Source organism: Mytilus trossulus, chromosome 6 (genome assembly GCF_036588685.1).
Source record: "Mytilus trossulus isolate FHL-02 chromosome 6, PNRI_Mtr1.1.1.hap1, whole genome shotgun sequence".
Classification (NCBI taxonomy): Eukaryota; Metazoa; Mollusca; class Bivalvia; order Mytilida; family Mytilidae; genus Mytilus; species Mytilus trossulus.
In genome coordinates, this window is record NC_086378.1 from 33,530,030 (window position 1) to 33,602,118 (window position 72,089).

General features: G+C 31.8%; 3 protein-coding genes and 1 long non-coding RNA gene across 4 annotated transcripts in view; 1 reads left to right on the forward strand and 3 right to left on the reverse strand.

Moving 5' to 3' along the window:
* Positions 1-2,003: 2,003 nt before the first annotated feature.
* LOC134721152 (dystonin-like) lies at positions 2,004-8,729 on the reverse strand. The gene is made up of 3 exons (XM_063583957.1): positions 8,431-8,729; positions 6,080-6,379; positions 2,004-2,742 (listed from the first exon to the last, which is right to left on the reverse strand). The coding sequence occupies exons 1-3, from the start codon at positions 8,723-8,725 to the stop codon at positions 2,378-2,380; spliced, it is 960 nt and encodes a 319-aa protein (XP_063440027.1). The 5' UTR covers positions 8,726-8,729; the 3' UTR covers positions 2,004-2,377.
* Positions 8,730-10,036: 1,307 nt separating this feature from the next.
* On the reverse strand, positions 10,037-36,332 carry LOC134722511 (uncharacterized). The gene is made up of 9 exons (XM_063586132.1): positions 36,264-36,332; positions 34,733-34,978; positions 26,506-26,694; positions 21,584-21,871; positions 20,341-20,450; positions 16,898-18,103; positions 16,153-16,192; positions 14,072-14,349; positions 10,037-10,072 (listed from the first exon to the last, which is right to left on the reverse strand). Exons 1-9 carry the CDS (start codon positions 36,322-36,324, stop codon positions 10,037-10,039), a joined length of 2,454 nt encoding a protein of 817 aa, XP_063442202.1. The 5' UTR covers positions 36,325-36,332.
* Positions 36,333-53,562: 17,230 nt separating this feature from the next.
* LOC134721155 (uncharacterized) overlaps positions 53,563-72,089 on the reverse strand; it is a 22,493-nt gene continuing 3,966 nt past the window's right edge. Inside the window, exons 2-3 of the long non-coding RNA XR_010107829.1 lie at positions 56,760-56,864; positions 53,563-53,631 (exon numbers count right to left, since the gene is read on the reverse strand). This is a non-coding gene — a long non-coding RNA (uncharacterized LOC134721155). The remainder of the gene's footprint in view (positions 53,632-56,759; positions 56,865-72,089) is intronic.
* On the forward strand, positions 65,591-67,179 carry LOC134723336 (uncharacterized). Its single transcript, XM_063586956.1, has 2 exons — positions 65,591-65,634; positions 66,168-67,179. The coding sequence occupies exon 2, from the start codon at positions 66,478-66,480 to the stop codon at positions 67,006-67,008; it is 531 nt and encodes a 176-aa protein (XP_063443026.1). The 5' UTR covers positions 65,591-65,634; positions 66,168-66,477; the 3' UTR covers positions 67,009-67,179.

Consider the following 72,089-nt stretch of genomic DNA (forward strand, 5'->3'; position numbering starts at 1 on the left):
TCTTCAATTTATAAGTTTTTAAGTCCTTTTGGTTTCTTACGCCCATTTTGTTTGCAATTGTTTGTAAAATACAACGGTGCTGTACATAACCCTCTCCCTAATTACATTTTCGGAATACTTGTAAGCATTATAGCCAATTGTTGCTCATTTAGTTTTCTGTATATGTAGGAGTGGTTGTTTTACATGTTTCTTATAGACGTTTTGTTTTCATAAATTTAACCTCCCTTTTTCCGTTTACAGTAATCCTTACCTCTGTTAAGCAAAGCTATAAATAGAGCTTTATTTTTAACCAAGTTCGACGTTATTGTTACACATATTTAAAAACAAATCATTTATATACACATTCTTTAACGTCCAATCATAAGAATTTGATATTTACCTAGAAATTGACGAACACCTTACTATGAAAAGACGTGAAAACAGTTTTGTTTTCGACAAATCATCAAAGTTAAGATCTATAAACATCTTTATATCTTACTCGAAATGAAGTGAATACAAAAATTTCAAATTAAGAAATTGAAATATGTCAAGGTCACTGTTATTTAACAACTGTTTGAAATTTTGCACATTATATGCAAAACAGTAGATCTAAAGTCAATTTGGCGATACATATATGAAATAAGTTCTAATGTAGATACAAAAGATATTTTTTTTATATAAATTTGTTGAATTTATTTTGCTCCAAACGCATATTTTTAGGAGAGAGACAAGCTAACTCAATGTGACTGTGCATTTATATTGGATTTTTTTTTGCATTGACCTATGACCCTGATTTAAATAAACGTAACCACTGTAAGCAACGACGACAACGGTATTTCGACGCGGCTTGTTCTTCTCTTTCCAATGTTAAGAAATATAGCCGTGTGTTATTTCGTTAAGGCAAATCGATCAAATTCGTTGATTGGGCACCCTACTAATATGAGTCTGAAAGGAATAGTTAAAAACATAAATCAGGTATGTATTTTATTTTGTACATAACAGTGCTTCTATATAAGCAGTTTATTATTTCAGATGCAGTTTGCACCTTTTTTACCAGAACATATTGTAAATTTGCTTTTAGCATACTTTGGAATCAGTTGAACTTTTCATTTTTTTTCTTTTTAACTTTTCTATATTTGAATTACCAGCAAAACTGAATAGAAACTAATTGCTGAAATTTACATCTGGTGGAATGCTGTCTTATCTCAAGAACAGGGAAAAGTTAAAAATTCATGAAATATTTCTGATGAATTGTAATCAATTCATTTACTTTTGATATTCTTATTTAAGAATTTTTTTTTAGTATATCATTTTGGCTTGCGACAGATTCTTAAACTATAACTCCAATATGACGCTTCTTTCGCTTTGTAAACAACACCGTGTGAAAATTCTCGATATATCTATACTTAGCGCAGACTCAGAAATATTCAAAATAATGGATGTAACAATATACCTCCTACGTCAATACACATCTATTTGAACTTATTTGCAAACGCATTGCCGATTTTATTGTATTAAAAATTGAAATAAAACAAAAGACAAAAGAATTTTCATTCTTATTTGCATAATAAAAAGAAGTAATATACTACAACTAGTTGTGTTTATTTCCTAAATATAGTTACAGAGCTTTCTTTTGTGCAATGTCAGTTTCATCGTGGAACGCTTTCTTTATAAAATCAGGGGTTCATTAAGGGGTGAAAATTATCTTGATAGTTATGTTACGATTTTAAAAGCTATCAATATACTAATTTAAATTGCAGTATAAAAACAATATATTTTTTTTTGTAACCATCGAAGTTCGTATACTTTATTGTATAAAATGCAGATATTGCTCTTCGAAACTAAATGACATTAATTACATATCTAAGACCGTTAGATTCCTCGTTTTGATTATTTAACATTCGTTATGGCATGACCTGTTATGGTGTCCTATGTTAAATGTTTTTTTTCTTATTGTTGAATTTTATCCAATTATGATTGCAGACGCTAACGTCATTTGATGTTTGATTGGAAGGTGTCTTATTTGCAATCAGGAATTACAGGAAACCACATTTTTTAAATTGTATTTATGTCATTAACAACTTAACATAAATTATTAAAGTAATTCATGAAGTTTTTTTGTTCATTATTTCTATAGCTTACTTACGAATCCACACACACATCTATTTTATACATATCTACAATTTAATCACTGTTATTGTTTATACCTTTCCATTGTACGTGTCTAATCAAATCGTGTTGTACATACAAGTCAATTGTTTATTCAATGTATATATATACATAGGTTAGCAGGTTAAACAGATATATACACATACTAGTATACAAAAACTATTAAGATGAGCCGTCAACAAAACAACATGTCTGCTGTTGAAGTTTTGTTATGTTGAAAATTTTCTTCCTAAATGCCTGCATCATACCCAGTTGACTTGAAGCAACATTGAAAAGTTGCCATATCTTCAGATGTAACTTCTGTGTTATCAATATGACCCGCTAGGTCTCTATACGTAGGGTCTTCTCCTAACGATTTAAGAAATTCAGTATATGCGTGTTTACATATATTGCTATGCAAAAGCATATCCATTAATTCCCTGTTCTTTTCTTTTTGTGATTTACAAGCTTCTATCTTTTGCCTTTCATCTACTGACAACACATCACTTGTTATCAGATGGTCTACTATGTCATCGTGTTTAATACTAGCGACGATAAGGGAGTAATTCTTCTGAAGGCGAACTTTATAGTGTTGATTAGTCACCACTGATAATCCTACAAATATAAATTGAGATTTAACAATGATTTAATGTTAACAGCACACTATCAATTCTATTCTTAAAGTCTTTTAGTTAATAAATAAATCTAAAATTACAGCGGATATCATGCAATCAATGTGTGTCTTTACCAACATAAGTTGGAAATCAAGGTAATAGAGACACGCTTAGAAAAAAAATAGTATACCTTAAAATAACATATCAATTATGATAGTACACGCTCTGAATCTATTGATGACACTTTGTACATTTTTAGTGTAATGTATAACTACTTCAGATACCTGAGACAATGTTATTCCATCTGGTTTGTTTACTCATTGTATTCCCACCTTATTATACGGTTAAGGCTCTATTTACTTAAATTATATAGACACGACAATTGAACAAGCTCACTTAAATTGGACGTTATCAATAGGAACTGAAAATAAATAGAAAATGTCAACTCCAACAATTTCAAATAATAAAGTCCTTCCGGTGAATAATCAAACAGTGGAAATCCAAAAGTCTCCGAAAAGGCTGTTATATGAATGTATTTACACAAAGAACATTATCACGTGTGGCCATTTCTCATGTGTTGGTAATTTGCTTTTCGTGTTCTTTGTGTTAGGCATTCGAATATCGTTTAGGAGGAGGGAGCTGGGGACGTTTTTTTATAGCTTAACTAATGGTACAGGTAATGTATTCCTACAAGTCATATGCATTGCTTTGAACTCATTTAATTTACATCGAAGTTCCTGTATATACAATGTTACGTTAAGGCTACAAGCAATCATCTCCCTCAATTTGTAACTTACAGTTTTTAGTCAATAGTGAATAATAGCACAAAAACAGAAATGGCATTTTTGAATGGCTATTCAAGCAGATTTGAAAAGTAAGAGTATGCTTTTACATGGAGAGGTTTAATGACTTCTATATCTGCAAAAATACATATGAAAACTGTGATCAAGATATATCAAGTCGATCGATTTATTTGAAGTGAAATGAATCGCATGGTCACTTTAGTTGCAGCTCAATGTATATGACACAACTCAATAAAGCGATGACTGTGATTCAAATCTTTCAAATGTACACATATTTCGATTCCCTTTCCGTTTCGTTGATCTTTAGAACAATGAATTGTGTGAATTCTAGTCATTTTACTGAAAACAGTTTCTGTCTATTAATTATTGGTAAAACATCTTCCAAGATGATTGGCCAAAAAATAAAGCTAAGACTTTTATTTTTAAGGCAATGATTAGATATAGGAAGTCGGGTATAAGAGCCAATGAGACAACGCTCCATCCTAGTCACAATTATAAAAGTAAACCGTTATAGGTCAAGTACGATTTTCAACACGGAGCCTTCTCTCACACCGAACAGCAGGTTATAAAATCCCCCAAACAATTACTAATGTAAAACCATTCAAACAGGAAAGCAAACGGTCTAATTTATATAAAAGAGAAACGAGACACACTTAAGAACCACATCAACAAACGACAACTACTAAACATTTGATGTCTGATTGAGAATAGTTGAAAACAAATGCAGTGAGGTTTAAACGTGTTTAATGGTACAAATCTTCAGATATTTCACTCTTATATGATACAATAGTGTGACACTTCAACATAGAAAGACATACTATAAAATATCAATTGGAATGGCTTAATTCAATCAAGAGAAGTGGTAACACAAATGAACATACAATGAACGAATAAATTTGATCTTTCATACAATGTGTATAAGTCAACTGATGGTTTACACATGCCATTCATATTGCTTTACGTATATCTTTTGTTGTTCACCCTGTTTGCTCTCGACTAAATTATAATCATTCGTTTATAAATTTCCAGAAAACTTGGTAAGACACTATCCTATAATGATCCTAACACTATAACCGTGGTAGGGAGTTTTCGAATAGTTGGGGTTTATTTCTTTGATTTTTTCTATTTCCTTAAAGGAAAGAATAAACAGTACTTGCAAAATGTAATAGCTGTTTAGTATCCCTTAAATATGTAGCATTAACACACCACTACCAGACAAGATGTAATGCTATGTAATGTCTTTGTATACATAATTTGCATAACTTTTTGCCAATATTATGCATTACATTACAATTACATATGTATGTCAAAATTTAAGCATCAAACATGACATGCATTACTCTGGAAAATGTAATCCATAACAGGGCATCGCAATTACAAAAAAGGCATTTATCTACGGCTGATTTGAAATTTATTTCAAATATCCATGATGTAGGCCCACATGAATGCAACATTGTGAGTTACCTATAACAGTTCCGTATTCAATTATAAACGAAATGTTAGCTTTATACTTTCAAAGAATATAACAATAGGAAGATGTAGTATGATTGCCAATGATTTTACTCTAAACCAGATACCAAAAAGTGCAGCTGGGGTTCTGTTTCCCCAACCTTTTCATATAACTATTCATATATTGGGTGGACAAAATTGTTACATTTTCCCATGATAGGTTCATATGGTGTGGCATATAAGAATTGAATTCCCAAGTTGTAAAAGAAAGACAAGTGATTGATAAAAGCACAGTCAGAAACACCAAAGACTTGACAGAAGAATTGACAGAGGAAATTATTACAGTACAAGAACAAGAATGCTTTTAAAGGAAGCAATTGGCGCAATTTGAATAGCTACAACTTGTCGATACAATTTTTACCGAAGCGTGCATAAATGTTATCAAGGAAATCAAAAATGAGTTGCAACACATGTAACTGCATTCTGATTTTTCAAACGACCATTTAAATCAATATGAAAAATGACAAAATTACTGATCTCCGAGGAAAATTAAAAGCGAAAGCCCCTTATAAATGGCATGATCAAACGCTCAAACACATAAAAAAATATATGACTCCCGTCGGAGCACATACTTGAATGACGACGAATTGACAATTTCATTCTGATATGTTATTTCGAATAGTATTTACGGCATAAAACTACCACATTGGTGGCTGCTTAAACGGCTGGTACAAACATAAACCTTTGTGCGAGTAGTTAACGTGTGTGTTTTCTTCTCCAGAATTGGGCGTATTATGTCCATTTAAAACTACATCTACATGCTTTTCAAATATATACTGGAATATCAAACACATTTTGACAATTTTTTTCAATGTTACCACATTTAGGAAAAAAGGGTACACGATTGAAGTTTGATTCATTTAAACAACAATTAAAATATTGGAGTTCTTTGATATTTGTCTTTTATACAACTGCATGTTAGTAATTATCATTACAATCAATTAAGCTGCTTAGTCGACTTATTTAAATATGTTTAAATTCAGTTTAGTCTGATAAAGGTATACAACTCTCACATATAGATCTTACTTTTACTTTCAATAGGTGATGATTTTGAACTTGAGCTTAGATCCTGTGATTCATATTTCAAATTCGTAGCCAAATCTTGGTATCCATTCTTCTGCAACGATTTAACAAACACGGTATACGTAGGCTCTCTCCTATTCATCAGTAAATCAACCAATGCTTTATTTTGATCATCTTGTCCAGCATGTTGTTCAATGCGTCGTCTGTCGTCAACTGATACCACCAGATGTGTCATCATATCATCTAAGATATCACTTATGACTAACTCCTCTATAATTTCGTTCCGATAATCGCTGATTCTATCTGTATTGGTATATAATAACATGTTTACAGTTGTAACTTACATCATGATAGAGAATATTGCACATTATTCAATGATTGCTCAGACTTTTTAAATTTCAAATCAATATAATTTGATCTGAATTTCTTCAGATTTTAAACATAATTAATACATGCAATACTATTATTTGGTTAATCATTGTTTTTTTTAATTATTGTTTTCTTCAAAACTATGAAAAAACCATTTTTCACGTTTTCCAATTTCTAAACAGCTTGGTTTGGAGATTATTTGGAAAATTAAAACGTTTTCTAAGAACCGTATGTTTCATTAAAACATTTATGAAACTCATATATACTGCTAGGAACAGCAACACACAGACATAATTCAAATTTGCAGAGTGAGTCTTTTACCGCTCCAGAATTATGCCTTTTTTATTTTGAAATTTGGCAATCTTGAGTAGGGACATTCCCGTCCTCAGACATATATGGTTACTTTAATATTTACAGAACACAAACTTGAGCATTGCTTAGTTTGCCAAACTCTATAGAGCTTTTGTCTATAAATAATAGTTTTTTAACATGTTTAATATAACAATCAAACATGAATTTTAAAACATAGTTTATAAAACAGTAATTGAGGGCCGACAACTCTTAATAAAATGATTGAAATATCAATCATTTTGACTTATCCGTAAATACCTTTACTCGATTTTTTTTGGGGGGGGGATTGATGTTAGCTTTACTGCCTGTCACTTTAGTTATGCTATTCTTATTTATTTTCTAATAAGTATTCACCAAAAACCCACAAAATTGATAAAAATTGTAAATGAACGACAATACATCCTTTTTGAAGTCTAACGAGTAGAATAACGTGAATAGTAATTACAATTGCTGAAATTGCAACTGTTGGTTTTATCTTTAGGATTGTGTTATAATGTGTCACCTCGGTACCTTTAAAGGGAAGTAAGATGTGACGTACAGTTCACTTTATTTAATGAACATGTTAACTAAAACAGGCTAAATACATTTATAACTAATATCATATAAAGGACACAGTAAATATGAATACAGATGGAATTTAGCACATCAAGGTCACTTAAACTATAATCGAAATTAAAATGGCTTCGTAAATCTGAGTGGTGTATTGTTTCTTTTGTCCGGTAGAAATTAAAGGTAAAGAAAATACCGCAAAAGTCAGTGCAAATTTCAGTAAAGGGCCAAAACTGCAAAAAGGGGTCGTCTTATTTCGATCGTTTGTTTTCAAAGAAGTTTTTTTTTGGTATGCACTAAGCGTGTTTCTAGTTTTATATCTGACTTTTATAATTTCACAATAAATGTTACACCCCGTTATCAGTCGCAGTGAAAGGCCATTACTTCAATGTGGAGTATCAGACAACTGCGGTCATTTTAACGAGATGTGGATTATGTTTTGCTGTCTCATTTGTTAGAACTCTACCGTTATATTCTATTATAAGAGTTCCTCATGAATCAAAACATAAACGGAACAACAACAAAATCATCATTTAAGTGTGATAACCACAATCACATGAATCATGATATATCAACAGGTGATTTTAGTTGTTTGGATTACAACGGGGTATTTTTTATGGCATATCGTGTTTTCCTTTTCTCTCCAGCGTGTTTGAAGCTTGCACAATTCTAAAATGAAAGGGGTAAATAATACATCAAAAGTTCAGGTGCATCTTAAAGATTTAACTGGTGATTTCGAACATTTCTGTCCTGCTTTTTTTATTACATGTTACTTGTTAAAATGGGAAAAGCTTTAAATAATGTTCACAATTAAGTAATGCTTTCCTTTTGTGTAACCAAACGTTTTTTTAAGAAAAGATGTTTGCAAAACTTTCCTGACTTCAAAGGATGACGATGTTGGATGAAAATATGAAAATACCTGACATATATAGGCCCTTTAGGCACAGCAAAAGACATTCTCACCCCATGAAAACAAAGTAATCTGTATTGATTACAGCCATCACAATCAAATTAATACTCTATTTGTCTGATAGATGTATAGTCATATTAAGTGTACGCACACATGTAAACTTTATTGTGTATACCTTCAATTTCCTCCTTTACTCCTACTTCGTATGTTAAGGATTCTACAACACCAGCCAAGTCCAGGCGATAAAGAGTTTTGACTAAAACTTCATATGTAGCATGATACTGCTTCCGCCATTTGCAAAGCACCTCTTCTGTTTGGCCACGAAGATTTGTAACATGATTCGATTGAATCTGATGCATTTCAACCACAGACAATCCAAGTTCGATGCCAAGCTGGAAAGTTTCCTTACCAATATGATTGAGCAGTATTTTCATATCTGATCTCAAAGGTTTAAGATTCAACTTGGCCATTGGTATCTCTAAAATTAACAATATTTTATATAACACATGATATGTTATAACGCTTTCACATGTTCTATCAAATTACTTTGCAGTTTGTTTTATTTATTTACTTTTTTATGAACAAAAAGTTATAACAACAACGTTTAATATGTCCTGCCAAACCTATCCATATAAACGAAAAAAATAACAAGGTCACTGAGTATCACTCAACATTTTGTCCAACAGAAACAGACTGCCTAGCATTTAAAATAAACACAAGGGGCTCTCGACATCCTGTATTGATCAATTGAAACTATCTGTCATTTACAATAGCCTCAGCCAAAGTCGATTAGGATGGAATTGTATGGTGTTTTTTTTGTCACATAACTATTCACTTATATTTTATTTAATTTTTTGCAGCATAGTCTTTAAATATTCGTCTCTGCGTTCATGATGAATGCATCCAAAATGGAAATGGGGCATGTGTCAAAGAAACAACAACAGGACCAAAGAGCAGACAACGCCGAATGCTACCAATGTATGGCCAGACAAGAGTGTCAGATGCAACCAATTTATAACATGATTTTTTAATTTGTCCCAATATGGATGCAGTATCTTAAATTGAAGACTAGAACATAATTTATGACTAAATTATCTAATATGTTGGTCGTGGTTTGATGATGTATGCTATTGAAATCAAAATACATCAATCGGGGCACTTAACGAGCTCTGTATTTTTATGGAATAGGCTAATACAAACTGTATAATGAAAATATATAATATAATGAGATAAAATAACATTGCTAGAACATTTATTCGAGCCCATAATTCCTAACGAAATAATATAGTCATGGCAATGGTTAATTTACTTGTATGGATTTTTTTAGGTTAGACATTTTGAAACTTTCTCATTGTTTATCTCTGAACAAAATAATTAGTTAACATTGTATAGCTTGTAAAACTCCGTTATTAGACATTATTGCTGTTTAATTGTAAGACATCAACCCTGGGTGTTTATACTACTGACTTTAAATACTGTCTAGCAAACCATGACAAAGATGTCAGACCTGATGAAAATACTGGACAAAGGTTCATCATAAACAATCTAAAGAAAATACTATTGGACAACTCATTGGAAAGTAGTGTTATGGAAGGTATTTAAAGGTTTATTCTTTATTCAACAAGGTCAATGCTATCCTTGAATCAAGCCCTGCAGAATCGTTATTTCGAAAAATGAAAAGTTTATAGGAGAATATATATATATATAGAGAGAGAGAAAAGCACAACACCTAGACGGATATTCGTTACCCTACAGTTTGGTAGTCAATAGATTTTAGACTGTCAATTACCTTTGTTTATTTGAACATCTCTTAAAATCTGAAATGACAAATGATAAAAAACCAGTTAACACATTTTTAGATTAACAAATACAGATGTTTGGTATTATGCATTTTTAAAATATTTTAGATGTTTATCTTTGTAGTATCTATATATCACTGTAGTATCTATATATCACTGTAGTATCTATATATCACTGTAGTATCTATATATCACTGTAGTATCTATATATCTTTGTAATATCGTTATATATGTGTAGTATCTATACATCTATGTAGTATCTATATGTACATATTGGTTACACATATTGTTTTTTAAAATGAAGAAATATTTCCTAGCTGGATCCTTTGATCAGTATGCCACACTGAAAATAAATCATGACATGGATCTTTTTTTTTTATTCTTGTATTGGTAAATAGTTTTTCTGTTGTCAATAATTTCTCACCAACTACAAGAGCTGATTAAAATAAACAGCAATAGGTACATTTTATCGGTCGAGGGCAATAACAAAAAAAGGTTAAGCCTTTCTGTATCTTTGTTAATTCGGTGTTGCTAAAAGAGTTTGCTAATTTAAGTGTTGACAAATCCATCTATCCATAATAATTTTTCGCATAATATGTGCAAATAAAAATCAATCTTGAAACAAAATACATAAAACCAACTGATTATTTAGGCCATATTGATATGTGTCTTATTCATCAGTTTTGATGTTAACAATATTTGTTTATCTCCTCTAGTGTGGCGTAAAACTGAGAAGACGTGGTATATAAAGGAAGTAACTGATAATAAAATGATGATAGCACAATTTAGTTCAAATTATTTGTTCCCGATTAATTAACCTTCCTCAGCAAATTATTTGACACCAAAGTATGTCAGTCAACCTGTCTTTACACATTTTTAGATCTTGTCTATTAAATTTTTGGTTTACCGTTAACAGTTTTCTCAATTTATTGTCATTCCGATAATGCGCTTTAGTGTACATTGACAGTACGTAAATCTCAATATTCTTAGCAGGTTTGAGCTATTTCAAAATGTTTCTTATCAAAGCGGTTTTAAAGACAGGACACACACTTTCAATTTTACCCAACTGTTCGATTTATAGAAAGATCGGCAGCGTTGTCGTCAAATCTCACGTGTTGTTATGGAAAACTAGTAACCTTGAAATGAGTTTGGCCACATTGGTTCCAGTTGACACAGTTCACGTCATTTAAAATGTGATGACTTGTGTTTCAAAACGAACGCAAAATAAATAAAATATGTGAATGGATCATGCTGGTAAATTGAGCTTATAGAAGAACACTGTCGATTTAACAATCCAATTTTTCATGTTTTGTGATTTTTAATGATATCAATTTCATCCCTTGGGACATCTTCTGAATGGAACATTGCAGCCACAGATTGAAATGTACTAAGAAATTTAACTTTTATTATGAAAATAAAACTTAGAATGGAAATGGGAAATGTGTCAAAGAGACAACAACCCGACCATAGAAAAAAAACCTGCAGAAAGTCATCAACAGGTCTTCAATGTAGCGAGAAATTCCCGCACCCGGAGACGTATTTAAGCTGGCCCTTTATAAATATATACTAGGTCAGTGATGATGAACGCCATACTAAACTCCAAATTGTACACAAGAAAATAAAATTAAAATAATACAAGACTAACAAAGGTCAGAGGCTTCTGACTTGGGACAGGCGCAAAAATGTTGCGGGGTTAAACATGTTTATAGGATCTCAACCCTCCCCTATACCTCTAGCCAATGTAGAAAAGTAAATGCATAAGAAAAGGCAGATTATACTATTTCTTGATAGAATGTTAATCTATAAAACTATGAAAAATTGCAACTATATAAAATTTTAACCTGCATTTTCAGAAGTGTTCCCTAGCTCAATTTTGCTCTTTTTCTTAAAAAGTGTATCGGGTTAACTGGTTTCCAATATTTATCTGTTACACACATGGTGGACCTTTCCTCAGTTTACCTTTTTCTATGAAGTGTGAACCTCAGAAGAATTTTTAAGGTTAAACATAGAATCTTAGATTTGACAGTTTTGGCAATAATAACAAAACGATAAAATGTTTCAAATGACGGGAAGTTGCAGAATGTTTGTTTACTATCGCAGCAAGGCCAAAAACACTCCTGTTGAATAATTGAAAAGATACATTTTAGAAATAAGAAAAACTCTTTAAACAACTCCATGATAAATATTGAAGGTTTGTTAACCTAGAATCTATGTAAACATTTCGTAAAATAGGAAACATGTAGATTAAAAACCAAAATGTTTAATTTTCTTCTATTGAAATTTTTACTGCTGACAAATCACTGTTCTATGTCTAAAATAGGACCCAAGAATAAAATAACTGTCATAAATATATCGTTCATATCTGCAATAAATGTGCAGTCAAATCATAGGTATAACTGTAAAATGAGAGTATTATACCAAGTAGATACAGTCTATTTTAAATTACTAACATTGAAAAATAAAGGTCATACATGTTACAGCAGATGCTTACCTTGAACATGTGTATAAACACTTTGCTGAGATTTGAGTTTATATTTGTAGTGGGAATTGATTACAAATATTTTTAATGAACTTTTCAGAAAAAAGTGTAGAAAATAGGAATTCAATTTCACCAACAATTTTATATTAGCAGATGCTAAACTTTAACTTTTGAACTGACAACTGTATGAGTAGTCGATTATACAAAATATGCAAAACGTGAAGAATCTGTTATGAATTTTGTTAATCATATTCTAATAATTCCAAATCTAATTAAAAAGAAGAAGAGAAACCTCAAAACCTTCCACAATAGCAGGTTCACTATTTTGATACATTCGTAGAATAGTTCTGCGAAATATCCGACATCTAGGTGAACAAAATGTTTTTTTTTTACAAAAATCAAGTAATTACTCCCCTAACGTTCGCTTATTTATCCGACATCATCATATTCTAAGCCTGTAATATCTTCGTAAGCCTGTAATAGCTTCTTAAAGTCTAGCGAAAAATACGTCCTTTCAATAACCATGGATGCTATCCCTATGAGTTAAGATGTACAGTGAGATCGTAACGATCACGGAGGACCCTCACAAGAAGTTAGAACACATTGTTCTTTTTGTATTAAAAATAAATTGTGAATTAATTACTTTCTTCTTTAGAAGTTCTTTAGTGTGTTTATTGCTATCGAAAAAAAAACACATTATGAAGGTTATTAAGATTTTCAATCTTCCATTAGTAATACATCATAGAAGATTATAATAACTACTTTGAATGTAACCAACGACAACGACAATAACACTTAATTGTCAAAAACAATTGATAAACATTATCAAAATGATTTTAATAAAAGTTGAAGGACATGTTAATAATTCGCTCTAATGAATACATGATCGGACTCAGACTTCTTCAAAACTAAGTTTCCCTGTGAGTACTGCTGGTTTTTTTTATTACTATTTTGCATTGCAAAGAGGTATAGGGGGATGTCTGAGATCTCATAAAACATGCTTAACCGCACCGCATACTTGCGCATGTTACTAGTCAGGGGACTCTGACTTTTGTTAGTCTTGTTTTTTTTTTTTTTAATTTCAGTACATATATTTAGTTTAGCGTGACGTTCAATTTTCACTGAACTAGTACACATCTCTATTTAGGGGCCAGCTGAGGCCCACTACCGAGTGCGGGATTTTTTCGTTGCTTCGGTCACCATTTGTGACCTTTTGCGGTAAGCTGAACTTTTGTCGGGTTGTTGTGTTTTTACGCATATTCCGCAATTTTATGACATTTACAACATACTATAATTATAGATTATCGTTGATCATCTCCAGCAATCGAGTTGAAATGAAAAATGATAATCTGTTTATCGATATTTAACCTATGACGACGTTGTAAATCATGTCAATTTCATTAGCAACGTCACGTGCCTCCTTCGTTTCTAGCGATAATTGTCCATCTCAAGCGGGTAGCATATCAATAATTGTCACAAAAAACAATGAAAGGAAAAATACACAAAATAGTGATATCAGTCTTTCTTTAGAGACTTACCTGGCACAATTTGTGGGCGTCAATGTCCTCCCTTTTCATGCTTTCCTGAATATTGTTGAATGTAGCAAGGTGTGTACTCTTCTTCCAATCATGTAAAGCGTTAATATTGATATCAAACTCATCCGTTTTGTTTGACTCAATTTTTTTCCATGTTTGATCTGGCTTTCTTTCCTTTAAATGCATATAGATTCCCTTTGTTTCTTCTTTTGTCAATTCAACTGCTAGGCGCCCAAGACGTTTGTCATCAAGTTGTCTGTCCAACCATGTATTGTCTAAACCTGTCAATATTTTGAATGCTATGACTTATACGTTGTATTTTTCGTAGACTGTTTTGTTATAAATCATGCCGTTAGTTTTCACGTTTGATTGAATTTTGGCATGCTGGGGCCTTTTAAAGCCGACTATACGGTATGGGTTGTTTTCATTGTCGAAGGACTAACGGTTTTCTACAAATGCTCACATTATATGCATTTGAACTTAGTGGAAAGTTATCTCATTTGCAATCATACCATTTCTCTGTATTTGAAATAAATATCTAGTTCTGAATTTTTACTCATTTTAATCTTCATTTCTTCAATATGGTATTTTATATTGCAATATGAGCAAAAATGGCAGGAAATAAGTGTGACATATATCATTGTGGTCATAATACATTTTATATGTTATAAAATAAATTAAATATTTTTCAATTTCCGCTTTTGATCCATGTACATCATTAATCTGCCTGTCTACTAGTAAAATGTATGTGATGACCTATAACTTTGAGGGACGACAACTCATATCCCACATGACCATCAAGGAAGATATCTTGAACGACCTATGCATTAATCAACAATTCGGCACCATCTTAAAAAGATGGAGTGCTAACACTAACGTGTCGAAGGATAAACTTTAATGAGGATGTTAAGTGTTTCGTGTAAGGAGATCTGAAATCCTCAATTACAAAGAAATCATATCTTACTACCAAGTGGGGCCAATATCTTAACAATATATAACAAATAAAAGCATATTCAAAATACATTTAAGCTTTTTATATAACAGTTTTGTAGCAAGTGTCACAGGGAGTATTTGTAATAATCCGATACTAGTATAGACAACTCTTTTTTCCCTATCACTTTATAACAAAATGATATTTTTAACATACCTGTTTAAAAGTAATGTTTTAATATTTTGAGATTAAATGGTCCGTTACACCCTACTTTTTTCGACCAATTGTATTCAATCTCTATAAAGAGTAAAAACGTACGGTACTTCTGATAGAAACTTCTAAAAGGCCCGAGCCAACTTAACATTAATTTGACCTCAGCAAGAATCATTTATTTTAATCAAAGCAGTTTTAGAACCCCAAGAGGTGGTATTGCTATTATAAAAACTAATCAAGAAATCTGTTTAATAAAGTCGTTAAAGATGACAGTTGATCTTAACCTTAGGTATTGAAAATACTGATATTCAAGTGTTCGCCCTTCAATTACATTTTAACTGTTTTTGTAAATTTTGCAAACATTACTAATGGATAAATTCCGACAACGAATTGGTAAAAAACTCCAAAGCACCTTTTTACGAACATTTATTTTTTTACAAACATTCACTACCAATTTTTTGTGTTATTTTGAACTAGTTTAATTCAGACCTCAGTGATCGCATCTTTGTGTTTTATTAGCACCTTTTAATCAAGTTCATCAACGTATAATGTTCTTACATTTTTGTGTACATGTACTTTGACAAATTGTTAAGAACTTATCATATGATGAATTGTAAAATGTTAAGAGAGCAGAATATGCTTGTGGTAGTTGAATAGACATACAGGCTGACAACTACAGTTTTATATCAATTACAATGACGGGGTTAAATTCCTTGCATCTGTTTATGTCTATTGAATTAGTGGATATTTCATAATTTAGAATAAACTTGTGTTATCCTTGGTTCCAGGAAATATGAATACTGCAACAAATTTGGTGTTGGAATCTGTTTCAGAATATTAATTTGTTATTCATGCACATATTTTAAAAATATGTAAGCCACAGTAAAGTGCTTATATGCTATAGCCAGAGGCGGAAAAAAAACAATGAAAACATTCTTACCAGGACAAAGTGCATTACATCTGTCTCCTTTTACAGGTACCTGTAACATCAGATAATTTTAAAAGAATAAAAATTCATTCTTGATGCCAGTAGCTTTCAAACGCATTATTATTTTTTAATTAACAATATGTTTTTGCTTTATCGTAGGTACCAAGGAATGTTATCAATAACTACAAACACAGACAATACCAGTAATGTTAGTAATAAACATACAATAATTTACTTTGTTTCCCTAACCATGTTTATACGTTAGTATAGATAACACACGTTTTTTACCAAGTTTCCAGTAGTACAACCATAAATCATTTTTTGTTGGGGTACAATTGGTTCAATAGATATATTTCAGCTCAAATTCGTTTTCTTTTTTGGCTTAATATTTGTACCGCAACCATTTTTAAAATTAAAAGCAACATTATTCAGTTATACATATAAATCAAAATAAGTCTTATATGGAAATTAATGTGTTTAATTTTGTTCGTGTTGACATAGGTGATGATATAAAAATACGGACACTTTTTTTCAATCACCTCCTTCAGCTATAATTTCTATAAATACATTGTAGCAGAAACATGTAAAATGAGCCGGGTAAATACTTGAATAATTGCACAATCCCGAAATCGGTTGCGATATAATTTAACTTATTGACAATGTAATAAACACATTCTAAATAACGAAGAACCTTTTTTTGTAATTGATACTTTTTTTAAAGCTTTAAAGGTACATGAATTATAGGCAAAATATTTACCTTGTCTGCAAACCATCTGGACACAATATCTGTCTCGTGTTTTCTATTATGATCTTGACATATCCATTCATCCTTGGATAAAAGTGTATGGTCAAGAAAGCAAAGGTCTGTCCCACAAACTATACCAACTTGAGTTGTAAACGGCAAATCTAAAGGACAATCAGAATCCTCTGTTACTGAGAAATAAAACTTTGAAATTTGTGTAATCGCATGTGTTAGACATTCCTGAGCAGTTGATGCAATCGTAGATACAATGGAGGTTTTCATTTTCTTGTGTGAAAGAGTAATAATTAATTTATTTCTCTGAATGTCAAATCTCATATCATGTTCTTCGTCAATGCTAACATCAGCACTGTCTGTAAAAAGCAACAGACTGGAGTTTTGACTGACCTGTAACTTCCATATTGTTATGAATGTCGCAATAAACCTGTACAGAACAGCAGGTGGTACAACTTCGTCCTTAAACGTATAAGCCAAATGAATGCTTCTGTCAAACGGCATACGTAAGTTGTCTTCTCGTTTGGTACTGATCATACATGGTATCATGAAATAGTCTGATCCATTGGTATAGTCTTTTTGTCTACAGATTATATCCAAGTGAACTAGCATTTCTACCATATACTCCTTATGTTCTAAAATCATCTGGAAGCATTCTTGTTTCCATATTTCATATAATTCCTTCTTCAACAGTTTTCCACTTTCTTTAAGTGTTTTGAAAATTCGAAGGAGATGTTGTGGCCAAAACTGTTCCTCGGTTACGATGGAGCGCAGCACATCTATCAAAAACACCGGATCGATAATAACTTTGTCTCTCAGGCCAGCTTCGTCAAAGAAGATAAGTTTTCCTAAAGCATGATTAACCTTCAGAAACAGCTTCAGCTCATCGTTATCCAATGCCATGATTTCATTTTGTTTGTTCATGCGTTTGAGTTCATCAATAGTTACTATTTTCTGCTTGTCTTCTCCTTTCTTTGCTAACTGAAGTTCAAGAGGTACAAATTTGGTCGGCATTAATTCCCCACAACGAGGATGATCCAATGCAACTTCTACTAACTGTTTCTTTAATTCATCTATATCTTTGTCGTCCTTGTTTCTTGCGTCCACAAAAATAAGTGGTCGGTATTTAAGATGTTTTTTCCCTCCATGGTTTTGAAAGAGTATTTCGATAGAGATTTCTAAGGAATGCCTCTGCTCCTCTATGTCACCCTGAAACGAAAACGTATGAAATCTAAATGTACCAACCACGAAATTGTACAATAAAATTCAGAATGAAAATGGGGAATGTTTCAAAGAGACAGCAACCCGACCATAGAAAAAAGAATAGCAGAAGGTCACCAACAGGTCTTTAATGTAGCGAGACATTCCCACACCCAGAGGCGTCCTTCAGCTGGCCCCTAAACAAATATATACTAGTTCTGTGATTATGAACGCCAGACTAAACTCCAAATTGTACACAAAAAAATAAAATTAAAATATTACAAGACAAACAAAGACCAGAGCTCCCGACTTAGGACAGGCGCAAAAATGCGTCGGGTTAAACATGTCTATGAAAGCCCCCCTTTATACCTCTAGCCAATGTAGAAAGTAAACTCATAACAATATGCACATTAAAATTCAGTTCAAGAGAGGTCTGAGTTTGATGCCAGAAGATGTAGTCAAAGAAAATAAACAAAATGACAATAATCCATAAATAAAAACAGACTACTAGCAGTTAACTGATTTGCCAGCTCCAGACTTCAATTAAACTGATTGAAAGATTAAGATATCATCATATGAATATCAGGCACAATCCTTCCCGTTAGGGGTTAAAAAACATACCATCATAACATAAATGAGAGGAACATAACCCGTGTCATGCAAATAACTGTTTTGTTTTAATAAATATGTTTAGTTCCGATGCAAAGACCCTACAAGTGAATCAGTATTAACGCCAAACTATACAATCTTTACTTACCTGACAACTGTATCGTAACTATATCCCTTCTTAATTACTCTATTTAAAGGTTTTGTTAGTGACTGAGGTGAATACTGACATGTTTGTGCTTTGTAAAGAATATTTCCATAAAAAATTTAATGTGAAATACCTGAACGTATGTCTAACTATTTGACATGGAAAATTTGTCTGTGGCTGCGCAAAACTGTCTATCTCATTGAAACAAAAGTTTTTCTTTATTAACTAGGGTTGTGACATATGTTAACGCCATATAACTCTGTAACTACAAATTTCGTTCGCTGGGAAATTCGAAAAATGACATGTTTCAAAGACACACGCAAATGCACTGATTGTATTATCTTGAAATGCACAATTTCTACTAGTTGTGTTAATCTTAGACGGTTTATTGAAATGTACAATTATTTGGAGAACTAGTGTATCAATACATCACGATAAGCCAGCATTCTGACGGTATTGCATACAATAAAATTTCAACTAAGAACAGGAGTATATACACTTAATCCGACTAGCATTCTGCTGTCAGGGATGTTTGATGCTATAGTATTTCACAAACTTACAATTTATTTTTAGAAGAAAAAAAATAACCGGGCAAAATATACGTGGCCTGTGCCTAAGTTAGTTCCAAGTATCTACTGATGAATAATAATGTATGATCACTTGTACCTAATCAATTGATTCGGAAAATATAAAATAATATAAACAAAAAAGTAAAATAACAAAAAAACTGAATTCCAAGGAAAATTCAAAAGTCCCTTATCAAATGGCAAAAAGACTGAATGCAGGATTGCTATGTTTTACTTCCAAAACCTTCATGACAGACTCGATAAAAATGTAGTGTACAGCTTATTTAAATAAAGGCAGTAGTAGTATCCCGCTGATCCATTGTCATAAATCAATTTAACTGAAACAAATGAGGGTCACAAACCAAAACAGAGGGAAACACATCATCAATAAGAGGAAACAAAACGGAACAACAGAAACAATGAATTGCTAAAAAAAACCAACGCTTATGCATTTTTTAACATGATTCCAATGTCGAGCTATCGCAAATATCCCTTTATCAAAAGGATATTTAGGGTAATCTGCATAGTATGACTATATATCATAAATATAAAAACATATCAAACCGTAATGACCAGTGATTGAGATCTGTTTCACAGATAACTACGGATATATTCAAGTTGTCGTAACTACAACTCTGCCCCCTCGGTCTCGATTATGACCTATCGAATACAATTTTTATCTGGAATTGCTCTTACATTAGCAACACGTCATGTGTTACATTTGGATCTATCAATACGTACCCTACCGGGGTTCTTAGATCAAATCGTTTTTTTAATTGGTTTCGTGTTGTTCAGTCTTTAGAAGTTCTTCAATATTTAATTTCTAATTTTTGTATTTGTCTTTTTGTCTTTTATTTAGTCATTTAAATTTAGGAGTTTGAATGTCACTTTGGTGTCTTCTACCTCTCTTTTCAAAAACAACTTACTTTGACCTGATCCTTGTGAGTGGCCACAAATAAAATTTTCGGAAACTCGTCGTCTTTCTTCAGTGTCTTGCAGTATGTTAGCACAGAATTCACCCAATGGACAAGGTATGCTGCATTAATAAACTACATATTTAATATATAAGTCATATGTCTGTAAGCAGATATAACATTTACAGACGAACTTAATATAACAAGTAGAGTTTTGGAGATTTAAAAAGTCAGATACGTGCTACATAGATGATGTATAGCTGATATGGTGATTAGGAAAATTGTAACCTTGTCACGCGAAACGCTTCATAGGTTGACATTTTTTGTTTAGCGGTAACAATCTACTCCATTGTTCTCTAAGCTTCATGTTATTCAATTTAATTTACTGAATGTTATGATTCACTTTTGATTTTTAGATGGGGAATAATAAGTTCTGAGATTGTGAGCATAAAACATATCTATAAGCTGAAATTTGATTAAAACAAAAAAATTCTTAAGATCTGTAGGACATACAAATGAGTCATCGAACATGTGGTTTAACAATGCAAAGTTCTTTTTCAGAATATATTGTTTACTAACGTAGTTAGAAATTCTTGGAAATTATTTTTTGGTCATACTGGTAGTAATATGCATAAGTTAAAACAAATTTGTTTTTTAAGTTTTGATATCTTCATAAACATGAATTGAATCGGAGTCCACTCGTTTAATAGACACAACAAACCCAAAATAGTTAGGTCAACCATACTTAAATATCCCCAAATTGTTATTAATACTATTTATGCATGCACTTCTCATTTAACTTTAAAAATATGTAGTAATGATTTATTTTCAAAGAATCATCATACGCCAACCAGCCTGAACAAGACGCTGATCATCAATTAGTTCGTTAAGTACTAGCTTTAATACATGTATAAATTCCCTTTAAAGTTATAAATAAAAGAAACGATTTTAAAGTATGTACAGGTGCAATCTATGTATGTATTTCTCTTATAAAGACACATTAGAATTATGTTCAAAATGTTTGCTTTTTAGAGAGGTTTGCCAGCAAAAACGCACTTCGTATAGGTGCAATGATAGTGTTTAAGTTTTATCGACTTTAGCCGGTCGATAAAATTAATGTCGGATATGCATTTGTACACTTTGTACTTGCATCAAGTTCAAAATGTATTAATGTTGGTGTTATCCTGAAGTACTTCTCTGACCGTCACCTATCCAAAAATCATGCATTTGCAATTGATGAATAGACGCTTCATACCTCCATCCTCTTCATTAATGCTTTCTCCACCATTGAAAATAAGAACAAAAGTGCCTCTACTTGATATAAACAATTGATGCGTTAGGTGGTAAATTTTCTGTCCTCCGAAATCCCACAGGTCAATTGGCACAATTGTCATTTCGTAGTTTCCTTTCATGCATTCCGAACGAACAAGCTTGATAATGTCGTCATCAGATATTTCCATGGTCTTTGATGAATCCTTTCTTGAAGTTCCCGTCATGTTAGTACTACTATCGTCTAGTGTTTTGATTCTTGTGTTTGTTTTACCTGCAAAGCAACAAATTACATTGTTTTATGACAAGTCATAATTGAAAGATATATGAAGGAGTAATTTCAATCGAAATATATAAACATCGATAAACTTGTTTGATAACATTTAAAGTATAAATTCTTATAAAATAATCTCGTATGCCTTAATGAAATATTTTATTTGAGTGAATTTGATTAGAATCTGCTATAAATGTTCAACAATAGTTTAACTCAACCATATATTTTTAAAGTCATATAAAACGAGTGACCGTTGAAAAATAGTATCAATCCAATTATTGAACCAATGCATACCTCTGTGAACGAATTTATCATTGTTTTTGCATAATCGTATAATCGTCAACAAATATTTCAAAATGTCAGTGTTTTTGTGAAAATATGGCAGCTAATTAATAGTCGTGTTTAGAAGCCGAAGTTTAACGATTGTCACTGTTTTTAAACAATAAACAAAGAAGCATGCATGGATATTCAGGTCAGCATGTGTATAACATGTTCACTTTACTAAGATATAGTTTATCTTGATTACAGCGCGATGTTTACGTTTTGTTTTTCATTTGCTCTTGCGTATTGCGATTACATGATTTTTACGAGAAAGGTCACGATGCATACGGAAAACATCTCAGCAAATTGTTTGCTGAAGGTAAGCAATTAAAAAAAAAAGTAAAACTTTTTCTTAATTTAAACAAATCATAGAATTGTCTTGAGAAAAAAGTATATGAACACAACTTTTATGATAAAAACTAGCCATATAGTTATAAAAAGCATCTGCATATTTTTTTTTAAATTTTAACATTCATGTGACTTTATCTTGACATGCTAATTTGATCAGAAAGTTTTCCAGCGAAATGTTAAAAGTAAAAGTAAAAGTACAAATGTATCTATCAACTTCTGTATGTACATAAACCGTATTGATTTATTATATATGTTCTACGAGATTGTTTTGAAATCAACATAGTTATCAATTTGATTTTAAATATATCTTTTGGAAAGTTAATACTTTTTATTGCCGGCATGAATATCAATTATATGGTCATTTTTATAAATTTTCTGTTTACAAAACTTTGAATTTTTCGAAAAACTAAGGATTTTTTTACCCCAGGAGTAGATTACCTTAGCCGTATTTGGCACAACTTTTTGGAATTTTTGGTTCTCAATGCTCTTCAACTTTGTATTTATTTTGCTTTTTAACTATTTAGATATGAGCGTCACTGATGAGTCTTATGTAGACGAAACGCGCGTCTGGCGTATAAGATTGTAATCCTGGTACTTTGATAACTATTAATATATTAAAATACAATATTTCATAAAAAAAATGAATGCATAAGGAAGACAGCGAAACAACGGACATACTGCACAATGGCAACATACATAAAAACGTGCAATATTCCTGAATTAACTTGATATAAGACATTTTAACAAAAAAATGAACCTGGTTGTATTGCTAGCCAAACCTCCCGCTTGTATGGCAATAACAAAAGACAGCTTTCTTACTTTAATGACGAAACTTAAAAAACAAACAAACAGGTATTTGTTTTTACAAACATCAGTTAAACTGCTCCATTATCAATCAATACATACGTGTGGTTGTGATGCATACGTGAGGCTTATTATATAAAGACACCATAATTACATTAAAACTCATAGGTCGAAAATATAGTAACAATGCAATGACAAAGAAAAAGACAAACGACAAGCAACAGAATACAAGCACATCATAGACTTTTCTTAACAAGAGACTGAGTAACACAACCCTTTAAAAGGTTGATTTCAGGTCGGATTGCTCTTGTAAGGACAAACACAGTGACACATATAGTTCGATATGTCACATTCAGGGAAAATAATGACCCGAAATATATCATATATTAAATTCTCATTCACAAATAATGTTGAAATTTATGTTAAACGTATTCAGTGAAATGATTTCTTTGACGGGTTTGAATGAAATTAAGATGAGAACTGTTACATATTATTGGAAACAAACACATGAAACAGATGGTAGAATTATGATCATGATGGTATTATTTGTTATGATTTATAATTTTTTGATCATTTCTATCAAAGTTGGTGAAGCTGAAATCTATCTACTTATTATCTAACCCATTTAACATGAACGATACATCTAAAAGAAAGATGAACGATACATCTAAAAGAAAGATAAAAGGTGCTTTAACGTTGTGGTACAGACCACGCAACTGTTATCCATAACCCGATTGATTTAACCTGTGGCTTCAATTATTTCTGAATCACTGGTTTTAAACACGATTGTAAAACATGGACTTAAATCCCCTTCCTTTAGCATTATGCAAATATTAAGAAATGTTACAAATTTTACCTTAAATGTACAAATGAACAGTTACGTTTTGTGCAAGGAGAGAAGAGGCAGACGTTGAAATAAATAAAAAATAATCTACCGTTGGGTGCAGACCAAGAATAACATAAAATAAACACACGTAAACGCCGCGTGCACATATTTCATTTGTTAACTCAAATTTGTCACGTTTTTTACAACTGCGTTAACGCGGTCAAGACATGAAGTTTTAATGAGTATTCTTTGCGGGATATTAAACGAGACAATGTTTCAAGAAAAAAAAGCAGACGACAATGAAATGATCTATGAAATGTTGTTTTCAGAAAATAACCTTATTTCAAAATATTTGCCGAAGTTCATGGTTTCCTAAATGATTTAGTTTATAAACATTTAAATAAACGAAAAATAATATCAATTGTATTTAATCTATCCTTCCCTGCAGACTTAACCCTTTCACGTTCCGCCAAATTGGACGTAAACTTATGGAAAGACACTATCAAATTTCAAATGCATATAGCATTCGCACTGAAGCTGACACAAAGGTCGTTTTGGGTCCATTTGAGAGATAATTGATTAAATATTTCAAAGAAATAATTATATTAGAAATTTTGTCTTTTGAAGTCACGTGTTTTCTGTCCAAAAGTCACGTGACTTGCGAAAAAAAAGTAAAAAAATACAAAAATCTAGCGAAAAAGGTCGTTGGAGACTTTTATTATGGCTAATAGGATATAGTTTTGGTGTCAAAGCAATATCCCAAGTCTGATAGAAACAGGAAAGTTACCATTATGGTATAGTTGGGGGAAATACGTGCTGTATGCCTTCCAAACGTTGATGGCCGCAATATGCAAAATAACGGATTTCAGCCGTTTTTTCGTCAAAAATCTTATCCTTGACACAAATTTCAGGTTAGATTATGTTTATTCAAACAGCACATAGAATTTTGACTTTAAAGGTAAAGATTCAATGAATTACCAATAATAACTTTGGTGTTTTGGGCCTATGATGTTTTAGTTTAAAAGGGGGGGTGCAATTAGGAGACACATTATTTAAAAACATACAAACATTGTTTTTAATTTGAGTTTTGTATGTATTCACGACCTTCTTTTTGAAATTGAAAGTTAAGTTAAGTTAAGTTACATTTAATAAAGGAAATTATTTTTTCACCTTCGGCTTGGAGGTTCGAACATGCAATCTTCCTGATGTGGGCTAGTGCAGCTTCCCACTGAACCACGGGAGTTCAAGTTAAAAATATTGAAATTTTAGTAGTTAACTGTTCCATTCACGAAGTGAGAATTAACAAATAATCAGTCTGTTTTCGTTTAGAAATTAAGTCTTGATATAACATATAATTGTTGTTAATCCCATCATTTTGAGCAAATATAGGATGATATCATACTTTAGTCTGCCATTTTTTTTTTTTACTTTTGCCGATTTTTTTATTTCAATAAAAGTGTTTTCGGCATTAACATAACCAGGCACTTCAGAAACAATGTTCTGTTACATCTATTTCAACTTCGAAAAAAAAAAATCATCACTTTTTGTCTTTTTTTGTCTCTTTTTCAATTAATTTGGAAAGTACTAACCACAAATTGAGAGTGCATTTCAAGTAAATGATTGCGTTGGTACACTTGCAATCACTTATTTCACTTGGGTACAAGTTTTAATCATACTATGAATAGTTTCCTTCAAAAATACACGACGAAGTTAATAAAAAAAGTTATATTGCCCCAAAAATCAACAGTATATTTTCCCAAACTCTACGGAAATATTGTGTTCAAAATAAAAAAAAAACACGGTTTTCACAGGAGAAAACGTTGTCCGTTAGGGGCGATTTGATGGCAAACCGTACTCGGAAGAGGTTTTAAGTACCAAGAATCACCAAGCTGTGATATAGGGGATTGATTTGAGCCATCAACCACTTCTGTGGCTATGGACTATGGACTTTCGAAATTGATTTTCCTCTGAGTTCAGTATTTTTGTGATTCTACTTTTTTCTGTACGTCAACAAATGTCAAAGTTTCAATACTTTACGCAAGCTAGTTGCCCAAAAATATAGCCCATCGGTACCAGAATACCGATGGGAACAGGAAGGGGTTAAGGAATTGTTTTCAAAAATATGGTAGAAATAATTCCTCCCCGTCATTATACGTACAATGGTCCAAGTTTTAATTCTTTAATTCTGCATCAACTGTAGCTGGTTGTACAGCTGATAGACAATCTGCATACTTGGGTTGTTTTGTTTAATTTACAGGTGTATGTTTAAGGGATGTTTGAGAATTATCTATTTGGTAAACAACTAGCATAGTGTTACATAAAATACAAGTACCTTTCAATACTTTTAATATTCGCCTTTGGAAAGCTTTCAGTTTTGACTCCTTTTTTACATCCTTTTGAAAACCTACACTCGGGTTTGCAGCACATGGATTCTGTAATTCCTCAATAATTGTTATAGCGCTTTGATTCTTTATTTCCTCACTCCTTAATAAACTCTGAACTGATGCATTCAAAACAGTACCTGAAATATTTGAAAATATTTTTTTTATTTGCATTGTCTAATTTCTTTTTTTTGTACCTTTAATCATGTAATGTGTCTGTTAATTTAAGATTGAAGATTTTAATGTACAATCCATGAACTATTATTCTTTTCAATGGTCTCTGGATTTCCTTAGATTGTGTTATCCTAGAACTTAGTAGTCTTATTTATAATTAAAATGTCATCAATAATCATGAATCTTGCTGTCAATAATCATGTTTAAACCAGCATAACGTTTCTGTTAGTAAAAACCAAGCATTACACACCAATAGGTTTATAGTGCCTTAGATGAATTTCACCAAGTCTGTGTGATCGTAATGTTTAGACCATTTTTTTTAATAAGTTACTAGTTAAAAAGCACTGTTAAACAATCAAGCAGCAACACAGTCAAAATGAGCCAACAATGTTGGTTTTTTGCCTAATCTTGTTTTTAATGAAGTGTTTTGTGAACCCTTTGCATTAATTGTAAAAAGATGTAGAGTTTGAATTGGTCACTCAACAGAAATTAACTGAATAGGTCGAATTCAAAATAAATGAGGCACAGCATATTTAACAAACTTATTTAATTTACAGTCAGTCTGAATGATTTGAGGAACAGAAAATTATGTGTCATTATATGTTGCACTTGTAGAGACATTTTCCAAATAATGAAGTGGTGCCCGATTTTTTTCAATTTTTTTTTTCATATTTTTTTTTAAAGTTTTGATTTTTTTAAAGTTTTGGGGTTTTTTTCAACAAAAAAAGACGTATATCAACAAGCAACTGTTATTTCAAAAACTACAAAGTCTATACTTTTAACTTTCAATAATGATTAAATCTTAGAAGCAGATATAGAATGTCACTGTTTTTAGGCTTAAAAAAATGTAGTAGCATGTTAGGAGTACAACACTCAAAATGCCTAAATTGTATAGCAATGATAGAATGGAATAAGTTTTAATTCAAAGATTGTAATGCAAATATGAAAGACATTTATACTTTTAAAACAATGTCTCATCCGTCCAATGAAACACATATTTTAATGCTTAACGTTGTACATAGGTGAGGTGTTGAAATTTGTGTAAGATATTCGGACTACTTAGGTTTTTATCATATCATGCAACGTAAAATATTTTGCCCCGTAACATATCAAGTGGCAGCAACCCAACAATGGGTTGTTTGATTCATCTGAAAATTTAAGGGCTGATAGATTTTGACCTAATGAACATTTTTACCCATGTCAGATTTGCTCTAAATGCTTTCGTTTTTGAGATATAAACCAAAAACTGCATTTGACCCCTATGTTCTATTTTTAGCAATAGCGACCATGTGTGTTGATAGATCAAAACTTCGGATACAATTTAAACCTGATATCCTAAGGAACATTCAGTTAAAGTTTGGAAGTATTTGGTCTAGTAGTTTCAGAGGAGAAGATTCTTGAAATAGTTTACGACGACAGACGACGACGACAACGACAACGACGACAGACGACAAACGACGGACGAGGGACGACGACGGACGCCGAGTGATGGCATAAGCTCACATGGCTAAGCCAGGTGAGCAAAAAAACTAGTATGCATCACTATGTATGACCGAAATGATATATGCTTGCGTTGAGTATATTTGTTAGTCGTCATTTTGATATAATAATACAAAAACGTCATAGAAATAGTTCATTTTAATATCCAGCGTTGTTCAAACTACAACTGGCATGATTGCAATTTCTATTTTGACTTCAATCAATTGCAGTCCATTTTAATTGTAGATATAATGCGTTACATCAGAAACTCTCAGAACAGGGTAGAAAAGCTGTATTTGCTCTAAAGAGAAATGTAAAAGATATATATATTTAAAATCTGTAACTTACTTTTCATTTGTTGATACTAATATAAACAGTGCACTTTGTTATGGTTGTGAAATTTGGGGTGCTCACAAGGCACCAGCTATAGAAAGAATACATCTAGGCTATTGTAAAAATATAATGAAAGTAAAAAGCTCCACTGTAATGTTATGTTGTACTATGAGCTAGGTAGACTGCCATTATTGCACACCCGAAAATGTCACATTTTTAAATAAAGGTTTAATCTGTTATGAGTTACGAGTCCAAAAAGCGAACCAAAATTAGACAAAAAACAACACACTCGCAGGCTACCTACAACGAAAGTGTGACTAGAGTGTGTGTGTTGTTTATAGTACAAAGTAAGGTTACAACGGCAAATCATATAAAACATTTTATCAGTGATGATCTTTTTGTAATACGTTGCTATTGCAATAGGAAAATGGAGGCGTCGACAAACTTAAGATTCAAATAAGAAATGTGAAATGTCTTCACACACATTACATTAAAAGATCTTTATTGTCGACGTATGCGCTCTATGCTTCCTGTTCAATAATCTATGTAAATTCACCTATTTAATTGATTTTTTGGTGAAAAATCAATATGACTTGAACTTTTGACGTCATAATGAAACGCAGAAACGGAAAATGTTCAACAAAATGTTTTATATCCTATGTAGTCAATGTATTAGCTATAATTTATCGTGATATTGGTCGATAAATTCATTTGAAATTTACGCTAGAAAAGGGGGCCATTTTAGGACCTTATCGAACATACTCCTTTAAATTGGAAATATTTAGGAATATGACCTGATTTGTATCATATAAATACAAAATTCTGGATTAACAGTGATATGATGTATTATGTAATCCTTATAATAACTATCTATATTGTTAATCAAAAAAATAAAATTGAGTAGACTCTTAAGAGAATTTTTTTGCTGATGGTTTAAAAAATGCCTTTTTCCCCATTTTTCAGAGTTTTTCTTAATTAAGCCAGATATGGGGTGAAGACTTGAGATGACTTGTGTAACACTACTGCTAATCTACTAACACCATTACACTTTTTTGTTTCATGATATAACTGTTTATAGATGGAATATGCCAATTATCAAGTACTGGGGACTAATAAAGGTGGATTCAGGGTTTGAACAAAAGGGGGGGGGGGGCTTTTTTTTTAAATTGGTTTAAAATGTCTAAAAAAAAATTACCATAGTAATGTGCATTTGAAATTAACAATTTTAACCCTCTTTTATTTCACTAATCCTGGTTATGCCCCTCTAATGTAAAACTAAGTCCTGAATTTCATAAATGATTTTGATTTTTTTAAATATTAAGTTCATTCATTCCAACCTTTCCAAATACACAAATGAGACTGTTTGTATGTTCAACAGTTGATTAAGTCTGCCATTATTATTTCTTAGTTTATAGTTAAAGCCTAAATCATGCATGGGGTTTTGATTATTTATTTGCTTTAAATATTTGTTCATGCTGCTGGTTTTTATCATTGTTTATAGCTTGCTATATAGAGTATGGGGTTTGCTCAATGTAGAAGGACCAATAGTAGACACATCAGTTTTGGTATTGTGTTGGTATTTGTCTTATTGGCAATTATACCACAACTCCTTATTTGAGTTTATCTGATACAAAAAAAAAAGTCTTTAATTTTACTGACTTTACTCATATTTTATAACTGATATATATCCATGCACGGAATATACTTAAAACTTTAACTTAAACTGCATTAAAGTCGTATCTATTGTATAAGTATAAAGATGGCGGGATAGAAGGGTCCTCATCCCGAAATCCCTGGCTTAAAAACACCAAATCCTAAGAACCCAACATAAAATAAATTTTAATCCTGACATCGCGAAATTATACTAAAAAAGATTCCCTTATACCGAAAGGGTAAATCCCGCAATCCCGAGCTTAATCACACCTGAACCCAAACTAGACCCGAAACGATTTTGAATACAAGTATTGTTAGGTCAAATTTATTCCAATATCATAAATTCTTTTCAATACATGTGATGTCCGTAATTTCTGATGAATTAGCTTTTAAAAAACTCTGATTACAGTATATTTGCGAAGAATACAAACTTTTCATTGCAATTTTATCCCTTTTCGTAAATGCCAACTTGAAAGAACATTGATTAAATTTGCGGGACAAGGTAATGCAGAGATTGATCACCAAAAAAATTACAAATACGAAGAGATTGTCATACATTTACGGAGTCCATTAAGTGCCGCGTAAAAAAAAAAAATATTTTCTTTTCTACTTGTGTACAACTTTTTAAAAAAATGCATCGCCGATCGCAGCCTGATACGACTGCTGAAGTAAAAACACTGAACAGATGGTGCATTTTTGGACACACTTTTGAAGTTTGATACATATTGAATGGATTGTGATCGAGTTTTTGACAAATAAATATGGGTTTCTGACAAATAATAAATGTGGCGAAAGATCTTAAAGATTTGAAATAGGCAATATCCCGCTTACATGTTTAACTATGGAAGAGACAGTTAGATTGAAAAAGTCAGAAATTTTGTCAAATTTAGATTCAAATCTTGCACATCTGTCTTTTGATCGTAGAGAAGAAATAAAAGCTTTGGTATTTTCTTTTAAAAATCTTTTTCCAGATGTGCCAAACAAAACCACTGCTGTTTGTCAAGATGTTGATGTTGGAGATGCTTCTTCAGTTAAGCAACATTCTTACCGGCTCAATCCACTCAAACTTGAAGGTATGACAAAGAAACTAAATATATGCTTGACAATAATAGTATTGAGCCAAGTAACAGTGAGTAGAGCTCTCCTTGTCTCCTTGTGCCAAAACAAGATAAAACCTTTCGTTTCGTGACTGATTTCAGAACAGTAAATTCAGTCTCAACATCTTATTCCTATCCGATTCCAAGGATAGACGATTGTAATTACAACATTGGTCAAGCAACATTTGTGAGCAAATTTGATTCGTTCAAAGGTTATTGGTAAGTTCCATTGACACAGAGAGCTCGTGAAATATCAGCTTTTGTTACACCAGATGGCTTATTTCAATATACTGTAATGCCTTTTGGCATGAAAAGTGCACCAGCTACATTTCAAAGAATGATCAATAATGTTATAAAATATTCAAACTGTTATTATGCTTATATTGATGATCTAATTGTATGTAGTGATAGCTGGGAACAGCATTTAACACATGTGTATGATACTTTTGATAGATTGTCACAATAATATTTGACTGTTAATCTTGGTAAAAATGAATTTTATCAAGGCATTGTTAATTATTTAGGGCATACAGTTGGCCAAGGTAAATTGAAATATATTATTGCTAAAGTGGAAGCTATTTCCAAATTTCCTCCTCCTACAAATAAAAAACAACTTATGAGATATTTAGGAATAATTGGATTTTACAGAAAATTCTGTTCAAATGTTGTTACTGTTGTTCAATCAATGACTCATCTTTTACGGAAAGATATTAAATTTATCTGGGGTGAATATTGTCAAAAATCTTTTGAAAATAGCAAATCACTTTTAATTAATACTCCAGTTCTGATTACTCCAGACTTTGAAAAACAATTGAAACTTGCCGTTGAAACAAGCGATGTAGGAATTTGAGTTGTTTTATATCAAGAGACAGATGATAATATTGAAAAACCTAAATCATATTTTTCCAAGAAATTAGATAAACATCAGAAAAATTATTCAACCATTTAAAAAGAGTGTTTTGCAATGTTGTAAGCATATTTACATTTTGATGTATATTTGAATCTCACTGTATATCATATTCTTGTTGGTACAGATCATAATCCTCTCACCTTCATACATAAAATGAGAAACAAGAATCAGAGGTTGATTAGGTGGAGTTTATTGTTACAGGAATATGATGTAATTGTAAAACATATTAAGGGTAAAGATAATGTAATAGCAGATGCTTTATCTAGTGCTTATTAAAACACTTTGTATATACTATGTATTGTTGTTTATATTATTCATGATAAGTTATTGTTCCAATAAAACTTCTTTTAAGGGGGAGGTGTTATAATATTGTAATTATTGTATTTATTTATGTTAGCCTGATTTGTGTTGTGTGGCCTGATAGTTGTTTACAGAATAATCTTAAAACTGTGCAGTTTAGAAATCACTGGAACAATTACAGAATAATTGGAACTTTCCATTTGACTTACATAATGATTCCAGAATTATCCTAATAGAAGATGCGTTATATAAACTTTTACATTTTACTAGAAGCTCCCGTTGTAACTTTCTATGACGTAGACTTAGACTTAGACTTAGATATCGAAAGACATTAGTATTCACAGCATTTGGATTGACACTTTTTTTCTACAAACAAGATCATACTGGATTGTGACCTTAGTACTGAACGTAAAATTCAGATTGGATACCTATAAGATTTCCGAATACAGATAAAGATAAAAGATTGGACTCATATTTTGACAGCTAAGTTGACAGTAATATTTGTGTAATACTTCTTGTAAACTTTGGTATAATAAATCTTGTTAAATTTTACAATTGATTTGTGTATGTTGTTGGCTACAATTTAAAGGCGATTTCTGGCTGTAACAATGTTCTTTAATTTGTCTTTATGAAATATAGTTTTACTGTTTAGTCTGTGTGCGGTTACATTCCTTTGACGTGTCTCTGTGCATGCTATACTTAAACAACCAGTAATTGTGTTATTGTGCTTTGAATAATTTTTGTTTCTTGTCTTTAAATTTTGCTAATGTACTTTGTCTATATGCTATTTTGTGTTTCTTTGTACTATATAAATTCTGAATGTAATTGAGATTATATTTCACTGTTGACTTCTATTACCCAATTTATGAGAGTTGTACTTATTATGTCTATTTGTTTTGTTGGCACATACTTGTCAATATAAAGAATGTCAAGATAGAGATTTAGCTAACTATAAAACCAGGTTGAATCAACCTTTTTCACATAGAAATGTTTGTTCTCAGTCAGAAGTATACAAGTTGTAATCCATTTGTATGATACGTTTGCCATTTACCTACACACTTCCCATTTGGAATTTTTTAATCACGCAACTTGGACTTCAATGCAGTTTCGTCTTTTGAATTTTAAAAGTGCATGGGATAGCACTTTTAGATTTAAACTTCGACAACTCTTGTTTATGTTAACTTTTTCTTTAATATCAAATGTGATATGTGAAAGTTGTATTAAAGTCATTCTCAATGTAAGATAGCAAATATTCACCATTGATTGGTAAACATATTAATCATGTTAACTAGACATAACAAATTTGTATTTTTGGAATGAAATTTATAAGTAAGATTTAAATGATATTTTTTTGTATCATGAAACAGCTTTTAAAGTTATAGGAAGATATGGTATGAGTGCAACTGAGACAACTCTCCATCCAAATTACAATTTATAAAATTAAAATATTATAGGTCAATGTACGGCTTCAATATATATATTGCAAGATGACAGATGATTTGTTTTATCAAAAAAAAAACATACAAATATATAGCATATATAATGTGTAAAAAACATTAAACAAAGAAGTCATTAAAACTCGCTGAGATTTACACTGTAAACAGCATCAGGATGACGGAAATATGTATTGTAAACAAACCACTTTTTTACAAGATATTTTTTCTTTGAAAAAATATGATAAAGAGTGAAAGCTGTACAACATATGATTTTTAAAAAGCAGTATGCACAAGGTGTCACTATTCGTTAAGGTATTTCCGAATTCTTATAAGTTTACACTAGTCAAATCATATTTCTAGTGTCAGATTATAATCCTGTTACCTTTGATAACTATCTAACCAGCTTTCGTCATGGGAAACAATGGTGCTACGTTTACAGATGTCCAAATTTCAGACAATACAGTGTATAGAAATCGTTATGATGCATGAGGTAAATAGTACAATGCAGTAGTCCAGGTCTGATATAAAATAGTCAACCAAACATAATTCGTAATATGAAATATTTTAGAAACAAAAAATGAAACATTATACGTATACACAGCTACTGAATATTTCAAAAAACAAAAGACTAATAAATCCTATAATATAGCAGGAGATAACACAAAATTTCATCAAGGCAGTCATGACAACTCTTTGAAATATCGAATATTATAATGCATGCATTCAATTTACTGTTCAATAGACATGATAGAGTAGAAAACATATGGTTTTTTTTTCAAAATTACATAAATTATACCTTTTTCTAAGAAAATCCAAACTTTCTCCTTTATATTCATGCCCGCCCTTCCAAGATATATCCATATGCCATCTGTAGATTCACGTTCAATCGGAGCTTCGTCCCCCACTAAAATCTTAGCTAGTGTTGTCTTTCCAACTGCGAATTTGCCCGTCAAAAATACACGGTTCCAGTAGCATCTATACGATCCAGTCTTTAAAAGATTATCAAATTGCTGATCAGAAAACTTCAATTCATTTTGTAGACCTGCAATTCAAAAACTTATTAATAAAATATGATAAAATGCAATTTTTTTTGTCTGAATTTAAAAAAATGCGATTCAAAAAATGACGTTCATAAGCATGCAAACCAGCTGATGATACTGCCTTGATGGTTTGCAGGATGAACCAATATACATCTTTAAGTATGTCGAGCAGCCATAGCTGGTTAGTTCTTTTCAAAATAAAACATATCACATAGAATAATATTTCATAGGGATTTAATCACCTAGATCCTGATAATATAAATAAGTAAACGATGAATATTGCACACGAAACAACTATCAGTATACGCAAAGATAAAATGTTAACCATTACAAAATATGTTTTGTCATTTGATTTTGGCATGTGATTATGGACTTTCCAACTAGATTTTCCTTTGAGTTCAGTACTTTTGTGATTTTACTTTTTTCATGTCATATGACTGTAATGTCAACAGAGATTCAAACATATAACATTCAGGCATGCGTGCTATGGAAACCCAACAAAATGTAAAATACCCCCCCCCTAAAAAAAGTTGGTCCAAAAGAGCATCAAACAGTTACAATAACCAATTTACGAGATCGGTATAACATCTGTGTAGGAAGATTTTAATTTCGATTATCATGATTTATTTGTTGATCTTACTTTGCTTAAAATGTTTTGCACTTTCTGTTTCTCTCTACATTCATCTAATATTGTTTATTCTAAAACAAACTAGAAAAGTGTGTTTCGAAATATTGAAGGGAAAGTAAACGATGTTGACCATTTGACTTTTTTGTTGATTTTGGTTTCTCTATCATTAGGATTTTAAAAAAATAATCACAAATAATCCGATATACTATTTTTGCACAACAGCAGTCATGTTTTGCAATGGCTCAAATGAAACAGATACACTGTTTTACTAAAATATCATTGTCTTGCCAACATATTTCAGGCTTGAGACAGACGTGGTATGGTTGAATTTAATTTTGAACCCACAACCCTGTCCATAAGATTGAACAGTAATGTAACACACCACAAACATGACACAAGTACTCCATTCCAATGAAATCAACTAATATCGGATCGACATCAGATATGAATATTTCGGATGAGAATGCACATAAATGATAGATCAGTAGTGGATGTGTTTATTGATTTATCATTAAACATCTAATAGATAAAACACCTAACAGTCGGATAAATAATTCGCGACTTTTCATATTGGACTCTTACTGTTTGTATATGTCGTTGGGTACTCTCTTCATTAAAGATCACCAAGACATAACAATTATTTATATGTTAAGACTAACCTCTAACTACTGGAGTTTCTCCTTTCTGTTGCGATGCTCCTTGTAATTCTTCTGTGGGCATGACAGTCTTTAAATTAACAAAAACCCAACATGTTAGTATAAATAAACAAATTATATCAAATACTATATAAGATGCAACAAAGCAAGCATTAACTAAAATGAAGATGTTGGTTAGTATATACAAAAAGAAAAAAATAAGCACCTTCTGATATATTGCATTACATTTTTTCTACGAAAAATATTAATTTGAATCTAAATATATTTTTTAACAAGACCAATGTTCCTTTAAAAAGATGTGACCATACAGGTTTGCCCGGTTATTAAGATATCGAGGTTTGATGCACGCGAACCACGCCTCCCATGCAAATTACAAAATGCAGTTTCCCCGGGATTCAAATTTGAGTATTTAAGTCCGGCCATTTGAAATTTTTACTCACAACCTGTGAACATGGTACGAAGACGAATATCGGAGGCTCAAAGGTAGCAGATTGTCGGCATGCAGTCATCAGGGTTATCTTATAAAGCTATTGGACGTCGAATGGGCTACCACTATACTGTTGTCAGCAGGCTAGTGCGGAAGCACATCAAAACCAAAAACGTAAAAGACTTGCCAAATGCAAGATCCGGTAAAAATTGGTAACATCGATCGCAACGTGAAGACAGGGCACTGCAACGTCTGGTTAGAAGAATGCCATTCCTAACTAGTCCTGTTCTTAAAAAAGAATGGTTACCTCATGGATAGTTTTCAACCAGAACATTGAGGAATCGGTTGAAATCAGCAGGACTGAAGTCAAGAAGGTTAATAAGACGTTCGTTGTTAACTGACCGACATCAACAACTGCGTTTGGCATGGTGCTTAGCTCGTCGTGGTTGGAACTTCAGGACTGGGACAAGATCCATCGGTAAGACGAAAGCGGGTTTCTTCTGCATGTAACAGATGGAAGATTGAATGTTTAGAGACATAAAAATACAGAATATACCCCAATAAACATCAAAGCAACTGTCTCGTAAGGCAAAGGCTCTGTGGTGGTATGAGGATGCATCTCTCATGACTGCCATTGGACTTGGTCACTATACGAGGAAACCATAATGCTTATCAATACATCAGAGAAGTTCTTCGACCAATAGTTGTACCTCATTTTGATAACCACTTATTAGCTGCAAGACATGTGTTTATGGATGACAACGCTAGGTCGCATCGTTCACATCGTTCAAAGCGAAGCACATACTGCTCTTCCGTGACCTGCGATGAGCCCGAATTTAAATCCGATAGAGCATTTTTGGGACAGGTTCGGCCGTCGGGTACAGATAACCGAACCACCTATACATATTACGTCAGTTGGAAGCAACGTTGCACTGGGAAATAACAGCAAACACCACAGCAGGAAATCCGACGACTAGCTAGACGGGTGAGACGCAGGGTTGAGGCCTGCATCCAATCACGTGGTGGTTTCACCAAATATTGAATACTGAAATATGGATCACGTTAAAAGGAAGACTTACAATGAACGTTTTCTAAGTCAAATGATATAAGTATCATGCATAACTAACTTAGAAGGTCCATACTTAAAATGGACACGTTTTAGTGTTTAAACTAGACTTTGGTTATTGTTTGTGTCATTTTGGTCTTTTGTGGATAGTTGTAGGTGTAATACCACTGATTTTTCCCTATTAGTCTTTGTTAAATTGGCACTTTAAAAAAAATTGTACAGTATTTACCTTTATTTCAACCAAAGAAATACTTTGCATGTATAAAGTTTAATCCTTTCCAGTGATACAGTGAAAATTTCACACTACATTTCATTGCATATAAGAAAGTAACCAACACGGGAAGTAAACAACCCAATTTTTACACTGTTATTTACTGGTTACCTGCTTTGGTAGCTATGTAACCAGAACGTTCCAAAATATTTTATAAGACCATCAAATAAAAAAAGAATGATGCTTTCAGACTTCCAACATACATATTTAAGACTCAGAAAAATTTTAGAGCATTGAAATGCAGGGTTAATTTTCTACAACTGTCAAATTCAAGGGAATATTTTTTTAGGCCTACTTTCGTATGCAACCGGATGCGACGTACCATGATTTGGTGGTATTACACCTGTATCATAGGCAATCATACCACATCTTCTTTTTTATATTTTGGTTTAATTGAAATCTATTCATTTTCATTTTTGTTGCAATTTGTTGTGTATTTCTTAAAGCTTATGTTATGCCCTTTCAATCTGCATTAATAATTATTGCACCAAATGCCCAAGAATCCCATTTCCCTTATCGTCTTATTTGTAATTTTTTTCTTTGTGTAAAGTAAATTTAACCGTTAGTGTCAACTATAATACTAATATACACGTGATGTAGAAATTAAAGCAATCATAATTGCAACAACTGCAATATCATGATTTTGTTCTGTAACTGCATACTTTTATATTTAATAGCATGTTGCAATATTTAAGCCATAGTTTGAAGGCAGTGTATATGTATAAACTATGACTAAAAATTTTGTTTGTTTAGTTCCACTTAAAGTAAAATATTATGTTAATGATGAAAACAGTGCTGTGCAGTGATACACCTAACAACAGACCGTATCTGAGTATTGTATTTTGTTCAATTTGAATTCGATGCTGACCTTAATCATTATGTTAGGATAAAATATTTATATCCTTATCAACGTAATGAAAAGGCAAATTATAAGGCTTAAGCGGTACACAGTTGACAAAAGATATTTTTGGTAAAATGCTTCTGTTCGGGTTCCGCAAATTCAAATAATATCTATTCCATTAAAATTATTTTAGAAGAACACACTTTAGAATCTGACCAATAATCAAGTATAATCGTTCTTGAATGGTTTAAATGTAAACAACAGAAAACGTACGTAGCTTGTGTGTGGTGATCTAAAGAATTTCATTAAAATTTCAATCAATCAGGAATTTTTTTAATGTTTTACACAAAAACAATGTTATTACGCTCAAACAAGACCAATGAGATCGACAAAAAAAAATTAAACTTTTCATATGTTACGTGATTCAAAACATCTTAATCGTATTTCAAGCCATCCAACATGTCCAATGGATATAGTGTAAAACATCAAAAACAGTCAAAGAAAAAAATGACATCGTGCAATGCCAAGAGCAATGCCAAACTCATGGAGGATTATCTGGTGGAAGCAGAATTCATTTTGATATAACTAATTATCTTAGACAGCATTTTCAATATCTTTCCATTATTCCTATTCCCTATTTATATATATCATTTTTGTATCACATAATTATGTTCCGAAATAAGTAAATCACAATTTTTCTGTAAAATGCCCATTGAAATTATCAAAAAGGCAATTGAATTTTCGTTTCCCCATGCGTGCATATGGTGATGTCAATACCTTATTAACATACACTTATCATTATTTTAAAGTCACCGATTCTTTCATCAAACAAGCTCTGAAAACTCGAGTTGCTCGTGTATGTCACAATGTTTTAGATTTTAACGGGAGAAATTTATGTATTACTGAAAAATTATTACACCAGGGTTTTCGATATCACAAACTGGTCAAAACATTTACTTAATTTCATCATCGGTGTAAGGACATCATTCGTAAATATACTTCAACATGCAGACTTCTTATACGTTCAGGTATTTCACATCCAATTTTTTATGGAAATATTCTTTATAATGCACAAAAATGTCAGTTTTCACCTTAAAAGCAAACAAAACCTTGAAATAGACTTATTAAGAATAGGCGAGTGACTTATTTCAAAAAGACGCTTAGTTAACGACTTTAATGCACCCACCTATAATCTGTTCTTTCTGTTTTGCCCGGTCGTAAAAAAATCGTACGGTGCATTTCTATTAAATCAAGGTCAAAGGTCATGAAAAAACATTCCAATGTTTGCGATTACTTAACAAAAAGCCATTTTTCTTATTCTTGTACCATAACATTTTTCAAAAGATCAAATGAATTTTCTACAACAAGATACATTATTTCCAAATTAAACCAAACATAAGAGGTAAAATGCGCAATATTTCCAGAAAAATTGACATTCATCCCAAATCCTAAAAAAAAAATTGTTCAAAAAGCAAAATATGTCTTGGGGGAATGATATTTGTATGCTGAACAAAATAGATAAATGTATATGTTTTAGGTCAAGGAATATTTGTTTTGTAATTTTAAGATGTAATTAATAATTATTGTTCATAAAACAGCCTTCTATTGATGTGTTTGCAGTTGCCCCAAAATCTGCCATCTGCAAAAAGCGATCATTTTGTCATTCTATGTAAAGATGGCACATCGCTAATTGTCAATATCAAGGATCAAAATGATTTTCCATAATAAAAGAAGGGGTGTTCAAAGTTCGAAAAGAATACATACGAGCTAATTGAGGTAAAAATGTGTTTTTTACGAAGTCAAACTTCTTTACTTTTTGTAATCATGTTGAAATGCAAACATGACTTTGCGACTAAATCGTAGGCAACATTGAAATAAGTAACCTTGTATAGAAACACTTGGTTTTCGAAAGCAGGATGTACACGAACTAAATATAATGCTGCTGCTTCTTATTCAGTTTCAAATCGTGGTACACATTTTAAATGTATTTAGAAGCTCAATATCTTTAAATATTTGAATAAAAGATGCTTTAAGTTTTTCTAACATAAACTTTTAAAATAAAAATGCATGTCATTGTGTATGTAAAGTACTATAAGCAGTTGTGAAATAAAAAGAATGAGAAAGTTTAATACCTTCCTAACCTCATAAGATGATTCGCTGTTTTAGGTAGTGATCATGGTGATCGTTTTAGTGTTGTCCTGTGTTTTTCGGACTGTTGTTTGTCTCTTGGACTTTTAGTTTATTTTGTTCATGGTTTTGATTAAGTTTTTGAGAAATTGATTGTTCCTTAGGTATTATTTTACTTGAAAAACATTAACTTGCAGCAATGAAGAAGATAAACGCAATAAGACAAGTATCCGCGAACATAACTTAATGTGCTCACGGTGATATATATATATAAATATATAGAAACAAATCGTTATCATGATAGATTTAGCTACAATGATCTAAATTTTTAAAACTTTTACTTCTTGAAGAGTGACGAAATATGTCAAAAGGACATCAAACTCATTATTGAAAACGAACTGACAAAAAACAAAAAAACGACAAGCAACAGTATACAAAACACAACATATATAAAACTAAAGATTGAGTAAAACAAGCCCCCAAACACTATTTGGGGTGATCTTAGGGGCTCCCAATGGGTAAAAGATCATGTTCAAATCTGACACTTGTGTTGTGGCTCTTGTAATTTCTACGTCGGTGCCAAGCCTTATTCGGTAGGTGACATTCAATGATGTGATGACGGTATGTTGGTTACGTCGATTGGAACTTATCAGTAGTCATCTGGTGAAACAGATATTTCATAATTGTCAACCAACTCATACTGACGTCCTTTAAATTTTCAAAGGGTGATTTCAACTTTGCATTTGAAATCTGGTTTGAAGCCATGTTCAAACGTCATTTTTCTTCAAATGTCCTGTACCAAGTTCGGTATATGGCAGTTGGTATTGAATAATCTGTTTCTTTGTATGTTGGCGTTTGTTTTTGTAGCAGTTCAGTGTTTCTGTTATTCCTTTGTGTTCCTCTTATAGTTAATGCCTTTCCCTCGGTTTTTGTTTGTGACCCGGATTTGTTTTAGTTACTATTAAATCGATTGATGACTATTGAAAAGCGGTATTCTATAGATGCCTTTATCTAATATCTTCAGTGTGAGTAGTTACGCACTACCACGACAATCGTGAAGTAAATGCAACCTCTGGAATATTGTATCAACTTAGAGATGTATACTCAATGAGAAGATGCCGCGAAACTGCGTTACAATTGGGCAAGTTTTTAAATAGCTAGATTTATTTATTTTTGCGGGCAGTACGTTAACTGAGAATGGAAAGACAAAACCCTACATTTATATGACATATCATACATATTTTTGACTTGTTATTCTTTAAGAGAAGTTGAGGCTAAATGAAATCGGTCTCCTCCTTTAGGAGTATAGATATGCAGGCGTTACTATAGTGTTGCTACACAGAAATGAAACGTTTATAATTGAGTAGTAAGAAGTGTTTTATGTGTTGATTTGTGCTCTCATCTCTTTTGTTGTAACTTGTTCTCAACAAACACTCATCGTCGATTTCCATATACGTGATAGAGTAAACTGTTGTTAACTAATATCTGTTGAGGCTGTTGAGTTTTGTTTTTCAATTTCAATAGAAAATACGAGTCCTGCATTGTCACAAATTTTGCACTTTCAGTGAGATAACATCATCTATATAGTGAAAGTGAAGTTTCAAGATAATGTTAGTTTCTTTTCAGTCGTCAAAAGTTGTTCTTACATGAAGTCATCCTAGTATAAAAAACTAGTCATTCAAGTTATCCAGGAAGTCTAGTTGCAACTAGAATCGTTGTGTATTAATTAATTTTTTCTTCAAAGTTATTCTTTTTTGATAAATTTATTTATTTAAACAATGAACAATGCAATTTAAGCAATCAAAAAGTCAAGTTTAATAATGTATTAACAGGTTTTTTAAGTCTTTGAAATTTCAATTTTCGTCAATTTATTTTGTATTTATTATTGTCAATTTATTTTTTATTGTTCACATTAAATAAATAAAAGGTTTTTTCATTACACCAATATTTATAATGCTACAAATTAAACAATTAGAAAAGTCGAAAGATGTTTATTTCAGTCTGGTAGTTACAATGCAGATTGTAATTTCTTAGTTTCGCCTCCCCCTTTATTTCATGCAAAAGTATGATTTGCGCACATATGTTTTGGTCCTTAATTTTACAGATTCTGAAGGATTTGTTCATTAAATCACATGTTTCTTTCGCAGATGGTGGTATTTTGGGCAACTGTATGAGCTGTTATGTTTTGCTATTTTATAAGAAATAAGCATTATTTTAGAAAATCTATGATGTCAAAAACTTTTTTGATAGTTATTACAGGGTTTTACTTAGTTTTAAGTGATTAGCATTTGCATCAGAAGGAAAAATTTGGGTTTTCACACATTTTGTTAAATTTGACTAAAATTTCTGGAAACATGTGCTTTCTAGCAAAAACACGCTTTAGATATTAAAAAATGCATTTGATTAATGACTGTTAATATCTCTGCTATTTTTTTAAATTGTTTGCATATGTGAATTTAGTATATGTAATTAATGAATGGCTATTATCTATTTTGAATTTATTGAACCATAAAACTAATCTTTGACTCTTTACATTGAATAATCCGCGAAGTGGATTATGTAAAATGTGAAGAGTCAAAAATTAGTTTTATGGGTCAATAAAATCAAAATAAATTATTGCCATTCATTATAAATAAATTTCTATCAAAAATAAAGCTTAAAGAACTTTCTATATTATTTATATTAACAATAACAACGAACACACATGTTGGCGTATGAATACACAACGTCAGAGTGGGCGTGTCGCCATCAAAATTGACAACATTGAAAATAAAACTAATAATTTTAACCAATCAGAAAACAGTAAATACACCAAATTTATTTATTTCATATTATGCAATCAAGCTGAAATCATAGAAAATATGCACTGATTCGTCCTTGACATTTGCTCTTGATTTGACGGAAATTGCACCGTACGATTTTTTTACGACCGGGCAAAACAGATAGTACAGATGTGTAGCTTTCAAATGATGTATAAATTGGCCGTGTGTTAGGTAGGTGCATTAAAAATTTAATTGTATGGTTAAAGTCACTCGCCTAGAAGGGATATAGTTACGATACTGTTGTCAGGTCATTAAAGATTGCATATTTTGGCGTTAATATTGATTCACTTATAAAGCCTTTGTATCGGAACTAAACACATGTATTTAAAAAAAACAGTTGTTGGCAAGACACGTTTATGTTCTTCTGATATATTTTATGATGGTATGATACTTAACCCTTAACAGGAAGGATTGTGCTTGATATTCATATGATGAAGACATAATCTGGAGCTGGCATGTCGTCAGATAACTGCTTGTAAAAATGTATATATATACGTAAAAATTACATCTCCATGCCTTATATATCATGTACTGTAGTTCGACGCTAGATTAAAACTGACTTGAAAGGTAACACCCGGCCACCGAAGCTTAATTTTTGTGAAGCCCAGGTGGTCTTGTGGTCTAAGCGGGACGGCTGCAGTGCAGGCGATTTGGTGTCACGATATCTCAGTAGCGTCGGTTCGAATCCCGGCGAGGGAAGAACAAAAAATTCGCGAAAGCAAATTTACAGATCTAACATTGTTGGGTTGATGTTAAGACCTGTTTTATATGTATACTATATACATAAAACTCGTCTAAACATCAACCCAACAATGTTAGATCTGTATATTTGCTTTCGCAATTTTTTGTTCTTTCCTCGCCGGGATTCGAACCCATGCTACTGCGATATCTTGATACCAAATCGCCTGCTCTGCAGTCGTCCCGCTAGACCATACGACCACCTGGGCTTCACAAATATTTGTTTAGGGGCCAGCTAAAGGACGCATCCGGGGCGGGTAATTGTCGCTGCATTGAAGACCCGTTGGTGACATTCTGCTGTTGTCTGTTCTATGGTCGGGTTGTTGTCTCTTTGACACATTCCCAATTTCCAGCGTGACAATTATTTATCAGAGACAATGGACAGAGAATGCAGCAAACCAAATGTTATCGTACACTGTCAACAATGAGGAAATCAATATTTTAAAGTTAGCTATAAAAGGCCACATTATGACAACATGTAATAACATAAACTAGAAAACCTAAGGGTCGACTATTGTAGGATTGTTTTACATGAAATAATTAAAAGAAATGTTTTACATTTAACATGTCTAGTTTGTCTGTAAAACACATTTTGAAGAGGGGCGACAGATACTTAAGGAACAGCCAAACTCATAGATCGATAATAAACTGACAACGCCATGTTGAAGTCTGATTGTTAATATTATAATTGTATTATTGGTGAACAATGTATGTTCTTTGGTAAATTGCTCCCAAAATATAACCATGGACTTATTAGTTGCAAGGAAACATTTGTTTAATAGATGAGAATAATACTTTAATTTTTTATTTTTATTTTATGTGATTTTGATACTGCAAAAAGATATTGGTATTCAGTATACATACTGTGAATACATTGAGATAGTGAACATAAATAATATAACCAAAAAGGACAAACATTACTCATTAACTAAAGATATATGTGACAAAAATATAAAGCTATTTTTTGCCGTATTGAAAAGTTAAATGTTTTGCTAGCAAAAAATTATCGTCTGATCAATGCGAAAAATTATCGCACATTACACCTGCCCAAATATAAAGCCATTTTTAGTGAAGTGTGTGCAAAATGTAACACAAATACTTAATGTAGATGAATGGATTGAAAGACTGGCAAAATGTGAAACAAATGATTGTGAATAAATGTATGGACAGACTGACAAGATAAAAGCAATATAGAACCTTATCGTAAAAAGTGGTAGAAAGGTAACAATGGATATCATATATAAAATTACAGTATAAAAATGTGTGTATCCCAAAATATCAAATAAAACAAATACTGCACTCTCAATTCAAAATTTCTTCTAAATAAAACTTGTCCGCTTGTTTCTAATGTGGACCTTTCATGTATATCAATTAGATTTTAATCTAAATATTAAAGACATTTAAGAAACGACATAACATTACTTTAATATAAATTACAAAAAAACATAAAAAAAAACAATAATTTTTCAACAGTTGCTTTAATGAAGTTTTGGAGGCTTTTATCCATGGGTATATTTGAATTTGATGCACAATTTAGATTAAATAATATCTATACATGCTATATTAACTTAAGGAACTATGATATTTGATATCAAGCGTGATAAAGTGTAAGATCCGTATTTTATTTCGACTTGTTCTAAATTTTCTATTAAAGGATGAATAAAAATATAGTTCCCAGAATGACATAACTCTGTATACATACATTTTCAGAGAGCGAAAAGTGTAATCTGATGATATTATATTTTTACTATTAATCTATGTATAATAATGTATCATCAGCTTCAATTACAGGAGATGAACGATTCATACATTCATACATTATCAATTAATTATAATAGATTCTGCAAAAGAGAAATATAAGAAGTTTTGACTATGTGATTGTTGCTCTAACCAGTAGGCGATGGCGTTTGATTTTGACATAGTTTATGTTGATAACAACGTGGTGATTTAGAGACAAACACTATGCTCTAGTCATGTGTATGTTGTATGAGACTGCATTTAAACCTTTATATTGTATTTGATTGATATATTGTTCTTAGTTTTGCTTTTGTTTTCTTTGACACTGTTATTTTTGAATTCTCACTTTTCCTTACTTTGATAGGCATTATAAAGGATGGATTCAAATGAAAAATAAATAATATACGAAAGGGTGTGTACTAAGTCAAACACTATGTAAGTGATTGTAATGCCATATAAAGTTAATCATCAACAAAAAGTGTATCTGGTGCATCAAAAAAAAAATCATGATGACAAACAAGTTTTTTTTATCTTTGCTTGCATCTGATCTGAAAATTAAAAAATATGTGTGAGCACTTGATTTTTAGTCATGTACTGAAAGTTCTGATATATCAGTCATACTTTGATAATATCAACGTAAATTCCCAGATCTAAGCCAAACGACCACCGAAAGCTACATGTTTAATGTAGCTTAGGTGGGCAAGTGAGGCGGCGTAGGCGGTATTGTCCCGATGTCACAGACGCACGGGTTCGAATCCATCTGAGGGAGAAAAAAAAAATTTGCTAAGAGAAATTTGAAAATCTAAACTTGTTTGTCTAAATGAGAGACGAACTATTTATACATGGTGTTAGCCCTGTATAATCACAAGTTGTATGATGAAGCACGTAGATTTTTATGGAATGTCTAGTACACTTTAGCTTGTACTTAACTACTGTCCCGTAGTGACACCTGTTGTCAGGTCAAATAACAATCATAACAAAATATGTTTCCCTTTGTGACCTGCATTACACACATTACATCAATTTTACACCGTCTGTTTATGACATTTACAACTATATGGGTCCTATATTACAATTATATGTAGGATGTTGCTCAAATAGAGATTTTAATCGGAGTTACACATTTATATATTCATACAAAGTTGACCAAAGACGAATTTGACTTGTTTGTGTATCCTAGAGTTAAGACCAAATACGTACTTTAGTTCTTATGAACCGTGTTAACAGACATAACTACTTTTGGGTCTCCTTCCTGACATTTTTGTATTATACATGTTATACTGGTAAATAAAACATGAAATGTACCTTCAGGTAATCCATTACTTTCTTCTTTTTATTCCTTCTGAACTCATTATCATCCTTGTCTTCTTTTGCTGCCAGATGGTACGGGGTCTCCCCCTGCAATACAATAAAGGAAAATGAGCTTTAAAATCATTATTGCTCTACATTCTGTAATACAAATAAAACAGATGATGACATGCATACATACTTTTAAGTATATATAAGACAAAGAGCTTGTGAAATTGACTTATAAAAAATGCTATACGATATGACTAGCAACAGCCGACAAATAGTTAAATTATCTTTACCCAATAACCAAAAGACTATTAATATGTAACAGATATTGACATGCATACATACTTTTAAGTATATACAAGACAAGAGCTTGTGAAATTGAGTTATAAAAAAAGCTATACGATGACTAGCAACAGCAGACAAACAGATCAATTACCTTTACCAAATAACCAACTAAACGGCTTCATATTAATATGTAATAGATAGCACTAATATAATCTAATCTAATGTAATCTATTATAATCTACCTTATTCTAATCTATGTCCTATTAATTAAATTAATAAATCTTATGAATATCCAACGCCGATTTCCATGTTTTATTCCTTCAAGGAATATTACTAGATCTTCTGTAGGTGAATTGATTTCGTTTCTTTTTAAAAGTATGGTATGCCTGAGCTGCAAATGTTTAGTAAAGCCTTTTTTCCTCGATAAAAATGTTGAAAAAACATTAATGCATTCTTATTCACAGCTATGACTGATCAATTTGGAAATTGTTGGACAAACAATTCATGTTCATGCTTTCTCATGTGTTTTGTGGGAGAGTCACTTATTTCAAATTACTACCAAGCATAGGAAACCATTATGCTACTATCCTACTACATTCTATCCTATCAGTAAAGTGTTTTCGCTGTATATGGCTGTTCTAAGTTATAAGTGGCTCATTGAGTCGTATTTTTTACATGAACACATTTCTTTACACGTAAGAATCTGTAAAACTATTTTCTAAATTACAGAACAAACACTGCTACAGATCTTAAAAAACTCATATTGACATATCTTCCGTGCATTCATCAGGAATTGTCAATTCTACAATCGTGTTCCTTTCACTGATCGCTTATTTTGCGTACATGTTCTTTTCATTCACCGTTCATTTGACGTACACGTTCCTTTCATTCATCGTTCATTCTGCGTACACGTTCCTTTCATTCTGGTTCATGTTGTATACACGTTCTTTTAATTTGTCATCCATTATCTTTGCACTTATGGGTTACATTTACTGATCGTTCATTCTGCGTACGTCTTCTTCCTTGCATTAATCGTCTCTGCCGCATACTCGTTCATCTCCTCATTGTCGATTGTAGGTGCGTGTCCCTTTCAATGATCATGCATTCTGCGTATGCGTTCCTTCCATTCATCGACCGTTAACTAGTTTAGCTTCCACTCTTCTTCCATTCTACGTTGTTTTACCTTATCGAATATTCTACATATGTGTTCTTTCATTCATCGTCCATATTGCGATCGCGTTCTTTTTATTCAACATCCACTTTGTACATGTGTACCATTTACTTCTCGTCCATTCTGTGTGCGTTTTCCTTTTACTCATAGTACATTATCGGTACGTGTTCTTTTCACTCATACTACATGTTCAATGGTAACTTACATATATTCAAAATGATTAAATCGTGTAATGGTTACTTAACATATGTTAAAAAAAAATCAGCTGATATTTGCTTTGTAACTTTTATGATTGTGATCAGTTACCACTAGGTATTCATTAGAAAACTAATTTTGAATTACGAGTATTTATAACCTTATAGTCATTGTCTACTTAAAGTCATAAGAAACGAGTGAGTGGTGAAAAATAATGTTTGTCCAATTCTTGAACCAATGCATGTATACATCATAAACTTAGTACTATGTGCACGATTTTATCATTATTTTCGCAAATATATCGTATAATCGTCAATTTTTTTTCTCTCTGTTTGTTATGATTTAACAAATATGGCTGCTCATTAAATGCCGTGTTTTGAAGCCGAGTTTAACCGATTGTTACCTTAGGGTAAACAAATGACAAAAGCATGGGTTTTGAGCACGTGTTTAACATGTATAATAAGATATTTGTTTATTTTAATGACAGATCCATGCGTATTGTGGTCACCGAATTTTTACGAGGAGGGTTACGCTCGGGTCACTATGCATACGGAAAGTATGTCGGCAAATTGTTTGCTGGAAGCAAGCAATTAAAAATAAGTAAACTTCTTCTAAATGTGGACAAATTAAAGAATTTTCTTCAGAAAAAAGTATTTGTACATAAGTTGTATAATGAAAACTATCCAAGTTATAAAAAACATATGCATATTTTTTTTTAATTTGAGGTTTCTTATGACTTTAAGAGACATTGTACTACTGTATATTCGTCCATGTATATTATTTTGTTTAACAAAAACTATCATGTGTATTATGATCCTTAAACATTTTTTTTAAAATTATATTTGAGACACAAAACATCAAACCTTCTGTTTTACATTTCGTCCTATTAGCTTTAGTTAAGTCTACAATCGAAAGAGTACTTACAAGTATAAGCCTATTATCAAATGATTATATAGTTCCCAGTAACGAACATCTAATAATACATGCATATTTGAAATATAAATTCGTTTTGATGTTCCATTGGACGTATTATTTAACAAAAAAAAAATCAATTTGAGTCATTACTCCAATATTTAACTATAATACATTATTTTCTTAGGTGATTTGGAAAAAATCATATTCAACTTAGATATTCTCATTTAAGTTATTATACTTCGGTAATTATTATAACAGATAATCCCGTAATTGCACCTCATTTCCCGTTTATTTACATATGAAGGTATTTTATGGAGAATGTACAAAAATAACATATCATCACAGTCCCGTCTCAGTCAGTACAGCTTAAAGGTCATTCTGGATCAGCTTCTGATTTCACATAAGCATATCTACGATGGTACTCGTAAAACTTTAATTTATGAGGCTCCCGTACAGTATAATATCCTCGTTTGCGACACTTTGTAGCACATTGTGGATGGATGAATATCATATGCTTCCCAAACGTCCGAGTACTACGGTATTATAGTTTAGTGTAATTTGTAGAAATCTACTACGGAGTAATTGATTCATTTACCAGCATCAAATCATCGTTAACAGCAAGCATCCCAGTTGACCATCATGGCTATAAAATCAGCCGTTGTGAAGTCCATTTTTTAAAGAAACCAAAAAAATAGTAAAAACCCAAAATCAAAACTACTCGCGAAAAACAAGATGGCCGCATACCAAAATGGCGCCTTCCACCTGTTTCTAACAGTGATACATAAATTCTTGATCACAATTTTTGGCAATTAATAATAACGGTTTAAAAAAACAAAGAAAAACAGATTAAACTCGTTATCCTGAATGTGTGTATCACAAAATAATTCATGATAAGTGATAAAAAATAAATAAACCGGTTTTAAGAAATTGTATTAAAACACTACTACGTATTATTTTAAAGGAATGTATGGGCACACTTCGATGTCTGTTTTTTTTTTGGTTGGGTGTTTAAATACACTACTACGTATTATTTCAAAAATGTGTAAGCAGATTTCGACGTCTGTTTGTCTAAAATGATATATGAATAAACTACTACGTATAATTATAAAATATAAAAAGCCTCAAAACAATAATTGCTTTGCTTTCAACATAGTTGTGATTGGTTCTTACACTATTTACAATATGTTCGAGTTTGCAGTTTTAAGATTAAATCGTTTATAATTTGACGATATGTTTAAAATACAACACATAACGGGTAAAACATCAAAGCGTACACATTGGGCTGTGGTATAATGAATCTTGGTAAAGGTGAAAAGACTTTGTGAACATTTTCCAGGTAGAAAATTTCAGCGTAAAGTTCATTAGCCGTAACTTTTTACCCGATATTCGATGAATTTGACATCAAAGAACGTCACTAAATAGCATTATATCTAAATATAGAGGACAATACAAACCTTTACTATTTTAGTTAAACTAGTTCCTTTGATGTGAATCAGGTAAAACTATTTTCATACATAAGATAGTTTACAATACAAACTTATAGATAATTATAACTCTAAGTATGCTTATTTAACATGATTCCTTAACATAGTTTTGCATGAAAAATTTCTTTTTCGTAAAGTACGCCATAGTGTATACATTAACTAGACAACAATCACAAAAAGGGTCATATATTTGTAATTGTGAACTCAGGAAAGTGTATCGTCGGTTTTGTTGATTGTTTGATGTAAAATTGACAGTACATTACAAAAATGACTCCAGAGAAATTAGATATCACTTTGCCAGGGAAACAACATGAACAAAATGAGCATGACTCATCACTTGGCGTCTGTCATCTGCCGAAGTCGTCTGATGACTTAAAAAAAATATTCTGTGAAACAACTTGCTTAATTTACCCAAACTTGGCCGCAATTACCATTGGGGTATCTAATTGTTTTTCTTAATCCGGAGCTTAAGATATTTCATTGTTTTCTTTCAAACATGTGATTGAGGAAACCTTTCTGTTATAAACAAACGCATTATTACTGGTTCATTTATTTGATCAGGCTTTGTATTTCCCTGCGACGGAAGGAGACCATCAAACAATAGTTTTCTAGCTTACAATGGCAATACTTATACGCAATAGTAAAAGTGCTATCGTAAGTTAATATTGACCATACCAGACCTTTGTCCACAAAGATCTGTTAATATTAATGAACTCGTCAAAACACTTACGTTGTCAGTTTGTTTTAGATTTACTTAGTTTGACTGTACCTTTGGTATCTTTCGTCCCTCTTTTACAGAAAAAAAACACTTAAATTGAACCTTATTTCCCTAGAATTAGTGATTTTTTACCAGATTCAAATTGAATAAAATGTTTTAAGTAGTCTGACTGAAATATACAAAGAACAATTAATCTATTGTATCAACAACGTACCGAATGCATAACAATGACGTTAGCCCGTTCAAGTTTGAAATAGACACTTTTAGATGGGCTTTTTTTCAAACTAAGAGGTAAATTTGTATTTTTATAACAAAAGACGAGGCAATGCGACCACCACCAAAAACTGGGGGTGCTCGCAGCTGCTTCGCATGTGGCACCCGTCGTGTTGCTCATGTTTTAGCAAACCCTGTAAATAGTACAACTCGGTAGGTTACGCGAAAAAACAGGTTGTAGTAAAAACAGAAGGAACATATCGATATCACTTGTAATACGGTAATTCCATAACGGCCAACCACCTCATAACATTTACAAAGAGATGACTTCAACTTCATCGTTTCGAACTCATGACTTAATAGCTTCCTTGTGAGCAGCAACTCTGTATCAAGGAAATCATGGTAGGAAATACAAGCCCACCCGGGAATATTGTATCAATTGATACAATGTAGGAGATACCAATGTATATACTCCGTATGTAATAAACAGTCAAATAAGAACAATATCCCGATACAAATAATACTGAAAGACACCATTTAATTTGATGGCATGGTCAAATTGTCAATTTTTGGAAACCAAGGTGCAAGAAAATTCAATTCAATCTCAGTGAATGGCTTTTCTTCATAAAGACATATTGAATTATTTTGGAGTAACTACTTTTTCTTGAACTATTAGGTTGGGAAATTAAGATTGATAAACAGTCTAACATTCGCACAGGTTCCTTCAACTTGTTCCTTATTTCAAAATACTGCAGACTAAAAGAACACTTCTGAAACCACAGTCTAAATATACATGTAACTACGTGTACCTTATATCTATTTATTATTTCAAAATTGTGCAGACTAAAAGAACAATTATGATAAATCAATATATGCAATGTTATTAAAAACCCTTATGTAAGTGGTTTGCTATCAAACATATCACTAAGTACGAAGGAAGTATATACTATCGATTGTTACCTGATATGTTTTAACCATTGAATCCATTCCTTTCTCTTCAATCAGCCATGTTGTTACCTCTAACTTTCCATTTTCAGCTGCCAAATGTAAGGCTGTTTTACCTTCCTATAAGGACAACATATATATTCTTATGTCTGGGAACTCAAAAATGAAAACTTTCACCTTTAATTTTTCGGGTTTTTTTGTTTGTTATTTTCTCAAATCGAATGGATGCAAATATACACGGACAGTCGATTCGTAAAGCGTCCATTTGTTTTTCATTTGAGGAAATAAGAATAAGATTTTTATATCTTAAAACGACAAAATTAAAAACGAAAGTGTTGTTTTTCGTTTCTTCTTTGAAATTCTTACAATCAAAAAAGAAAAACGATTCGTTGCTCGTTTTTAATATCATAACAAGAATTACGACATTTGAAATGAATTTATTTTTCTCCGATTCTGATAATTTTTCAAGAAAACAGCGAAAACAAAACTGATGTTGTTTTCTTTTCATCACTACTAGCCTTCATTCGCATAGTATCATTCCTTGTATACTAAATGGGGTGTAGACAGAATAGACCACCGGAATAGGAATCAGTTGCAAGATACGTAGATAGATGAAACAAGGACTTTCAATTTTTCACCAATACTGAGAACTGAAATTGATAAATTCTAGAATTACCTTATAGTGTAAATAAGGGAGATAACTGTTGATAAGAAAACTAATAAAAATCATGCATCAGAGACTAAAATCAACTAAAACACATACCAGGGATTTAGTATTTTAACGTAATGAACATTTAAAGAAGACTAGACTTGTGCAATGCCAAAAATGAATGTGTCGACAGGATTATGATAGTTAGGAGTTTACTACTTTATATATAACAATTAACGTATGTATGTCTATATACATCCCGTTTGATATTTGAATACAAATTTAGCTATGTTTAAATTTGCTGATGAAAAAAATCGATATTTCCAATGTAATCTAATTACCATATTGGTGAAATAACCATTACTAATAAGTTTGTTTAATTCAAAAGGTTCGACACGGGTTTACACGGGTCACATTGTGATGTTTGCGCTTTAAGTACAATATTACCGTAAAATTTAGAATGTGAAATACCATTTTTAATAAGATTTCTGCAAATTTACTGATCAAATCTTTGTACATATGAAAGAATTAAGTAAAAGTTTTAAGTGACTTAATGATTTACCAGTGATGTATTGATAACGTTCGTTAACATCTTTGATAACACTACACATATACTGAACTAGTTGGGATATATAATCACCGTATAATGAAGCCAAAGTGACATAACCGTCTAAAAACAAAAACTAACAATTAGGAATAAAACATCGTCTCTTTTGTCGTAAATTTTAGTATAGAGTTTCCCTTTAGAAATTGAAATGTCTTAATCTAGAAAAGGACAACTGCAGCTGTTTACGTTAGATTTAATCAAAGTATTTTTTTGGGCAAATTTCGGTAGTATATTTAGAGAACTCTGGATTATTTAACGAAAAACATCTTCTAGATAACGGTAGGTATTGTTGAATGTATCAATCGAATGTAATAATGACATGTCTTTACTGATTTTGGTCGTAAACTGAGATTCGTAGCAATACAGGAATAAATCTACTATTAAAGGGGCACAGTTAGTGCCCATAGGCATATCAACTACCTGTCGAAACACTTTATCGCCGAAACGTACAAATATGTTATCTAGAAGAAAATTCAAAACTTCAATCACATCTTCACATTTCCAGTAAGTGGGTATATGATACTTTCCTTTTTCGAAAAGGCTTTAAACGAGTTGCAGTAAATAAATTTGCAATGAATTTTTCAAAAGACCTTATATCAAATATGAAAAGTTTTCTTGATTAGATTGTGCTTAGTGTAGTGTAGAGGGTATACAAATCACAACTGTCAACAGAAGGACCATTAAAAGCTTCTTTTTTTTTTTATCTTCAACACTACAAAAATAAATAATACCATTATTTTCATAAGCTTTATTTCAAAAGTTAATAACAAGTTTTGTGATAGTAGTAAGGGAGGTAGATAGAAGCACAGATAGATTAGTAGAAGAACACTTAATTGATGCGACTGTCATGCAAATCAGAGGTTAAGCCTATAAAACCCGGTTCAATTCACCCTTTTCTACACCTGAAAATGGTTGTACTAAGTTAGGAATATGACAGTTGTTATCCATTTGTTTGATGTGTTTGAGCTATTTATTTCACCATTTGATTAGGACTTATATCTAGAAATAGACTATAAGTGTCGGTGATAAACAAAAATTTACGAAATTAGAGATGATTTCAGCTTCCCAATTGTGACCGTTTCATTTTTAAACCAAGAGATCTGTCGTACAAGTAAGAGGATTAGCGGTAAAGAAACAGGTCAAATCCATCATTGTTTATATTTGAAAATGCCTGAACCAAGTCAGGAATATGACAGCTGCTGTCGTTTGATGGATTTTTTCATTGGATTTTGCCATTTGATTAGGAACTTTCCATTTTGAACTTTCCTCGGAGTTATGTTTTTTTGTGATTTTACTTTTTACTAGATGAGGAGATGATTCAGAAGCGGAATTTAATTTTTTTTTAGTGTATTTGCGGTAACCAGTACAAAGTAGAGACTTTGAAAGGTTTCGAAGAAGCTTTACGCTTTGCATTTGACTCTCATCATCATTTTCTACATTTGAAAATGCTTGAACCAAGTCAGGAATATGACAGTTGCTGTCCATTCGTTTCATGTGTTTATCATTTGATTTGACATTTGATTACGGACTTTCCATTTTGAACTTTCCTCGGAGTTATGTGTTTTTGTGATTTTACTTTTGACTAGATAAGGAGATGATTCAGAAGCGAAATTAAAATGTTTTTAATGTATTTGCGGTAACCAGTTCAAAGTAGGGACTTTCAAATGTTCTGAAGAAGCTTTAAGCTCTGTAGTGGCAAGGATTTGACTCTCTGTGGAGCGTTCGGACTTGAAAGTAGAAAAAGTGATTATTTCGTTTTGGAGAACTTCCGTGAAGTATATGTATCACACCACTACATTAACTACATTTATGTTTTTGGTCGCCATGTCTACTGGTACGAACACAAACGAGTTCCGTGAACTTGGAGTTTATTTTTTTTATTCTACAAATGGGAATATCATGGACCCTTTTATAAATTTCAGAACTGTTTTCAAAATGAGATATTCGAATATAAGCAATAAATGTTACTTAGTATACAATGCAAAATGTTACCTGAGATGTTTTTACCATGGGATTCATTCCTTTTTCACCTATCAGCCATTCTGTCATCTCCAACTTTCCACCTAAAGCTGCCAAATGTAAGGCTGTTTGACCTTCCTACAATGGTAAATGAAACATTGTGTTGCAGTGGATACCAGTAGTTAAATAAATCAGTGTTTTTGTACAATGTATTTTTTGTGTCTGTGTCTAAACTGATACTATTTTATGGTGTAGAGATTGATTGAAATATAATAAATCAGTGTGTATATACCTAGATTTACATGTTAGACTTACGATTACAGTTGGAAAAAAAAAACAAGAGGTCATCTCAAAATAGAAGGAAAACAAATAAAGATACATAGTAAAACCATAATCTTTTTTTAATTAAGTAAACAAGTCTTGTTACAGTGAATTTGTATAATCAGAGATTATGTAGAATCACTGAAATCATTAGAAATTATATATAATCCCTGAAAATGATCACCAGTGATTTTACATAATCACTGAAAGTTTTAATAATTATTTTACAAATTCCCTAATATGATTTCAGGAAATATGAATAATTTAATGATCCTTTGTTTAATAAAAAAATAATATAGACAAATGATATTTTTTTCTTTCATTAATTCCTTGCCAGATGAAATTATTTTGCTTTTAAACACAGAGATAAAGTTAAGGACTTCAAAATTAATAATACCAACATTTCCTTTATAGCAAAAGCTTTACATGTATTGTTTGTTTATTAAAAGCCAGCGTCAAATGAATATTCAGGTAACAAAAGAAGAAGTAGTGTTATTGCCAATGAGACAACTGTCAACCAGAGACCAAAATGACACAGAAATTAACATCTATAGGTCACTGTACGGCCTTCAACAATAAGCAATGCCCGTACCGCATAGTCAGCTATAAAAGGCCCCGAAATTACAAGGTAATATAATTTAAACGATAAAAATAACGGCCTTATTTATGCTATATTTTTAAATTCACAAAGCATCTTATTCGTGATACATGTACAGCAAATGGTGAAGAATATTATGGAACATCTGTTATGTGTGTTTTTGTTTTGTTTAAATGAACAAGACATTCAAACTGTGAGAACTTGGGCATCTAAATGTACGAAAAACAGGCAGAACTTAGGATTGATAAATAAAGGCAACAGTTGTATACCGCTGTTCAAAACTCATAAATCCATGGACAAAAAACAAAATCGGGGTAACAAACCAAAACAGAGGAAACGCATTAAATATAAGAGAACAACGACACAACACCGAAAAGCAACACACACAGAAACGGACCAAGCATCAGACAAAACACCACGAGAATAACAAATACAACATGAAAACCAAATACATGACTTTGGGATAGACAAGTACCGTGCCACGTCTTATCTCAATATCTCAAAAATAAGAGAAAATACAAACGACTCAACGTTAAAATGCAACACACACAGAAACGAACAATACTATAACAATGGCCATTTTCCTGACTTGGAACAGAACACTTTTAAAGGGGAATAAAAGTGGTGGGTTGAACCTGGTTTTATGGCATGCCAAACCTCGCACTTTAATGGCAAAGTTAAATATAACATTGAAATGACAACATAATATTACAGCACTACAATACAAATAAATAGGAGAACATATTAGACTGTGCATCTTGTAGGTCAATGAAGAACACCTATTCCTTGATTGTAAAATAAACAAAACAACTTTGAGATAATCAATTTGAAAATTATTTACATTCTCATTATTATGTCTCTAACCCAAGAACAAAAAAATAAAATAAATGCTTAACCTCTAAAACATGGATCATGTTTAAAATATCTTATGACAATACAAATATTATCAAATTTTGCTGTTATAAATATTTCTAATACTCATAAATATTTTATTCAATAAAGAAATAATGAATTGCCTAAATTTTATTTAGCATAAGTCCTAAAGACAATCTTAATCATATGTTAAACAATGTTGAATGCAGATCAGTCTATCTACTATAATAAACCATTTTGATTTTAGAAAATTAATTTGAGAAACACCTTGTCAATTGAAAAAGACAGGCATTGTAAATGTTTACAGTATATTTGAAAATGATATTCATTTATTCTTCACTACCACCAAAAAATAGACTTAGTATAAAAAATAACTTAAATTTAAAATGTATAATATCAAAACTAAAAGTCAGGAGACAATTAATTTTTAATTGAGCTGTTTGTTTAACTAGTTTTATTATATCATTTTATTTTTGAATTTCTTGTCATAATCACAATTATTAAATTTTGACAAACACATTACATGTATATTTCACCTGAGACACCTGTAAGTAATATAATTTTAACACTTACATGCATTCAAGATTTCCCGTTATCCTTGACTAGTTTTGGAGTAATACCTTGTGTATTAAAAAAGCAACAGGGGGTATGATGATGAACATATAGGGCCACCATGGTGAACATATTTTTAATGGCCACCATTAATAAGATAAAGTCACAGGTAGTACTGTATTGTGTTTCACAGTTTCATGTAGTGTGCCTAACATTTAAAAAAGATCGGGTTATCATTTTGACATATTGTGCTTATCATTTTACAATTTATGTTACTTTATAATGATGTTTTTGTGTGATTTTATAGAATAAATGATTTCAATTTTATTAATTTTCTTTATAAGTAAAACTATTTCTTCATTTCAGTTATTATGTAGAATCCCTGACGTTTTTTCTAGTGATTATACATGATCCCTGAACATTTCAGTGATTATGTTTAATCCCTAAACTTGCCAGTGATTCTACATAATCCCTGAACATTTCAGTGATTCTACATAATCACTGATTATATAAATTCACTGTAACATAAATACCTAGATTTACATGATAGACTTACTATTACAGTTGAAAAAAACAAGAGGTCATCTCAAAATAAAAAGAAAACAAATAAAGATACATAGTAAAACCACAATCTTTTTTTAATCAGGTAAACAAGTCTTTTTGACGACAGCGCATATGGTCACAACAGATGTTAATCGCTTAGAATCGTTTTGATGTCCGAGAAATCCGCATTCAACATAACGTATTGTTACGGCCAGAAATCACCTTTAAATTGTAGCCAACAAAAGACACAAGTCAATAATAAAATTTAATAATATTTATTATACAAAAGTTTACAAGAGGTATAGCACAAATATTACAGTAAACTTAACTGTCAAAATAGGAGTAAAATCTTCAAAATTATATGTATCCGGAATGTTTTCGGGAATCCAATCAGAATATTACGTCCACTACTAAGGTCACAATCTAGTATGCTATTGTTTGTAGAATAAAAATGTCAATCCAAATGCTGTGAATACTAATTTCGATGTCTATGCCTGAAAGTTTAACTTTACTGTCTTTGTATATATATAGTTGTCACGGAAATTTCTAGAACACTGTGGAATAAGGAGTGCCCTAGAAAACAAGAACGGAAGATTCTAGAAACTTGTAGTAATTTGAATAACGCATCTGATATTAGAATCATTCTGGGATCATTATGTAACTTAAATGGAAAGTTCCAATTATGCCATCAGTAACTATGGTTGTTCCATTGATTTTTAAATTGCACAGTTATACGATTATGTTGTAAACAACTTTCGGGCCACACATCACAAATTAGGCCAGCATAAATAAATAATTACAATATCATAACAGTATCTTGCCTTAGTTCGATAATATATGCCTCCGTCAATAGCACCTACCGCAAACGGATTTGTTTGCCACCCACCTTGTGCGTTCTGCTATTCAGCCAAAGAAGGCCAATGAATCAGACGGCTAAACAATTCGCCGTTTCAGAATCTAATGCATGCTGGGTAATATTTTCAAAAGCGTATACCAAAGCGTTTTGATTGGTTTAAATATTTATAAACAATGGATATTCAACCAATGACGTAACGTTATTTTACCTTTGGTGTACGAACAATGAAATTACCCATGATGCTCTAGATTTTGAAACGGCCAATTCTTCAACTATATGTATACATGTATTAATCTCATTTTTTATAGTTGAAAAGTTAACGTCAAATATTACAAAAAGCATATGATAAGACGGATACGATCGTAACCATAGCATGAAACAAGTATTCTATTTCCCGGAAAAAAGCGTATGGTTTTGACTGGTTCTCTGTCTGAAAGGAACATTAAAACCAGCTACAGTTTGAAGCAAAATTCTGAAGTTTTACCTGTAACTTTAAAGAAGGAATATCGGTTGATAGCGAAAGAAGTGAAAACATCTCTCCCATTCCAAAAGTGTACATCATTTCCTATAATTCTTTCTCTGATTTTAAAGATGATTGATCTGACGGTGGTCTAGCAAGGGCTATGAGTGTTAGAATGACCAGTAAAATTTACAACATCTGGTAGAGGCTGCATCGATCAAGGCAAGTAATGCTGCCATTGTAATAATTAAAAATAATCTGTGTTCTTCTTCCATAACGAATTGTGGAAATATGTGCTTATTATTATATTTGAAATATCGTATATGGAATAGTTTAATTTTCTATAATGTCTCTTTCAAATTGATTTGAAAATAAGTTTTTTTCAGAAAATCTTATTATTTTCCAAGATGGCGACCACATTGACAGCGTGGGGCGACATGGTAAAAATATAATTTGTAAGATTTTTACAATGAAAATCAAATAACTGTTGGATGCTCGAGTTTTCAGTCATTGTCTTACCTTAAAGCAGCATATAATCGAACATTGGTTCCTTTTGATCAAGCTTAAACATGCTGTTTTTCCATTCTCAATTTTATTTTTACAGAGTTTGTCTTTAGTGCCGTGTGGAGGCAGTAGAGTGCCTCCCCATGCTTCAGGTTTATGCTCTTATAATTACTAGATTATGGAGTGTGTGTCCGAGCGAGAACTGCTCTAGTTCATTACTTTAGGAATATTTATCAAAAAGTAGTATTTCAATATTCAGCCCCATTCTACTATTTAGTCGGGTAATTAATATTGGTAGCATTTTACATTTTTAGCCGAACAGATTTAGCAATTTTACATAACTGAAATTATTGTATGCTGGTTCATATTCTGGACGCCAGTCTTTGCTCCTTTATTATATAATTCACTAACAAAAAACAATTATGAAGCTTAGAAATGGAAAAATATTAAATACTTAACTTGTTCAAAGGGTATCTACACGTCTCAATCTTCATGATCGATTATCTAAAAATACTACCATCGCTAACATTTTGAACAATAAAAATCGTGGTTACCCTTCTACAATGTATCTATTAGTGTCATGCCAAAAAATGACTTACATGCCCCCGTCTTTCCACCAACAATACGGTAAGGTCCACGTTTAATGGTCGCACATTTTCTTTGAATTTTGAAACTGATATAACTTGAAAAACTAACAGTAGTATTAATTTACTCAAATGAAACAAACCGGGATGTGGTATTCAGTACGTAGGAGAAACTGGACGATATTTATATAAACGCACTCAAGAACATCTGTATCGTTTTAAAAGACCCAATGAATTCAAAAGTATCATTTACCAACACCTTAAGAAGCACACCCATTCTTTTAAATATTTAGCAGTTCAACCTTTAGAAGTAGTAAATAAGCAGCCTGGTGAATCTCATTCAAAGTTTGTACGATCACGGAAAATATTTGAATTAAATTGGATTAAAAAATTACAGATGGTCTACCCTCTCGGTCTTAATGATAATATCATGGGAATTTGTAATATATCTAGAACCGATTCTGTTAACATTTTGGATATAGTTTCTAAAACTGTTCGTAAAAACCGTTCTCACGGTCGTAGAACAAATCGCAATCAGGTAATTTCGGACCAATCATACCAATATTTCGAAAAACAACGGCAGACATTATCTGTTAACACAACTCTGTTCATTAACGGTTACAAGTTAAATAAAATTTTGGAGGATTGCAACACAATTTCATATAGCAGTCCTAAGTATGAAATTGTTCAAATTATTATGGCATATTGTTATTCTAAACTATTTCCCAAAATTGATTGCCCCGAAGATCATAAAAAACATTTTGTTAAAATAAAGTATGTCGATTAAGGTTTTGATTTTGTAAATATGGCCGGTATATTTAACGACCATTCTGTTAAAGAACAAATTCCTGGATATTTTGACAATACTGAGCTACCTCTTATTTGTTATATTTACAAGAAATCTACCCGGAAATTTGTGTTTAATTATAGTCAATTGTGTAAAGATGTTAATGCTAGTGAAAATACACCTACTTCATGTAATTGTAGTACCTCCGAATATATTTATGGACCCATTTCCCATGTTATAACTGGAGATCTTAACATTATTCAAGACCGAGAGTTAAAATCATTCCTCAGTAAAGGACCTAAATATCGTCACCCGTCAACTATTAATTGGAAAGAGTATCGTACTATCATCCACGACTCACCCATACTTACTGTATGAAATGGATAAAACGGGAAAAAGCTGACAAAAAATCTTTTGACTCTTTTTTTATTGAAGATAGTTGATATACGTATTCAACATTTTAAAGAACATTTTACTATTAACAATAACCACATTAAACCTATTTCTCGTATCAAACATAAACTAAAAGAACTAGCCAAGGAATTTGTTTTTGTCCCGGCCGATAAAGCTGCTTATAATATTATTATTGTTTGCGTAAATTTTACATTGAGGTTCTGAAAAAAGAAATCACCAATTCACCAACATTCCAACTGACTCCATTTTCAGAAAACGACATCTGTAACAAACATAAACTTTTAGCTACAGCTTTACAAGCAGAGCCAAATACAATGGAAGTTCCAACTATGTATTGGCTCCCGAAGCTACACAAAACACCATACAAATATAGATTCATTTCGTGTTCAAGCCATTGCTCCACTACTAAATTGTCTATTCTTCTTACCAGCACACTTGGTACAATTAAAAACCTGATAATAAATTGTTCAAATAATGCCTTCGGAAATAGTGGAATTAATTATTTTTGGAGTGTCAAGAACTCGTTGGAAGTACTTGATAAATTGTATGCTTATATTGATGATTTTGAATCTGTTCAAAATTTTGATTTTTCTATCCTATATACCACATTGCCTCACATTCTCATAAAGAAAAAAATTACACACCTAATCAAATGGGCATTTAAGAAGTCAGAGTGTGAATATATATGCTCAAACTCTTTTCGGTCATTTTTTAGTAGCAATAAACAAAAAAACTGTGTTAATTGGACATGCTTTGATACTATATATGCCCTTGAAATTTTACTAGAAAACATTTTTGTTCGCTTTAGGGATTTCGTATATCGTCAGATTATCGGAATTCCAATGGGGACTAACTGTGCACCACTTATTGCGGACCTGTTTTTGTATTGCTATGAGTTACAATTTATGACCCCCAAAAAAATGCAAAGACCAATCGAAACAACATCTGATAAACAAATTTAATAATACTTTTAGATATTTGGATGATATTTTGGCTCTCAATAATGACGACTTCAGTATGTATATTAAAGAAATTTATCCTGTTGAACTTACTTTAAACTAACAAAAAGGTTCCTGGTTCGATTCCCGTTTGGGATGAAAATTTCAGGAACTTAATTTTCGGCTCTCCCTTAACACCATTTGCGAGTATGGTTTTGAGGAAACGATGATAGTCCGTCGGAAGGGGACGATAAATGGCTGACCCGTGTTAAGAGATAGCCTTATCTCTTGCACGTTAAAGACACCCTTGTAGATTTCGAAAAAGAGTAGGCTAACGCCGCTACAAGGCAGAACTCGCACCCGCAAAGTGGAAAGGGATTAATATAAGTTGCAAAACTTGTTTCCCAATCCACTCTAAATAAATATGTTTAAACTAAACTACTTTAAACAAAGTTAATACTAACAATGACCACTGCCCTTTCCTCGATCTCGATATTTATATCACTAACGGAAAGCTGAATACTAAAATTTATGATAAAAGAGATGATTTTTCATTTCCTATCGTTAATCATCCATTTTTAGATGGTGACGTTCCCTTGTCACCATCTTACGGTGTTTATATATCTCAACTTGTACGATTCGTTCGTGTTTTTTCTAAATTTTATCATCGGTATAAGGACATCAATCGTAAATATAGCTCAACATGCAAACTTCTTATACGTTTAGGTATTTCACATCCAATTTTTTATGGAAATATTCTTTATAAAGCACAAAGGTGTCAGTATTCACCTCAGAAACTAGAAAAACCTTTGAATAGACTTATTAAGAAGGGATATAGTTACGATACTGTTGTCAGGTCATTAAAGATTGCATATTTTGGCGTTAATATTGATTCACTTATAGGGTCTTTGCATCGGAACTAAACACATTTATTCAAAAAAACAGTTGTTGGCATGACACGGGTTATGTTCTTCTCATATGTGTTAGGATATGAAGGATTGTGTCTGATGTACATATGATGAAATCATAATCTTTTAGTCAGTTTAATTGAAGTCTGGAGCTGGCATGTCAGTTAACTGCTAGAAGTCTGTTGTTATTAATGTATTATTGTCATTTTGTTTATTTGCTTTGGTTACATCTTCTGACATCAGACTCGGACTTCTCATGAACTGAATTTTAATGTATGTATTGTTATTCGTTTACTTTTCTACATTGGCTAGAGGTATAGGGAGAGGGTTGAGATCTCACAAACATGTTTAACATCGCCGCATTTTTGCGCCTGTCCCAAGTTAGGAGCCTCTGGCCTTTGTTAGTCTTGTATTATTTTAATTTTAGTTTCTTGTGTACAATTTGAAAATTAGTATGGCGTTCATTATCACTGAACTAGTATATATTTGTTAATGGGCCAGCTGAAGGACGCCTCCGGGTGCGGGAAAAAGTCATGTCAATAGGCAAAATGGTGGCGGAAAACAATAAAGGTAAGCATTGTAATCATTTGATTTTAACGTCACTAGATTTGCATATAAAAGTTTCTTCTCTAAATAATTGCAATATTTTAAATGACTAACACTATTTAAAAATATAGAAAGACGGCTCATAAACTATACTTCAACGTATAAAAGTTTGCTCAAAATCGTGTTTGTTTTGAAAACCAAACAAGCCATATTTCTCAGTCTTACAAAATGTCCCCTTATTCTACATTCAACGTTTCCTTACACATTTTCTTAGATTGTGTCATCTCAGTTCAGAATGCGAAGCTTTCACACTTTGTACTTTATGCTTATCAGATTGCTCATGGATTAAGCTTTAAAATGGAACCCCTTGTATTGGTATAGCCATTTAGTTAATTAATAATATTTCTAACTTTCTGAGACTTACAAAATGTCCCCTACGTCTTTTTTCGTATTTCAACGTAAATTTATCTTTTTTTTAACGTCACCTTTCTTATGCGTCAATTCGACGTATTTAATTTGCGATGTGTTTTAAATTAAAGATATTTTTGCAACTGTAGGTTCCATCATGAAATCAAAAGGTAAAATTGACAAAATGAAAATGTATAGAGAAAGGAAAAAACAACAAAAAAGTGAGAGAAATAAATTATACTACGAAATGAAACAAAATGAGAGAATTAAAGAATACAAAAATTCCATAGCTGCTGTAAAAAAGAGAAGACAAAGGGAAAACACAACTCACTTAAGCAAAAAGCTGAAGCTAGGATATTAAAAAACTTGCATAATGTCAGAAGGTTTAGGGAAAAAAGAAAAGGTGAAGAAAATCTTGAAATTATAGAAATTGAAGATGTAACGAATTTTACAAATAGAATGCAAAAATCCAGAGCAATGAAAAAACGTAAGAGAGCACTTCCTCAGACTCCTAGAAAAAAGGCTGAACATTTGATAAACCTTTTGACGGGGAAAAAATCTAAGCAGTCACCTACAATAGCAAAATTATGGCAAATGAACATTGTTAAATCCCCTGACGAAATTGAAAATGATGAAATAGCAAAACATGTCTTAGTTGATGTTAAAAAAGTCCTGACTCATACAAAAGCTCAAAGATCAAAAGATGATTTCGAGGTAGTTGATATGATCCGAAAAGGAAGTTTAGTTGCATTATATACAGACGATGAAGGAGAAGACTTTTATCTAATGAAGGCAGGATCATGTCAAGAAAAACTGCAAAGTTCGGAAACAGACGATTGGCAGGGTCAGTACCCAGAAGGAACTACCGTTATTTGTGGATTATATTACAGAAAAACAGGACCTTTATCGTACAGTTTAATTCAACGTAAAAATGTAATTGTGAGTGTCAAATCTGTCTTATATGTAACAAATGATATATTGACTCCGTAATTGATTTGTCCTTGGCCATTCACGAAGAAATAATTGGACTGGCAGAGCAAAGCAGTTTATAACAGACTATTCGGAATAAAATTGAACGAGTTATTTTGTCTTTGAATTGCTCCTATATTTTGTATATTTCTTAAAAAGTAAACAAACAAACATTAAAAAAAGACAAACTAAAGAAACAATTAACATAAACTGAAAGGGAAACAAACAAAACAAACATACAATCGAATTAAAAAAAACATCAAATTCAGTCTTTCAATGCCGTCGTTTTTTAACGTTTCATTTTCCATATAGAAAACGTCGTAATTCGACGTTACGTTTGGTGACACCAGTATCGTGCGTAACGTCTATATATTCCTATTGTGATCTTACTCTTCAATCGTTATACACAAGCCTACGTGTTGTCCAGACCTTTTATTGTCTCAAATTCAGGCTACATGTCATATACGTGTTTGTACTTAAATTATAGTACGGTAGGGCCGTGTATTGCCTGTCCTGCTTTTTTTATCTATTCTATGCAGAAAATTATATTTTTTCGGGCAATTTTCCCGTATTGCAATGTACATCCCCAGAATCCATCACTTGTTAGATTTGTGTTACATTTCAATTAATAAGCCCCTGAAATATATTGAATACAGTTATAAACCAGTCAGATTAGGTGTTCCGGTAAAGTAAGAATATTTTATGAGCTTTACCCTGCTTTATGAGTATGACTCTTCACAAAATATTTTTACTTAGTTTAATAGGGAGACTGACAATTTGCGAACTTAAAATGAAAGGTCCCTCTGAAGTTGAGCATGTTTTTTGTGGTTTATCCTGCTTTATTGGCTGTCCCAATCGAGCTATTGTTACTTCGTTTCACAGAAAAAAAATCAAACTTTAAAATGAAAATGCACACGAAATTACTCATTACTTTTTATTAAATTCAAAGTATTATAAATGTAACGCTGTGTGTTCACACTGAAAGTTTTATTCGGTTAGGCTTTGTCAAATACTAAAGGCGATTTGTCTGTGCCCTGACGAATCCCAGCTCTTAAGGGCATACGATACAGTTACAGGGAAGATAATGACGTTGCTAACGTAATTTGTTATTTTCGCGACGTCAAACGGTGACATATCGGGAAAAGATGCATTTTTCGACTGATTTTTATCATTCAAACTGATTTAATTTGAAAACGAGTTCATGGACCCCTATTTTTCAAAACTGCATCTGATTTCATTTTGCAGGGAGATTATGTGACCCAAATTTTATAAAACTGTAAATAGAGGATTTTTTTTAATTGTGATAAACATGCAGTAAAAAATTACGGTTTTTCCACAATTCATGAACATTTGATAAATATGAGTTATTTCTGAATAAAAAATTGCATATATTTTAAAGATATTTATAAAATACAGAAATTAACGATTATTTAACCAAAACAAATATGTTTTTATCTTATATAACAAAAAAGTTATGTCTTTCTTTCGAAAAAGACATTACGGCCACAAATCTGAATTTCGCGCAAATATACAAAATTTCGACCTCATTTTACTCAAAAAGTAGCAGATGAAGGTATATTTTTTATTACATATTTGATTTAATCAGGTAAAAAATAGCCTGTATGCAAATTTTCATGAACTTGTAAATACAGGATCAAAACTGTATCGTATGCCCTTAAGCACTTCTTTACATTCAATATTGACAACATTGTCACAGTCACTTATATATATGTAAAGCATAGCCAGACAACACAATCTGCTTACCGTCATTATTGACCTGTTCCATGTTTTAAGGCGTCGTAGTACAGAAAACGATCTCTCACAACTCCAAGACCCAACTGGCAAGGCGAACAGCAGCGATTGTACATGTTTTTTATCTGGGTAGAACTGCGTGTGTGTGATTGCTTGCTCTGGTTTACTTTTCTTCTTTTTTTTAATAAATAAGGCCGTTAGTTTTCTCGTTTGAATCGATTAACATTGTCTTATCGGGACCTTTTATAGCTGACTATGCGGTATGGGCGTTGCTCATTGTTGAAGGCCGTACGGTGACCTATAGTTGTTAATGTCTGTGTGATTTGGGTCTTTTGAGGACAGTACCTGTCTCATAGGCAATCATACCACATCTTCTTTTTTATATTTTAACCCAATCTCTCTAAAAGACGTAAAAGTTTTCCATCTGTTAACTTCGCCATGGAAGGTTAAACTAACAACGTTAACCAGTGCATAAAAGATAATGCATGATTTCAACCATTTTTTTTTCATTTCAGTTTGTATTTTTTTAATTTTTTTGTCAATCCACAATAGGCGGCAACTGCCTTCATGCCTCTATGTAATTTACCGCCCTGTTTGAAGCTTCGTGATATTTGTTCACTTTTAAATTAATACAAATGTTCACACACAGTCGATTGAGGTAGTTGTTAATGCATGTGGATCTTTTTAGTGCATCAGCATACATTCCGTCGAAAACAATTCCACAGAAACATAAAACATTGATTTTATTAAAGCATGTATTTGCATCTCTGCCCCCAGCGACATTTTTTGTCTGACAAAATCGTAACAATTTGCAATAATTGAATCGAAAATGGAAAATCGAGTACTTCCTGTTAAGTTCAGGCGTGACTATTTTGTTTTAAAAAGTATAAAGCCCAAATGTTAGGTACATCATTTCGCTTCAGATTTTATAAGTTTGATATATTAAGAATACAGGTTGATATTATAACATTATAAACTCATAGTTTAATAATTGAAAAGTATGGGTGATGTGAACTACCTTCCTAATTAGTTACAACAACAAATTTGTCGCGTTTGAATAACACATTTTTACCGAAAATCCCTGACTACAGATGAAACTAGTGGGTTTCAAAAGTGTGTAATTTCAAACAAAATTTCCATTTTTAATGTGAATTATGTAGGGTAATTCGTTTTCATCCTCTGCAAATAATACGTCTACCATTTTACGAAATACTTATTTAAAATAGTTTTTAATGTTTTAAAGGGGACAAACAGTACATCAAACTATGCGTAAAAACTAGAAAAAGTTTTTCTTTTTTAAAATACAACTGGCATATACGGATCATAATGATGATATACGGATAAACTCGTTAGTTTCAAGAGCTTAATTGACAGCGTGTTATCCCTTCAATGGCTTCCCTTTTTACGATTCAAAACATATGGTGGCGTAGTAGAGTTTTCCCGATTTGCTACCTTACCAACCGTAATACGAACTGGGAGCCGTCCTTGAACTTTTGAAAATTATCATATATGCCCTTAATGTCAACGCCTGTACATGTTTTATGAATCATCAGCAAAACTATTTGGAGGATATTTAGTATTTTTAGTGTACTACTTGATATAAATTTCATGTGAATATGTTCCCTATTCATAACAAACGATGTTGTGTGTACTCGATTATGTTTTCAACCATCCGTCATAAGTAACTATTGCACGAACATTTATAATTTAGATTTATTTCCCCTGACATTGTACAGGTAAAAAGAAGCTAAATATAAATCACATTCATTTTGTTTTAATTTAATGTTCGCCTGTTATATTGGTATAACAGTATAGAATGATTCGGTTGGCATTTTTCTGTGTAGGCTTTTAGAAAGCATGATAACATGGCGGACAGTGATCAGTAGAGAATTGGTAGTGAGAATGCATTTTCTAGTTCTGTGTTGAAATATGCCTAGAAAGGGAGTTCAACTCAGTTCAACAATTGTAAACAAAGGTGAGCTGTACACAGGTGACATAACGAATGTAAACAATCACACTTATCCTTCATTTGACAATCCAAGTTTAATGAACAATATGAACCAGCAACGTTTTCAAGATTTTTCATTTTTGGTTTTTCTCAAGATACTACGTAATGTACTCGCCTAGTCCAAACCCGATGTTTTAACTACAAAATCAACAGCTATGTTCTAATTTTAACTCCGGTATACTCTATCCTATGCAACAGGTAAACTGTCATCGCCAGTCATGCAATACCAATCCCAACAACGTCCATTCTGGGTTAGTAAGTTATTTAAGAGATTGGATATATTTGAAAATAAACTTAAGTTAAAAAATCGACGCAGCTTATTGGAAACGATTTTGATAAAGTTAAATCTTTAAGACTGAACATGATAAAGTATCGAAACATATAAAAAAGTAAGCGGGAAAAAATTCCGTAGACGAAATAAATGCGTTCGTCGACAACATGAAGAAGGAAAACAACAGACTTAAAGACGAATTGATTGATATCCAAATGAAGTCGATGCAAAATAACTTAATTTTTTATATTTAAGAAACTGAGAAGGAAATTTGATCTGAAATTATTGGCTGGTTTTGTGATAATAACATGAAAATAGACGGTGTTGATACGCACGTGGTTATTTCAGATGCTCACCGATTAGACAAAAAGATGAAAAAACACGTTAAATTTTAGTAAAGTTCTTAACATTTGAAAGTAGAGATTTGGTTAAGAAAAACTCAAAAAATATGAAAGGTTCGGAATTTGTCGTCTCGGAACAATTGTCTAAATAATTTTAGAAACGGAGAAAGAAAAAACGACCCATACTTAAGTTGTTGCGCAAGTTTAACGCGTATTTCGTTAAAGACCGCATATTTGTTGGTGGTAAAGAAGACAAGCGATAGCCTTTTAAAAAGTGCTATATTCGACTCTTAGCTGATGAACATGGAAAGAGCTCTCGCTTTGTAGATTAATTCATTTACTAGAATATCCACGTGCATCAATCAACAAATTTTACCACACACGTGAGGTCACACGTTACTCTACGGGATTGAAGGACATTTACTAGGTTTGGATTGTCCTAACCAATCAATAAATTTTGATTATTCACGTCTCGTAATATCTTCCAATCAGGTAGCAAGAAAAATTAATAAACATTGAAGGGTATGATAAAAATACTTGTCTTTTTTTAATTAAAATATTGGTACCATGAATGGAGGATTGTTAAGCTGTTTATGTAAACAACACTTATGTTAAGTTTTTTTTGGTTGAAAAAGAAATCAACCATGGTATTTTGCTTTTAGCATATGAGCACACATATTTCAATACAATTAAAGATGTCTTTGTTTGTTTTTCTTATATTTCACACGAG

Bases quoted from the DNA above. Each gene is read 5' to 3' on its own strand.
- LOC134721152 (XM_063583957.1), bottom strand. From the start codon at position 8,725: ATGGCCAAGTTGAATCTTAAACCTTTGAGATCAGATATGAAAATACTG. The intron at 6,380-8,430 runs GTATACACAATA...ATACCAATACAG, and splicing joins AGTAAAGGAGGAAATTGAAG to ATAGAATCAGCGATTATCGG. The intron at 2,743-6,079 runs GTAAGATCTATA...TTATATTTGTAG, and splicing joins ATCACCTATTGAAAGTAAAA to GATTATCAGTGGTGACTAAT.
- LOC134722511 (XM_063586132.1), bottom strand. From the start codon at position 36,324: ATGCCCACAGAAGAATTACAAGGAGCATCGCAACAGAAAGGAGAAACT. The intron at 26,695-34,732 runs GTATAATTTATG...CAAATATTTCAG, and splicing joins TTGGATTTTCTTAGAAAAAG to GTACTGTTTTGAATGCATCA. The intron at 20,451-21,583 runs GTATGAAGCGTC...TTATTAATGCAG, and splicing joins CATTAATGAAGAGGATGGAG to CATACCTTGTCCATTGGGTG.
- LOC134723336 (XM_063586956.1), top strand. From the start codon at position 66,478: ATGCAAAAATCCAGAGCAATGAAAAAACGTAAGAGAGCACTTCCTCAG.